Below are 72,089 nucleotides of genomic sequence, written 5' to 3'. Positions count from 1 at the left end.
TGGAGAATGATTTCAACGTTGTGCAAGGTTCTGCAACCTTTTGAACTTGCCACACGTGAAGTCAGTTCAGACACTGCCAGCCTGAGTCAGGTCATTCCCCTCATCAGGCTTTTGCAGAAGAAGCTGGAGACATTGAAGGAGGAGCTAACACTGAGCGATTCCGCTAGGCATGTGGGACTTGTGAATGGAGCCCTTAATTCGCTTAACAAGGATTCACGGGTGGTCAATCTGTTGAAATCAGAGCACTACATTTTGGCCACCGTGCTCGATCCTAGATTTAAAACCTACGTTGTATCTCTCTTTCTGGCAGACACAAGTCTGCAGGGGTTCAAAGAACTGCTGGTGAGAAAATTGTCAAGTCAAGTGGAACGCGACCTGTCAACATCTCCTCCTTCACATTCTCCCGCAACTGGGGGTGCGAGGAAAAGGCTCAGAATTCCGAGCCCAACCGCTGGCGGTGATGCAGGGCAGTCTGGAGCGACTGCTGATGCTGACATCTGGTCCGGACTGAAGGACCTGACAACGATTACGGACATGTCGTCTACTGTCACTGCATATGATTCTCTCACCATTGAAAGAATGGTGGAGGATTATATGAGTGACCGCATCCAAGTAGGCACGTCAGACAGTCCGTACGTATACTGGCAGCAAAAAGAGGCAATTTGGAGGCCCTTGCACAAACTGGCTTTATTCTACCTAAGTTGCCCTCCCACAAGTGTGTACTCCGAAAGAGTGTTTAGTGCCGCTGCTCACCTTGTCAGCAATCGGCGTACGAGGTTACTTCCAGAAAATGTGGAGAAGATGATGTTCATTAAAATGAATTATAATCAATTCCTCCATGGAGACATTCACCAGCAGCAATTGCCTCCACAAAGTACACAGGGAGCTGTGATGGTGGATTCCAGTGGGGACGAATTGATAATCTGTGAGGAGGGGGATGTACACGGTGATGAATCGGAGGATGATGATGAGGTGGACATCTTGCCTCTGTAGAGCCAGTTTGTGCAAGGAGAGATTAATTGCTTCTTTTTTGGTGGGGGTCCAAACCAACCCGTCATTTCAGTCACAGTCGTGTGGCAGACCCTGTCACTGAAATGATGGGTTGGTTAAAGTGTGCATGTCCTGTTTATACAACATAAGGGTCGGTGGGAGGGCCCAAGGACAATTCCATCTTGCACCTCTTTTTTCTTTCATTTTTCTTTGCGTCATGTGCTGTTTGGGGAGTGTTTTTTGGAAGGGCCATCCTGCGTGACACTGCAGTGCCACTCCTAGATGGGCCAGGTGTTTGTGTCGGCCACTAGGGTCGCTTATCTGAGTCACACAGCTACCTCATTGCGCCTCTTTTTTTTCTTCTTTGCGTCATGTGCTGTTTTGGGAGTATTTATGGAAGGGCCATCCTGCGTGACACTGCAGTGCCACTCCTAAATGGGCCAGGTGTTTGTGTCGGCCACTAGGGTCACTTATCTTAGTCACACATCTACCTCATTGCGCCTCATTTTTTTCTTCTTTGCGTCATGTGCTGTTTGGGGAGTATTTTTTGGAAGGGCCATCCGGCCTGACACTGCAGTGCCACTCCTAGATGGGCCAGGTGTTTGTGTCGGCCACTAGGGTCGCTTAGCTTACTCACACAGCTACCTCATTGCGCCTCTTTTTTTCTTTGCGTCATGTGCTGTTTGGGGAGTGTTTTTTGGAAGGGCCATCCTGCGTGACACTGCAGTGCCACTCCTAGATGGGCCAGGTGTTTGTGTCGGCCACTAGGGTCACTTATCTGAGTCACACAGCTACCTCATTGCGCCTCTTTTTTTTCTTCTTTGCGTCATGTGCTGTTTGGGGAGTATTTTTTGGAAGGGCCATCCGGCCTGACACTGCAGTGCCACTCCTAGATGGGCCAGGTGTTTGTGTCGGCCACTAGGGTCGCTTAGCTTACTCACACAGCTACCTCATTGCGCCTCTTTTTTTCTTTGCGTCATGTGCTGTTTGGGGAGTGTTTTTTGGAAGGGCCATCCTGCGTGACACTGCAGTGCCACTCCTAGATGGGCCAGGTGTTTGTGTCGGCCACTAGGGTCGCTGAGCTTAGTCACACAGCTACCTCATTGCGCCTCTTTTTTTCTTTGCATCATGTGCTGTTTGGGGAGTGTTTTTTGGAAGGGCCATCCTGCGTGACACTGCAGTGCCACTCCTAGATGGGCCAGGTGTTTGTGTCGGCCACTTGGGTCGCTGAGCTTAGTCATCCAGCGAGCTCGGTGCAAATTTTAGGACTAAAAATAATATTGTGAGGTGTGAGGTGTTCAGAATAGACTGAAAATGAGTGGAAATTATGGTTATTGAGGTTAATAATACTTTGGGATCAAAATGACCCCCAAATTCTAAGATTTAAGCTGTTTTTTAGGGTTTTTTGAAAAAAACACCCGAATCCAAAACACACCCGAATCCGACAAAAAAAATTCGGTGAGGTTTTGCCAAAACGCGTTTGAACCCAAAACACGGCCACGGAACCGAACCCAAAACCAAAACACAAAACCCGAAAAATTTCCGGTGCACATCTCTACCTCTAACACCAACATAGCTGTCAAGGCCTCAGTTATCCGCTTTGCAAAAGGATGACTGCTGTCATATTTCATCTTCCTCACAAAGGACTGTTGGACAGTCAATTGCTTACTGGAAGTAGTACAAGTGGTCTTCCGACTTCCCCTCTGGGATGACGATTGACTACCAGCAGCAACAACAGCGGCGGCAGCAACAGCAGGCGTTACACTCAAGGATCCTACAGAGGAATTCTGGTTAGGAGAGGACTCCTCAGTCTTGACAGTGACATGGCCTGCAGGATTACGGACGTTCCTGACTGAGGAGGAAGTTGACATTGAGGGAGTTGGTGGTGTGGCTTGCAGGAGCTTGGGTACAGGAGGAAGAAGGGATTTAGGTGTCAGTGGACTGCTTACGCTCTAACCCAAAGTTTCTGAACTTGACAATGACTTATGATAAATGCGCTGCAGGTGATGTATAAGGGAGGATGTTCCTATGTGGTTAACATCCTTACCCCTACTTTTTACAGATTGACAGAGGCAACAGATGGCTTGACACATGATGTCCGGATTTGTGGAGAAATAATTCCACACCGAAGAGGTGGCTTTTTTGGTAGTTTGCCCAGGCATCACAATGGGCTTCTTTGTCCCAAGGACAACAGGTGTCTCCCCGGTGCCTGACTTAAACAAACCACATTACCATCAGAATCCTCATCATCAACTTCCTCCTCAGCGCCAGCAACACCCATATCCTCATCCTGGTGTACTTCAACAGTGACATCTTCAATTTGAATATCCGGAACTGGACTGTGGGTGCTTCTTCCAGCACTTGCAGGGGGCGTACAAATGGTGGAAGGAGCCACCTCTTCCCGTCCAGTGTTGGGAAGGTCAGGCATCGCAACCGCCTACACACTTGGACTCTCCTTGGGGATTTGTGATACCATCTCAGAGCGAACAGTTCTTTTCTGTGCTCTTTCCAGCTTAACTCTTCATTTTTCTAGTGGGAGGATGAGGGCTTCCATCGTCATGTGAAGCTGAACCACTAGCCATGAACATAGGCCAGGGCCTCAGCCGTTCCTTGCCACTCCGTGTCATAAATGGCATATGGCAAGTTTACATTTCTCCTCAGACGATTTAAATTTCTTTTTTTGGTTCTTTTTACTGAACTTTGGCTTTTTGGATTTTACACGCCCTCTACTATCACATTGGGCATCGGCCTTGGCAGACGACGTTGATGGCATTTCATCGTCTATGTCACGGCTAGTGGCAGCAGCTTCAGCACTAGGAGGAAGTGTTTTTTCTTGATCTTTCCCTATTTTCTCCTCAAAATTTTTGTTCTCCATTATTTTTGGGGAGTTATATGAGACAATATGCGTCACAGGAATGACTGGAATTACTGATGACACAGGACACTACCACTGGTCTGATGCAGCACAACACGTTGTTGTTATAATTATTATACTGCAGCAGTGGACATATAGCAGCAGCGCATATCGTCACTGGAATTACTGATGACACAGGACACTACCACTGGTCTGAGGCAGCACAACACGTTGTTGTTATAATTATTATACTGCAGCAGTGGACATATAGCAGCAGCGTATATCGTCACTGGAATTACTGATGACACAGGACACTTCCACTGATCTGTTGCAGCACAACACGTTGTTGTTGTTGTTATAATTATTATACTGCAGCAGTGGACATATAGCAGCAGCGTATAACGTCACTGGAATTACTGATGACGCAGGACACTACCACTGGTCTGATGCAGCACAACACGTTGTTATAATTATTATACTGCAGCAGTGGACATATAGCAGCAGCGTATATCGTCACTGGAATTTCTGATGACACAGGACACTACCACTGGTCTGCACAACACAGCACCACTTTATACAGCTACACTGGATATATAGCAGCAGAGAACACCAACACTGTAAATGGCTGGACTGATGCAGCACAATACACTGACTACACTGGACTGGTCTGCACAACACAGCACCACTTATAAAGCTACACTGGATATATGGCAGCAGAGAACACCAACACTGTGAATGGCTGGACTGATGCAGCACAATACATTGACTACACTGTACTGGTCTGCACAACACAGCACCACTTATACAGCTACACTGGATATATGGCAGCAGAGAACACCAACACTGTGACTGCCTGGACTGATGCAGCACAATACACTGAGTGACTGGACAACACTTGCCACCCCACTTTCCCGCCCCAACACACAGACACTGAACACTGAGGACATGTCCTCTCTATAAACTCTCCAAGACTGGAGTGAAAATGGCCGCGACGCGCTGCTCCTTATATGGAATCCAAATCCTGCGAGAATCCGACAGCGGGATGATGACGTTTTGCCGCGTTCGGGTTTCCGAGTCAGGCGGGAAAACCCGAGCCAGGCTCGGATGCGGACTCGGAAGGCAAAGTCCGGTAGGGTTCGGTTCTCTGAGAACCGAACCCGCTCATCTCTAATTTAAATATCTGATCTTATCTCCCTTTACACTCCCACCTAACCTCTTCGCTCCACAAATACATGCTGCTACTCCTGCCAACTGATCACTTCCTGTCATTCCTGCCTCCAAGATTTTGTCGTGATGCTCCCTACATATGGAATTCTCTACCTCTCCCTATCAGACTCTCCTCCTCTATAAAACTTTAAACAGGCTCTCAAGACCCACTTCTTCATACAACACAGCCATCTCTCATCCTAACCCTCTGTTCCATGCACACTGTCTACCCCATCTGTGTTATCCCTGTCTGTCTGCCCCTCCCCTTCAGAATGTAAGCTCTCACGAGCAGGGCCCTTTCTAGTTACATGTGCTGAGGTGAGGCAGAGCCTTTCCTGTCATAATTTCAGCATACTCCAGAGTTTTCACTATATAACGTACATGAAAAATACAAAGAATAGATTAGAAATATCTTCTTCGTATTATTTTTTTCATTTTAATAGTTAAAACTCAGGAGTAAAAAGTCTATGACAGGTGAGGCACATACTTTTACCAAACATCTCTGATCAAAACTCACCAAATTTCCAGCTGTATACTGTATACAAAAAGGACACACAGAGAGCGCAAACAGACTAAATGGATTAAAATATTTAATAATAAAACCAGGACTCAAAAGATCCAATGATAGTTAGATAAATATGCACACATGTGAACCACAAATTACATGAAAATAAAAATAAAAAATAAAAAAACAGGACACTCCTTACTGATTCCACGATATTATCCTAAGAAGCTAGGCACAGATGGGATTATATGCTCAAGTGGATATTTATTTATCTTTTAGCAATGCATTGCAATAAGTCCCATACTCAGAAATTATTAAATATAGCTGCTTCTTTAGAACTATTGTTGCTCAAAGTTCCTTAAGGAATTCCAGATGACCATTAAGCACATAAGTATGAACTTGTTCTTATATCATTAGCTGTGCAGTTAGTTTCTAAATTTATTGGCAACAGGTAATCCGCTCAGTGGGGCAGAAAAAATGCTCAGCACTGCAGCAGCTCCGTCAGCCGCTCTTCAGAAGAAACAACCAGTGCCTTTTGGTTGAGAAACGCGTCAGGGTTCAGGCTTCGGGACTCCTGTAGCTGCCACGGATATCATCTGTTACCGCACTGCATCGCACCGCACTGAGATCTTGGATTCTAAGCCACCTGCAAGTGACCTCCTTTGCCAAACGGGGGCCATGGCCGACATCCACCCGCCACGAGTGAGCAGCGTAACCAGCCAGCGCACGGGGACGCCCAGCGCCGCAGTCTCATACTCACTTGGAAGCGGTAAGCATTTATCATTACCGCAATACCAACATATGGAGAGCGGCTGACGGAGCTGCTGCAGTGCTGAGAATTTTTTCTGCCCAGTGCGAGGCCCCAACTATAGAATCCTTCAAAAGTAGACTCAAAACTTTTCTGTTTACTCAGGCATTTCCAGAATGTCCCTTTTAGTATCTTCATGCTTCTGTATTTTATGAAAATGTACTTCATTATTTTCTGTACTATATTATGCTATGTATCTGTTAAGAGCCTTGAGTCCTATTGGAGAAAGAACGCTATATAAATAAAATTATTATTATTATTATTATTATTATTATTATTAATTTAAGGTTCATTTAAAACCAAAAAGGGACATGATAACTCATCTGCCTTAGGTTGATAATGCTAACTGAAGCCACTTTTTTTTTTGCACCAAAAAAATTGTTAAATATGAAGTAAAGCAATGTATAATGAACTCTCACAGTCAGGCAAGATTGATAAAACATTTTTTACAGGAATCTCCATATTTTGATTGACCAAGGGTCAAATTTTTAAAGTGATACGTGGATTAGGCACTGAGATGTGATTTTTTTTTTTCAGATACGCCTCAGCAAAAAACAGAGCATCAGTAGTGGCATTTCACAGCAATTTTTTTTAAATTTGACTCCCTATATCTCTAAAACTGTCAGGCCTAGAGAAGAAAAATTTGACATGGGTTAGTAGCTACGTGGTAGTATCAAATGTACAAAGTATCATAAAAATCTGAGTCGGTGGGTGTCATGCCTGGGTGAACTGACATAGAATGACCCAATTATAATGATAACAAGTGGGCCTTATTTAGAAGTTTCCATAAGATAAACTATAATGGAAATAACTAAAGTATCAAGGAGGGGACAGTACGTGTGTATAGCCTAGGCAGCCATAAAATGTCTCCAGGGAAAAAAAAACCAAATGACTTCCGGCAATAGGAACACATTGATAAGTACCAGTACCTGCAGTACCTATTTGGAGAGTCCTCAGCTGCAGAGTCTTCTGTTCATTTCTCTGATAACAGTAGTAATCCACAAAGCTTCTTCTAAGCAAATTCTTTCAAATTATTTTATTGTGAATCATACATTTGTAAATACAATATTCCACTGCTAAACGGCTGGATTTATTTTTTCAGATGAGCACTGTTTCCATGATAGTGGAAGTTAAAATCAATGGTATAAAATAAATGTTAATTTGAATGTTTTTAGTGTAGTGTTGTTTTTGCTGCAACTCGTTTTGGCATAGTCAGCTGGAACAAACCAGTAGGCAAACATAATAACATAAAAGTTACCAGTAGTTCTGCTCTACTCCAAACCCAGCTTTGATAATCTCATTGGGATTATTAATGGGTAGTCATTAATTTAGACGAGACTAATATTCTCTTCACTGGGCACTGGGCAGAGTGAGGGACTGAAAAGCACAGCTCGTTCACCCTGAGTTTGTTGGGAGAGGATGTCAAGCAGCTATTTTATTGTTGGTGGAGATACAATTACTATTGCTTATCTGGAGGCAATGTATGATGGAACTACTTGACACTAAAATTATACAATAGGCTGTATACTACCCAAAGCCAAAGGGAGGGAGAAAACCTCCAGAATTCCCAATATCTTTGCTTCCCTTTTAGACATATTTTGAAAACCCTGTTGTTAAAAGATTGTACTGTATTTGTATGTTTCTAAGAATTACATTCTTCTGTTCTAATGTTAAAGTTATATTTTCAGTTTGAGTACTTGAAAATAACGTAGCAAGTAAAGTATCAGAATGAGAATGTGTGGGTTTCAGGGTTACTGCACTTAAACATTTTCAGAATAGAAAGCCTCTCTTCTATCGCCTTGATTCTGACAGCAGACCCAGGCTTTCACTTGAAATGCGATGCACTCAAACAGAAAGCTAGCAGAATTCCATAGCCTTACTCTGCCCACAATTATTTACATTAGCTTTGGCAAAAGGTCAACAACAACAACAACAACAACAAATATGCAGACAATGAGAATTAAAGAACAGACCTTGAATTTCCAGAGTCATGTTCAGTGTACTTGAAGTTTGTTTACTAGAGAAAACGAATGCAACAATTTAATAAAGGTAAAGAGTGAATTAAGAAACCATATACAGGTTGAGTCTCCCTTATCCAAAATGCTTGGGACCAGAGGTATTTTGGATATGGGATTTTTCCGTATTTTGGAATAATTGCATACCATAATGAGATATCATGGTGATGGGACCTAAATCTAAGCACAGAATGCATTTATGTTACATATACACCTTATACACACAGCCTGAAGGTCATTTTAGCCAATATTTTTTATAACTTTGTGCATTAAACAAAGTGTGTCTACATTCACACAATTCATTTATGTTTCATATACACCTTATACACAGAGCCTGAAGGTCATTTAATACAATATTTTTAATAACTTTGTGTATTAAACAAAGTTTGTGTACATTGAGCCATCAAAAAACAAAGGTTTCACTATCTCACTCTCACTCAAAAAAGTCCGTATTTCGGAATATTCCGTATTTCGGAATATTTGGATATGGGATACTCAACCTGTAGTAGAATGTAAGCTCTCACGAGCACTGCCCTCTTCCCTTATATGCTTTTTCTTCCTTACTTACACCATCATCTACTCTCTACTGCCTATAATGGCACCTAAACCTTGGGTTGTGCCAAACTGCTGCTTATTTGTGTACTATGACTGCTGATACAGCAATATTTATACACCATATTCATGTCCTACAAAGTTCTGCACTGTAAGTCACTTTTTTCTTGTTTTGTTCATTCTGTTTTGGTTTATGTACTTTGTAGGGTGATGTGAAACCCTTGTAGGTCCATATAAAATAGAATTTTAATACCTACCAGTAAATCCTTTTCTCTTAGTCCGTAGAGGATGCTGGGGACGCTTCAAGAACCATGGGGTTTATACCAAAGCTCCAGAACGGGCGGGAGAGTGCGGATGACTCTGCAGCACCGATTGACCAAACATGAGGTCCTCCTCGGCTAGGGTATCAAACTTGTAGAACTTAGCAAAAGTGTTTGAACCAGACCAAGTAGCCGCTCGGCAAAGCTGTAACGCCGAGACCCCTCGGGCAGCCGCCCAAGATGAGCCCACCTTTCTCTTAGAATGAGCCTTCACCGATTTCGGTAACGGCAATCCCGCCGTAGAATGAGCATGCTGAATCGTATTACAGATCCAGCGTGCAATAGTCTGCTTGGAAGCAGAAGCCCCAATCTTGTTGGGAGCATACAGGACAAACAGAGCCTCCGTTTTCCTAATCTGAGCCGTTCTGTTGACATAGATGTTCAAAGCTCTGACCGCATTGAGAGACTTCGATTCCGCCAAGGCTTCAGTAGCCACTGGCACCACAATAGGTTGGTTCATGTGAAACGATGAAACCACCTTTGGTAGAAATTGCTGACGAGTTCTCAACTCCGCTCTATCTACATGGAAGATCAAATAGGAGCTCTTGTGAGACAAAGCCGCTAATTCAGACACCTGCCTAACGGACGCCAAGGCCAACAGCATGACCACTTTCCAAGTGAGGAATTTGAGCTCAACCTTATGCAAAGGTTCAAACAAATGAGATTGCAGGAACTGCAACACCACGTTAAGATCCCACCATGCCACTGGGGGCACAAAGGGAGGTTGAATGCGCAGCACTCCTTTCACGAAGGTCTGAACTTCTGGAAGGGAGGCCAATTCTTTCTGAAAGAAAATTGATAAGGCCGAAATTTGTATTTTAATGGAGCCTAACTTTAGGCCTGCATTCACACCTGCTTGCAAAAAATGGAGAAAACGCCCCAGCTGAAATTCTTCCATAGGTGCCTTCTTGGATTCACACCAAGACACATATTTTCTCCAAATACGGTGGTAATGTCTCGCTGTTACTTCTTTTGTAGCCTGAAGTAGTGTGTGAATGACTTCACTGGGAATACCCTTTCGGGCTAGGATTTGGCGTTCAACCGCCATGCCGTCAAACGCAGCCGCGGTAAGTCTTCATATACGCACGGTCCTTGCTGTAACAGGTCCTCTCATAGAGGAAGAGGCCAGGGATCTCCTATGAGTAATTCCTGTAGATCTGGATACCAGGCCCTCCTTGGCCAGTCTGGAACAATGAGAATCGCCTGAACCCTTGTTCTTCTTATGATCTTTATCACCTTTGGAATGAGTGGAAGTGGAGGGAACACATAGACCGACTGAAACACCCACGGTGTCACTAGGGCGTCCACCGCTATTGCTTGAGGGTCCCTCGACCTGGAACAATATTTCTGAAGTTGCTTGTTGAGGTGAGACGCGATCATGTCTATTTGAGGAATTCCCCAACGACTTGTCACTTCTGCAAAGACCTCTTGATGAAAACCCCACTCTCCTGGATGGAGATCGTGTCTGCTGAGGAAGTCTGCTTCCCAGTTGTCCACGCCTGCAATGAAGACTGCTGACAGAGCGCTTGCATGTCTTTCCGCCCAGCGAAGAACTTTTGTGGCCTCCGCCATTGGGCTCTGCTCTTTGTTCCACCCTGGCGGTTTATGTACGCCACTGATGTTATGTTGTCCGACTGAATCAAGATGGGCAGACCTCGAAGAAGATGTTCCGCATGCAGAAGGCTGTTGTAAATGGCCCTTAATTCCAGAATGTTTTTGTGCAGACAAGCTTCCTGGCTTGACCATTTTCCCTGGAAATTTTCCCCCTGTGTGACTGCTCCCCAGCCTCGGAGACTTGCATCCGTGGTTACCAGGATGCAATCCTGGATCCCAAACCTGCGTCCCTCTAGGAGGTGAGAACTGTGCAGCCACCACAGGAGAGAGATTCTGGTCCTGGAAGATAGGATTATTTTCCGGTGCATGTGCAGGTGAGACCCGGACCACTTGTCCAACAGGTCCCACTGAAACACCCTGGCATGGAACCTGCCAAACTGAATGGCCTCATAGGCATCTTCCCCAGCAACCGAGTGCATTGATGAATCGACACTCTTGCCGGTTTCAGAATCTGTTTGACCATGTTCTGGATTTCCAGAGCCTTTTCCACTGGAAGAAAAACTCTCTGTAATTCTGTGTCCAGAATCATACCCAAGAATGACAGCCGTGTTGTCGGAACCAACTGTGATTTTGGCAAGTTTAGGAGCCAACCATGTTGTTGCAGGATCACCAGGGAGAGCGTAACGTTCTTCAATAATTGCTCCTTGGATCTCGCCTTTATCAGGAGATCGTCCAAGTATGGGATGATTGTGATTCCTTGCTTGCGCAGGAGAACCATCATTTCCGCCATTACTTTGGTGAAAATCCTTGAAGCCGTGGACAGACCAAACAGCAACGTCTGAAATTGGTAATGACAATCCTGAACAACAAACCTCAGGTAAGCCTGATGCAGAGGATATATGGGGACGTGTAAGTAGGCATCCTTTATGTAGACCGACACCATAAAATCCTCCTCCTCCAGACTGGAGATCACTGGAGAGATTCCATCTTGAATTTGAATTTTTTTAGATAGAAATTGAGGGATTTTAGGTTCAGAATTGGTCTGACCGAGCCGTCCATCTTCGGAACCACGAACAGGCTTGAATAAAAGCCTTCTCCCTGCTGTGAAAGGGGTACCGTGACAATGACTTGATTTTGACACAGCTTTTGTATTGCAACGCATACTACCTCCCTTTCCGGAAGAGAAACTGGCAAGGCCGATTTGAAAAATCGGTGAGGGGGCACGTCTTAAAACTCCAATTTGTACCCTTGGGCTACTATTTCTAATACCCAAGGATCCAGGGCCGAGCGAACCCAGACCTGACTGAAGAGTTGGAGACGTGCCCCCACCGGTGTGGACTCCCGCAGAGGAGCCCCGGCATCATGAGATAGATTTGGCAGAAGCCGGGGAGGACTTCTGTTCTTGGGAACCTGCCACAGCCGGTGACCTTTTTCCCCTTCCTCTTCCTCTAGTAGCAAGGAAGGAAGACCCTTGTACTTTTTTGAATTTATTGGGCCGAAAGGACTGCAGCTGATAGTGGGGTATTTTCTTTTGTGGTGCAGGGACATAAGGTAGAAATGATGACTTACCCGCGGTAGCCGTAGATACCAGGTCAGCGAGGCCGTCACCAAACAATACACCACCTTTATATGGCAGAGACTCCATAGCCTTCTTAGAGTCAGCATCAGCATTCTATTGATGAAGCCACAATGCACTCCTAGCCGAGACTGCCATGGCATTGGCTCTTGATCCCAAAATATCCCTCGCAGCTTCCTTTAGGTAGGCTACAGCGTCCCTGATATAACCTAGTGTCAAAATAATGCTATCCCTATCCAGGGAATCCATATCAGATGACGAGTTATCTGCCCCCTTTTCAATAGCGCTACTCACCCATGCCGATGCAACAACAGGTCTGAGTAGTGTACCCGTAGTGACATAAATGGATTTCAATGTATTTACCTGCTTACGATCCACAGGATCCTTCAGGGCTGCTGTGTCAGGAGACGGAAGTGCCACCTTTTTGGACAGACGCGATAGAGCTTTGTCCACAGTGGGGGTTGACTCCCACCTTTCCCTGTCCCCAGAGGGGAACGGATATGCCACTGCAATTCTCTTGGGAATCTGTAACTTTTTGTCAGGATTTTCCCAAGCCTTTTCAAAAAGTTCAGTTCATGAGAGGGAGGGAACGTTACCTCAGGTTTCTTTCCTTTAAACATACAGACCCTTGTGTCAGGAACAGCAGGGTCTTCCGTGATATGTAAAATGTCTTTTATCGCCACAATCATGTACTGAATGCTCTTAGCCAGTTTAGTATTCAATCTGGCATCACTATAGTCGACACTGGAGTCAGAGTCCGTGTCGGTATCTGTATCCGCTATCTGGGTAAATGAACGCTTCTGTGACCCCGAGGGGGTCTGTACTTGTGATGATGCATCCTCCATGGATTTTCTCCATGCCTGGTTCTGAGACTCTGATTTATCTAATCTCTTATTCAATTGAGCCACATTTGCCTTCAAACCACTCAACACATTTTGCAAAGAAAGAAGACAAACTCTTCCAGTATAAGAGTTTGTCTTCTTTCTTTGCAATTTCTGTTTTAGTGGGGTGTGGTGACACTAGTGATGAGCGGGTTCGGTTCCTCGGAATCCGAACCCGCCCGAACTTCACCTTTTTTTTACACGGGTCCGAGCGACTCGGATCCTCCCGCCTTGCTCGGTTAACCCGAGCGCGCCCGAACGTCATCATCCCGCTGTCGGATTCTCGCGAGACTCGGATTCTATATAAGGAGCCGTGCGTCGCCGCCATTTTTCACACGTGCATTGAGATTGATAGGGAGAGGACGTGGCTGGCGTCCTCTCCGTTGTATTAGAAAAAAAAAACTGAGTGACTTAGTTTTAATTGTGGGGAGGATTGGGGACGGGAAGCAGCTGTTAGGGAGTACAGTGCAGGGTTTTGAGTTTAATCCGTTGTTTCTCTGCCTGAAAAAAAACGCTCCACCATATCTGTGCTCACTCAGTGTGCTGCACTGCTGCATGATATATCTGTGCTGAGTGCACTGCTCACACTGCCTAATTGTGGGGACTGGGGAGCAGATATAGCAGGAGTACAGTGCACAGTTTTGCTGACAGTGACCACCAGTCCAGTATATGTTTGTCTGCCTGAAAAACACTGTGGTGTTTTTTTTTTCTTTCTTCATGCTAGTTTGTTTAGCAGTCTGCTGACAGTGTCCACCAGGTCCGTTATACAGTATATTATATATATAATTAAGCACTAAGCAGCAGTACAGTAGGCCACGGGTGTACCTACCTCTGTGTCGTCAGTGCACTCGTCGTCCATAAGTATAAGTAATACTATACTATCCATCCATCTACATTGTATACCTGTGGTGTTTTTTTTTCTTTCTTCATAGTCATACTAGTTTGTTTAGCAGTCTGCTGACAGTGTCCACCAGGTCCGTTATACAGTATATCATATATATAAGCACTAAGCAGCAGTACGGAAGGCCACGGCTGTACCTACCTCTGTGTCGTCACTCGTCGTCCATAAGTATAAGTAATACTATACTATCCATCCATCTACATTGTATACCTGTGGTGTTTGTTTTTTCTTTCTTCATACTAGTTTAGCAGTCTGCTGACACTGTCCACCAGGTCCGTTATACAGTATAATATCATATATATAAGCACTAAGCAGCAGTACGGTAGGCCACGGCTGTACCTACCTCTGTGTCGTCACTCGTCGTCCATAAGTATAAGTAATACTATACTATCCATCCATCTACATTGTATACCTGTGGTGTTTTTTTTTCTTTCTTCATACTAGTTTGTTTAGCAGTCTGCTGACAGTGTCCACCAGGTCCGTTATACAGTATATCATATATATAAGCACTAAGCAGCAGTACGGTAGGCCACGGCTGTACCTACCTCTGTGTCGTCAGTGCACTCGTCGTCCATAAGTATAAGTAATACTATACTATCCATCCATCTACATTGTATACCTGTGGTGTTTTTTTTTCTTTCTTCATAGTCATACTAGTTTGTTTAGCAGTCTGCTGACAGTGTCCACCAGGTCCGTTATACAGTATATCATATATATAAGCACTAAGCAGCAGTACGGAAGGCCACGGCTGTACCTACCTCTGTGTCGTCACTCGTCGTCCATAAGTATAAGTAATACTATACTATCCATCCATCTACATTGTATACCTGTGGTGTTTGTTTTTTCTTTCTTCATACTAGTTTAGCAGTCTGCTGACACTGTCCACCAGGTCCGTTATACAGTATAATATCATATATATAAGCACTAAGCAGCAGTACGGTAGGCCACGGCTGTACCTACCTCTGTGTCGTCACTCGTCGTCCATAAGTATAAGTAATACTATACTATCCATCCATCTACATTGTATACCTGTGGTGTTTTTTTTTCTTTCTTCATACTAGTTTGTTTAGCAGTCTGCTGACAGTGTCCACCAGGTCCGTTATACAGTATATCATATATATAAGCACTAAGCAGCAGTACGGTAGGCCACGGCTGTACCTACCTCTGTGTCGTCAGTGCACTCGTCGTCCATAAGTATAAGTAATACTATACTATCCATCCATCTACATTGTATACCTGTGGTGTTTTTTTTTTCTTTCTTCATACTAGTTTGTTTAGCAGTCTGCTGACAGTGTCCACCAGGTCCGTTATACAGTATATCATATATATAAGCACTAAGCAGCAGTACGGTAGGCCACGGCTGTACCTACCTCTGTGTCGTCACTCATCGTCCATAAGTATAAGTAATACTATACTATCCATCCATCTACATTGTATACCTGTGGTAGCTTTTAGTTGTGCGCAAAATATGGAGAACAAAAATGTGGAGGTTAAAAAAATAGGGAAAGATCAAGATCCACTTCCACCTCGTGCTGAAGCTGCTGCCACTAGTCATGGCCGAGACGATGAAATGCCATCAACGTCGTCTGCCAAGGCCGATGCCCAATGTCATAGTACAGAGCATGTAAAATCCAAAACACAAAAGATAAGTAAAAAAATGACCCAAAAATCAAAATTAAAAGCGTCTGAGGAGAAGCGTAAACTTGCCAATATGCCATTTACAACACGGAGTGGCAAGGAACGGCTGAGGCCCTGGCCTATGTTCATGGCTAGTGGTTCAGCTTCACATGAGGATGGAAGCACTCATCCTCTCGCTAGAAAAAAGAAAAGACTTGCGGCAAAAGCACAGCAAAGAACTGTGCGTTCTTCGAAATCCCAAATCCCAAAGGAGAGTCCAATTGTGTCGGTTGCGATGCCTGACCTTCCCAACACTGGACGGGAAGAGCTTGCGCCTTCCACCATTTGCACGCCCCCCTGCAAGTGTTGAAAGGAGCACCCGCAGTCCAGTTCCTGATAGTGAAATTGAAGATGTCAGTGTTGAAGTACACCAGGATGAGGATATGGGTGTTGCTTGGGTTGGGGAGGAAATTGACAAGGAGGATTCTGATGGTGAGGTGGTTTGTTTAAGTCAGGCACCTGGGGAGACACCTGTTGTCCGTGCGAGGAATATGGCCATTGACATGCCTGGTGAAAATACCAAAAAAATCAGCTCTTCAGTGTGGAAGTATTTCAACAGAAATGCGGACAACAGGTGTCAAGCCATGTGTTGCCTTTGTCAAGCTGTAATAAGTAGGGGTAAGGACGTTAACCACCTCGGAACATCCTCCCTTATACGTCACCTGCAGCGCATTCATAATAAGTTAGTGACAAGTTCAAAAACTTTGGGCGACAGCGGAAGCAGTCCACTGACCAGTAAATCCCTTCCTCTTGTAACCAAGCTCGCGTAAACCACACCACCAACTCCCTCAGTGTCAATTTCCTCCTTACCCAGGAAAGCCAATAGTCCTGCAGGCCATGTCACTGGCAAGTCTGACGAGTCCTCTCCTGCCTGGGATTCCTCCGATGCATCCTTGAGTGTAATGCCTACTGCTGCTGGCGCTGCTGTTGTTGCTGCTGGGAGTCGATCGTCATCCCAGAGGGGAAGTCGGAAGACCACTTGTACTACTTCCAGTAAGCAATTGACTGTCCAACAGTCCTTTGCGAGGAAGATGAAATATCACAGCAGTCATCCTGCTGCAAAGCGGATAACTGAGGCCTTGACAACTATGTTGGTGTTAGACGTGCGTCCGGTATCCGCCGTTAGTTCACAGGGAACTAGACAATTTATTGAGGCAGTGTGCCCCCGTTACCAAATACCATCTAGGTTCCACTTCTCTAGGCAGGCGATACCGAGAATGTACACGGACGTCAGAAAAAGACTCACCAGTGTCCTAAAAAATGCAGTTGTACCCAATGTCCACTTAACCACGGACATGTGGACAAGTGGAGCAGGGCAGACTCAGGACTACATGACTGTTACAGCCCACTGGGTAGATGTATTGCCTCCCGCTGCAAGAACAGCAGCGGCGGCACCAGTAGCAGGATCTCGCAAACGCCAACTCGTTCCTAGGCAGGCTACGCTTTGTATCACCGCTTTCCAGAATACGCACACAGCTGAAAACCTCTTACGGCAACTGAGGAAGATCATCGCAGAATGGCTTACCCCAATTGGACTCTCCTGGGGATTTGTGACATCGGACAACGCCAGCAATATTGTGCGCGCATTACATCTGGGCAAATTCCAGCACGTCCCATGTTTTGCACATACCTTGAATTTGGTGGTGCAGAATTATTTAAAAAACGACAGGGGCATGCAAGAGATGCTGTCGGTGGCCAGAAGAATTGCGGGCCACTTTCGGCGTGCAGGCACCGCGTACAGAAGACTGGAGCACCACCAAAAAAACCTGAACCTGCCCTGCCATCATCTGAAGCAAGAGGTGGTAACGAGGTGGAATTCAACCCTCTATATGCTTCAGAGGATGGAGGAGCAGCAAAAGGCCATTCAAGCCTATACATCTGGCCACGATATAGGCAAAGGAGGTGGAATGCACCTGTCTCAAGCGCAGTGGAGAATGATTTCAACGTTGTGCAAGGTTCTGCTGCCCTTTGAACTTGCCACACGTGAAGTCAGTTCAGACACTGCCAGCCTGAGTCAGGTCATTCCCCTCATCAGGCTTTTGCAGAAGAAGCTGGAGGCATTGAAGGAGGAGCTAAAACAGAGCGATTCCGCTAGGTATGTGGGACTTGTGGATGGAGCCCTTCATTCGCTTAACCAGGATTCACGTGTGGTCAATCTGTTGAAATCAGAGCACTACATTTTGGCCACCGTGCTCGATCCTAGATTTAAAACCTACATTGGATCTCTCTTTCCGGCAGACACAAGTCTGCAGGGGTTCAAAGAACTGCTGGTGAGAAAATTGTCAAGTCAAGCGGAACGCAACCTGTCAACATCTCCTCCTTCACATTCTCCCGCAACTGGGGGTGCGAGGAAAAGGCTCAGAATTCCGAGCCCACCCGCTGGCGGTGATGCAGGGCAGTCTGGAGCGACTGCTGATGCTGACATCTGGTCCGGACTGAAGTACCTGCCAACGATTACTGACATGTCGTCTACTGTCACTGCATATGATTCTCTCACCATTGAAAGAATGGTGGAGGATTATATGAGTGACCGCATCCAAGTAGGCACGTCAGACAATCCGTACGTATACTGGCAGGGAAAAGAGGCAATTTGGAGGCCCTTGCACAAACTGGCTTTATTCTACCTAAGTTGCCCTCCCTCCAGTGTGTACTCCGAAAGAGTGTTTAGTGCCGCCGCTCACCTTGTCAGCAATCGGCGTACGAGGTTACTTCCAGAAAATGTGGAGAAGATGATGTTCATTAAAATGAATTATAATCAATTACTCCATGGAGACATTTACCAGCAGCAATTGCCTCCAGAAAGTACACGGGGATCTGGATGGTGGATTCCAGTGGAGACAAATTAATAATCTGTGAGGAGGGGGATGTACACAGTGAAAGGGGTGATGAATCGGACGATGATGATGAGGTGGACATCTTGCCTCTGTAGAGCCAGTTTGTGCAAGGAGAGATTGATTGCTTCTTTTTTTGGTGGGGGCTAAAACCAACCAGTCATTTCAGTCACAGTCGTGTGGCAGACCCTGTCGCTGAAATGATGGGTTGGTTAAAGTGTGCATGTCCTGTTTATACAACATAAGGGTGGGTGGGAGGGCCCAAGGACAATTCCATCTTGCACCTCTTTTTTCTTTCATTTTTCTTTGCGTCATGTGCTGTTTGGGGAGTATTTTTTAGAAGGGCCAACCTGCCTGACACTGCAGTGCCACTCCTAGTTGGGCCAGGTGTTTGTGTCGGCCACTTGGGTCGCTTATCTTACTCACACAGCTACCTCATTGCGCCTCTTTTTTTTCTTCTTTGCGTCATGTGCTGTTTGGGGAGTAGTTTTTGGAAGGGCCATCCTGCCTGACACTGCAGTGCCACTCCTAGATGGGCCAGGTGTTTGTGTCGGCCACTTGGGTCGCTTATCTTACTCACACAGCTACCTCATTGCGCCTCTTTTTTTTCTTCTTTGCGTCATGTGCTGTTTGGGGAGTAGTTTTTGGAAGGACCATCCTGCCTGACACTGCAGTGCCACTCCTAGATGGGCCAGGTGTTTGTGTCGGCCACTGCGCCCTGCACCCTGTAGTGCCGCTGTGTGTGTGGGAGCATGGCGTGCAACGCGGCCGCTACGCGGTACCTCAAAGCTGTCACTGAAGTCTTCTGATCTTCTTCTACTCACTCGTCTTCTGACTTCTGGCTCTGCAAGGGGGCTGACGGCGCGGCTCCTGGAACGAGCATCTAGGCGTACCTAGTGATCAGACCCTCTGGAACTAATGGTGTCCAGTAGTCTAAGAAGCAGAGCCTTGAAACTCACAGAAGTAGGTCTGCTTCTCTCACCTCAGTCCCACGATGCAGGGAGCCTGTTGCCAGCAGGTCTCCCTGAAAATAAAAAACCTAACATAAAGTCTTTTTCTGAGAAACTCTGGAGAGCTCCTCAGTGTGCATCCAGTCTCACTGGGCACAGAATCTAACTGGAGTCTGGAGGAGGGGCATAGAGGGAGGAGCCAGTTCCCACCCATTCAAAGTCTTAAAGTGCCCATGTCTCCTGCGGATCCCGTCTATACCCCATGGTACTTGAAGCGTCCCCAGCATCCTCTAGGACGTATAAGAAATAATAATAATAATTATTATTATTATTAATGATAATAATAATAATAATAATAATAATAATAATAATAATGATAATAGGGACATTATACCCTATTATACTTGTGCATAGCATGTTTATGACAAATCATTCAAAAGAGGTAAGAGCCCTAAAGACCAACCTGGAAACAGAAAGAAAAGAATGTATTTGGATTGGAATAAAACAAATGTTCTTGATATTTATTGATAGACATTTTTGTTGAAGGTTTAAGGGACAGTCATTACACTTGTCTTATAAAAACTTAATGTTTCTTGATGTCCACTATAATGCAGTTTATTAAATACAATTGTGGACCTTCCTGGTATTATGAAAATACATATACTTGATAAGTTGCAAAACCAATCTTGATAAGGCCTTCATCTATAGCAAACCCTTGTTCTTTTAAAACACTGTGGGCCTAATTCAGAGTTGATCGCAGAAGCAAATTTGTTAGCAGTTGGGCAAAACCAGGGCCCTCAATCCGAGTTGTTCGCTCACTGCTAATTTTAGCAGAATTGCTAATAGGCTAAAATCCGGCAGTTCTGCGCATGCGTATGCACAGCAGGGCGCACGCGCTAAGCAATTTTACACAAAACTATGCTATTTTACTCACGGGCGAACGAAGCTTTTCAATCGCTCTGCTGATCGTGGTGTGACTGACAGGAAGTGGGTGTTTCTGGGCGGAAACTGCCCGTTTTCAGGGAGTGTGCTAAAAAATGCAGGCGTGCCAGGTAAAAACGCAGGAGTGGCTGGAGAAACGGAGGAGTGGCTGGCAGAACGCAGGGCGTGTTTGTGACGTCAAACCAGGAACTAAACAGACTGAGGTGATCGCAATCTAGGAGTAGGTCTGGAGCTACTCAGAAACTGCAAGGAAATTGCTTTCATTAGCAATTCTGCTAATAATAGCAGAATTGCTAATCTTTCGTTAGCAATTGCTAATCTTACGTTAGCAATTCTGCTATGCTAAGATACACTCCCAGAGGGCGGCGGCTTTGTTTGCATTTCTGCTAAAAGTAGCTAGCGAGCGAACAACTCGGAATGAGGGCCCATGTGCACTGCAAGGGGGCAGATATAACATGTGCAGAGGGAGTTAGATTTGGGTGGGGTGTGTTCAAACTGAAGTTTAAATTGCAGCGTAAAAATAAAGCAGCCAGTATTTACCCTGCACAGAAACAAAATAACCCACCCAAATGTAACTCTCTCTGCACATTTTATATCTGCCACACCTGCAGTGCACATGGTTTTGCCCACCTGCTAACAAATCTGCTGCTGCGATCAACTCTGAATTACCCCCTGTGCTCACTGGTACCTGTTGCTGACAACAGCTTAAACTTTCATACAGTGTAATTTATCAAGTGCTGTTTCGGATAGAGTTAGGAAACTACTGTATGTACTATAACATGACTGACCCGATGGTAGTGGTATAGAACCAGGGTATTAGACAGAGGCGGAACTACCGCCAGTGCAAGCAGTGCGTTGCACTGGGGCCCGCCTCTGTCCAGGGGCCCAAGCATGTAATGAGTCAAATTGACTCATTACATGCCGCTGTGCGCTGCGGGCAACCGCTGCCCGCAGCGCACAGCCGCCCACAGAGGAGAGGAGCAGCGGTACGGACGGGGGAATGAGGAGGAGGGAGGTGAAGGAGGGAGCCGCAGCAGCGCTTTGTTACTGGTGGAGGCGCTGCTGCTGCTGCCCCTCTGCTTCACTATAGGCTGTCTTCCGAGAACAGCCTATAGTGAAGCAGAGGGGCAGCAGCGCCTCCACCAATGACACAGCGCTGCTGCGGCTCCCTCCTCCACCTCCCTCCTCCTCATTCTCTACTGCCCGGGAATCGTCAGAAGCTGCACCGAGGAGCCTGAGCCAGCGGAGAGGGTAAGTATAATTCTTCTTTCTTTCTTTCTTTCTTTCTTTCTTTCTTTCTTTCTTTCTTTCTTTCTTTCTTTCTTTCTTTCTTTCTTTCCTACAAAAAAGGGGGACTGTGTGCCGCAATGTTTAAAAACGGGGAATCTGCCTGCCGCAATGTGTAAAGATGGGGAATCTGCCTGCCCCAATGTGTAAAAATGGTGAATCTGCCTGCCGCTATGTGTAAAAATGGGGAATCTGCTTTCCGCAATGTGTAAAAATGGGGAGTCTGCCTGCCGCAATGTGTAAAAACGGGGAATCTGCCTGCCGCTATGTGTAAAAATGGGGAATCTGCCTGCCGTAATGTGTAAAAATGGGGAATCTGCCTGCCGCAATGTGTAAAAAGGGGGAATCTGCCTGCCGCTATGTGTAACAAGGACACGCTGTCTGGCGCAATGTGTAAAAAGGGGGAATCTGCCTGCCGTAATGTGTAACAAGGGCACGCTGTCTGCCGTTATGTTTAACAAGGGCACGCTCTCTGCCGTTATGTGAAAAAAGTGTACGCTGTCTGCCGCTATGTGTAACAAGGACACGCTGTCTGCCGTTATGTGAAAAAAGTGTACGCTGTCTGCCGCTATGTGTAACAAGGACACGCTGTCTGCCGCAATGTGTAAAAAAGGGGGAATCTGCCTGCCGTAATGTGTAACAAGGGCACGCTGTCTGCCGTTATGTGAAAAAAGTGTACGCTGTCTGCCGCTGTGTTTAACAAGGGCACGCTGTCTGCCGTTATGTGAAAAAAGTGTACGCTGTCTGCCGCTATGTGTAACAAGGGCACGCTGTCTGCCGTTATGTGTAAAAAGGGGACGCTGTCTGCCGTTATGTGTAAAAAGTGCACGCTGTCTGCCGTTACGTGTAAAAAGGGCACGCTGTCTGCCGTTATGTGTAAAAAAGGGGACGCTGTCTGCCTTACTGTGTAAAAAGGGGACGCTGTCTGCTGTAATGTGTAAAAAGAGGAATCTGTCCGCCGTAAGGTGTCAAAGGGTCTCTACCTGGTGTAGTGGTGCTACTGTGCGGCGTAATTTGAATAATGGAGACTACTGTGCACCGTTTTATGAATTGGTATTATTTTGTGGTCACACCCCTTCCCCACGAAGCCACGCCACTATGTATTTTTGCGCGCGCCAACGGCGTGCACTGCCCCTGTTTTGCATGCAGGGGTGGGGCTCCAATGCCGTTTCTTGCACACAGTGCTAAAATGTCTAGTTACGGCACTGTTGCTAGGTATCCACTTCCCTGAGCAGGTCCCCCCTCACCAGATCCTCTCCAGGGGTGAGGGGGTGGACTTGGATGGGATGGGGGGGCCAAGCCATTTTGTCGCACATGGGCCCACCGCTCGCTGGTTCCGCCACTGGTATTAGATAATGTGCAGGACCAGCTGGCTGCAGTCACATCCCATGTGATCTTGCTGGGTAAGTGGATACATTCTCTAGCATGAAAATAGGACTTTTCCTTAGGTACATACTGTACCCTTTCCCATGAACTAGGTTATGAAGTTGGTGCTATAGCCATTTGGAATCAAAATGTTCTACACCCTACACCATCCTGTATGACCTTCAACAATCACCAGAGGCTGTTTGAAAGACTGTCTTCTAATTTTTTTTTAAAAGAATAGGCTGATTTCTAATTTCTATAATGAAGAATGAGACGTTCTATGAATTCTGAAAAATCTAGGAGGATCTAATAGGAAAGCAATCGGATTCAGTTTCCTTAGAATTTAAAATGGCACAATAATTCTAGGGCAAAAATTATTCTTGCATTGTCTGAAGCTTAAAAGTACTAGTAATTGTCTCTCCATATCACCATTAGTAAAAAAAAAAGTCTCTGAAAATGATCCATAAAATGTCTAAAACGAGAAGCATTAGGTTGGTATTGAAATTCTGGCAGAAGTCAGGCAGCAGAATCCCATCGCTCAGAAAATATAAAGAAATAAACTACCAACCAAATAGTTCCTGACATTTTTCAAACCCATCCTGTAACATGGCAGTTAGGAGCTGATTGGCTGGTACTTTTATCACTCTCCAAGGTTTAGTACATCTTTCCCTAAGAGAGATTCTAGAAGGCAATTAGAGGAAATGTATACTACATTGAATATGCCTAGATGTACTCCCTTTTATCACCTAAGCAGAGGTACTGTATATTCCCATCTTATTGAAAGACCGCGTAGGGAACATACTGTGACCACAGCGGCATAAACACACCGTCCAGGGCCTCCGCAGCGCCGCTCTAGGCATCACCTTGGCCTGTGAGGGGTTAATGTTTTTTGGCTGGGAGGAACGTAGAGAATGGGCCGGTAGCCCATTGGCTGCATCATAGAGGGGGCTGGCCTGTCATGCATATATGCAGCTGGCAGGATACTTCCTGCCTCTCTTCAGCTCTTTTCGTGAGAACTGCAAGTATTCTTCCAATTACTCCTTATTTATTCGGCTCACATCTCATTTAAAACTTTCTGTCTCCCTTTTCTCTGTGTCTTTAACCTTTGTCTACTCCTCTACTCCTTTCTTACCTCCCTTTTTTCTTATCCTCAATGCTCGTTTTTACATCGATTGCTACTCTCCCTAGTGATCCTCCTCATGGCCGCTAACATCCGCCCCAGCCGCGCCGCTGGCCTCCCCGCCTGGCTCATGGACGCGTCTGATGTCCAGCCGGCACGGGGAAGGAATGCTGCGGCTGCTGTACGAGAGCCCCAGGGCGCGCGCGGCCGGGCTCGGCCGCCCGCCCGGGCTCCCCCGCGCTTGCGCTCTCCGTCCCCGCTGCTAGCCGCGGCGGGGAACGGAGCGCTGGGCGGCCGGGGACGTACGCGGCGCACGGGCAGGGATGGTGTGCTGCCGTCCCTGAGCCCGCCGCTCGCTACCCAGGGCTGCTATGATCACGTGGGGACGGGACAGAGCTCCCGGCCCGCGGATCAGCAGCCACAGACTCTGCTGCAGGGGAACTCTGCGGAGGGTGGTGGGCGGGAAGGGGGTCGTGCGGCTGCCAGACCTGCACAGGCCAGGCAGCGCGCGCGTGCCACAGTTGATACTGCCGCTCGGGGGGCCCAGATGAGGCCTGGCCCCGCTGTTCGGCCCTCCCCTTCATCCAGTCAGGTCCAGCCTGCGCCCTCCCCCGACAGGGCAGGGCGTCGCCCCCGCCCTTCTACTGCGCGCCCTCCTCTACCTATCTCTGATAGGGCGGGGCCCATACGGCGGGGGCGGTCTGCGTCCGTCCGCGCCGTTGCGGCCCACCGGGCCTCTCCTGCCGGGAATGGCCCTGGAGCGCCCCTCCCTTCCAGGATACCGCGTCTGGCGAATGCCGCTGCAGCCGCCGTCCATGGCCATGCGCCTCCGACCGGGGTTCCTCACCCCGCCAGGGGGCGGCGTGCGCCGTCGGGGGGTGTCCGTTCCGCCCCTCCCCGCGGCCGGTCATCTCCTGCCGATGTTGCTGCGGACGGGTCACATTCCTACAGGGCGCCTCCTCCTTCCAGTAGCGATTACTCTTCGGTCTCTCATCCTGTGGCCAATGCTCGGGATCGAAGAAGGTTGCAGCGGGGGCAATTGGCGCGGGATTTCTCGCAGCGGGACGGCGATACCGTGACGCCCGACAGTGAGGGATCATCCGGGTCCTTGCTCCCAACGGGGGGTTTACGATCCTCCCGTGGGGAGCACGACTCGCGTGGCGTCTCTGATTTTCCTACGCACGCCACGTCGGCTGCACCTTTGGTGGACACCACCGTTCTGTCCGCCATTTGTGCAGCTGTCGTGTCGGCGGTGGCGCCCTTGTTATCCTCCGTACCCGGGGGACTTGGGCGGCCCGCTGCTTCTTTGGCAGATAGCATTGCGCATGCTCTTGCCCCGATTCTGTCCTCTGGCGCGACGGTTCCCCCGCCTGCCCCGCTCGCGGCTGCGGCAAGCCGGGTGGAGGAGCGGGGGAACCATGTTTCTTTTGTCCCCCCAGACGCGGACGTCGGGAGAGAAATGGAGTCTGTCGGTACATCCGCGAGTCATCCACTGGCCGTTGGGACGGACGGTGTTCCCTCTCGTACAGGTGAGTCTTCATCGGACCCCGTAGCGGCTTGGGATCGGTTTCTCACTCCAGCTTCTCTAGTGCCGGCAGCAGTGTGCGTAGGGTTTCTAGCAAGCGCAGCAGGCGCAGCCGCAGGCGTCGGTACACATCGTCGGAGGGCCTGTCCTCCTTTGACGGCGGCTTGCACAGGGTTAAGCGCCGCAGACGGCGTGAGTGTCGGTATTCAACCTCGTCCGCCTCCCAACTCTCGGTGGAATCGGACACCGTGCACTGCGCTAATACGGCGGTTCAACGTGGTCTTAGGCCCCGGGTCCGGGACCGAATCCGTAAGGGCCAATATGTGAATATCTTCGCTCTTACTAGCGACGATAAAAAAGCCTTACTTTCAGCTAAGAAAAAGGGGCAGGGCAGCGGGGACGCTTTGCGCTCCTATCCGAATTGGGTACGCTGCATGTTGATATTTGCTGCATGTTACCTAGAGACCCGCCCGGACGAACATATGAACATAGTGCGATATCAATTCCTCATACATGTTCTGTACCACAAGTATAAAGGGTCGGCCTGGCGTCGTTATGATGAGGATTTCCGGCGAAAACAACACAGGCGGCAGATCTATAACTTCGTCAAGAAGGATGTGGAACTGTGCTCGGAACTGACCCAGGGTTCGGCCGGCGCTGAGGAAGGCGGCACAGCGGGGAGATGGGCTAAGCGCCCCGCCTCTCGTTCTGCCGGCTTTCGCGGTGGTTCAGGGCGCGCGGAGCATGGAAAATGCTTCGCTTTTAACAATGCACAATGCGACTTAGGCGGCCGCTGTCGTTTTCGTCACTCCTGTATCTGATGTGGGGGGGGCCACGGGATTAAGGACTGTCCCAGTCCTGGGGTCGGAGGGGCTTCCGGTCCGCAAACCCGGCAGAGTCGCGCTCCCGCGGCCTCTGGCGTTGGCCACAGCCCCCACCCCAATTAGTCTTCGGGCACTCCTTCCCTGGCTGCGATGGTACCCGCGGACGGCGGACGCCCAATTCCTACAAGCGGGATTCGCGTCGGGCTTCCCTTTGCCTATACATGGGCGGGTGGGCCCCGGGACAGGTACGAACCTGCGCTCGGCCAGGGAATTTCCGGAAGTGCTCCGCCAGAAGGTGGAGGCTGAGGTGGCGCTGGGTAGGATGGTTGGCCCTTTCCGGGAACCCCCCTTGCCAGACCTAGTATTGTCCCCCGTTGGCATAGTGCCCAAAAAGACCATGGGAAAATTTCGACTTATCCAGCATCTGTCCTGTCCTCCGGGGTCATCGGTTAATGATGCCATCCCTCCGGATCTGTGTCGGGTTGTTTACCTATCCTTAGCCATCGATACCATCCGGTCCTTTGGTCCGGGGGCGGTGATGTGTAAATTGGACATCCAGTCAGCGTTCCGCCTCCTCCCACTGCACCCGTCCGCCTTTCGGTTTATTGGTTTTAAGCTGGACGATGGTTTTTACATCGATCGATGCCTCCCTATGGGCTGTTCCATCTCTTGCGCCTACTTCGAGCGATTCAGTTCTTTCCTCCACTGGTGTCTCCAGCAGGAGACGGGCGAACGGGGCATTTCGCACTACTTAGACGATTTCCTTTTTATCGGCCCCTCAGACTCGGACCGCTGCGTCCTTTTGCTGCAGGGGGCTCTTGCCCTCTTCAGGCACTGCGGTGTTTCGGTGGCACCTGAGAAGACGGAGGGTCCCTCCGCCTCCTTGGTTTACCTCGGGATTCAGATTGATACGGTCGGTGGTCTGTGTAGGCTCCCTGCGGACAAGGTGTTGCGTTTGCACTATGGTATCCTATATGCGCTGGCGGCGGGCAAGCTCACTCTCAAACAGGCTCAATCCTTATTGGGCCTGTTTATCTTTTGCTTGCAAGGTGATACCCATGGGCAGAGTCTTCTGTAGAAAATTAGAACGGGCTACGCCCACATCATTTTCTTCGGCTGTCTCTCGAAATCCGAAGGGATTTGCGCATTTGGGACGAATTTCTTGTTCGTTTTAACGGCATCTGTATTTGGCAGGAGGCGGCTGTGTCTAGCCCAGCCCTGGAGATTTTCACGGACGCCTCTGGCGCTTACGGGTTCGGAGCTTATTTTGCAGGCCGTTGGTGCGCGTGTCCCTTGCCTCGGGCCTGGCTGAGCGGGGGCCTCACGACGAACATGCTGTTGCTTGAAATATTTCCCATTCTAGTCGCTCTGGAATTGTGGTGCGCAGCCCTGCGTAACAAACAGGTTATCTTCTGGTGCGACAATTTGGGTGTGGTTTTTGCCATAAACCGGCAAAAATCCACGTCCTTGCCGGTCCTGCGGGTCCTTGCACAGATAGTCTTGCTGTGTTTGGTGAACAACATTACGTTGCGAGCCAAACATGTCCCTGGCGTGTGTAACGAAATTGCGGATGCCCTGTCGCGGGACGATTGGCAGCGGCTTCGGCGCTTGGCTCCTGCAGCGCTACTCCATGGGGAATTATGTCCTGCTTATGTGTGGCAGGTCATCCACCCAGATTGGAGGAGTTAGCACACAGATCGTTGGCCCCTGCTACGTTTACGGCCTATCGTGCCGCCTGGGAATGATGGAGTCGCTTCCTCCTGGAGCGAGGCCAGCGTGGTAAGACCTCTCACGATTTACTCTTAGAATATATCTGGATGCTGTACTCCGACGGGATTTCGCGGGCGTCTGTTAACAGGATTTTGGCGGGTATATCATACTTTCTGCAACTTCGGGGGGAAGTGGATTTTACGAAGTCCTTTTTCCTCCGGCGGGTGTTGAAAGGTTGGGCTCGGGCGTCCCCGCCCCTCCCAGATACTCGTCTGCCGATCACTGGTGCTTTGCTGCGGCGGATTTTGGGATCCCTCCGGAGTATTTGCTCCTCAGGATACGAAGTTCGCCTCTTCATGGCGGCCTTTACGATGGCCTTCCACGGTGCGTTCAGGTTGGGCGAGCTGGTGGCCGTCTCTCGGACTTCTGCCTCGCCCATGCTGGCGGCCCACGTCATCGTACGCCCCGACGGTTTGTGGTGCAGGATTCAGCGCTCCAAGACTGACATAGTCGGCAGGGGGCAGTGGGTTCGAATGGGCCGGGCTCGGGCACGGGGCATTTGTCCAGTTGCCGCGGCCCAGGCTTATTCGTCCCTTCGGCCTCCAACGCCCACCGGGTGGCTCGTCCATAGCGATGGTTCCCCGTTGACCAGATATCAATTCCGGTCGGTTTTGGGGCGTTGTGTTTTGTACCTGGGTCTATCTCCGGCCGATTATGGGACTCACTCTTTCCGCATCGGCGCTGCTTCAGCAGCTGCTGCGGCGGGTTGGTCCGAAGTCGAAGTCCGGACACTGGGTAGGTGGAGGTCTGGTGCAGTCAGGCGCTATATCAGGCCTTTTCCTCCCAGTGCGCCCATTTGAGGACTAGCCGCTCGTCGCAGCTGCATTTTGCGGTTGCGGGGGCCTTGAGGAATTTTTGTTTTATCGTTGGTTTTACTACGGCTTTTGCCGGCTAACGAAGTTTTGTTTTTGCCTCAAGTCAAATTGGGTGGCCCAACCCCCCCCCCCTTTTCCACCCCCCGTTAGGGACGCAGATAGGTTGCCCATTTAGAAATGCTATATGTTATGTAATTTATTAACCTTCATCACACCCTTCTGTTACAGGACGGCGGTTAGATCCGCACTTTATATGGTTTGTCGGCCATTCGTACATCTATTGGCTGTCCGTGTCGGCTCTGGCCTGCGACACAACCCGGTTTCCTCTGGTCGGACATTGTCCCCCGGCGGTCTTGGCGTGGAGCCTTTCACCCCGGGGCGATTGACCTAGTTCGGAGACGGGTCAACTCGGTTGTCGGTAGTGCTGTCCTCCAGCATGGTGGCCTGGTCGTGCCGCACAGTGGTATCTCTTTCCGGGATCCGACTCTATACCGGTCTGACAGGGTGCATTTGTCGCCAGCTGGCATGGTGATCTTCTTGGATGACATTATTCACGTCCTTCGGTCCCCTTCGGTAGTTGTTTAGGTCTTTCGTTGCGTTAGTTAGTGTTTAGTCAGTCGATCATTAGTGTTTAGTTAGTTTTTGTCGGCTTTTAGCCCCTCCTTGAGTTAGTGTTAGTTCGGTGGCGGTGGCAGGTTGGTAACCTGGCAGTTGGCCGGTTTCTGAACGGTTACTTAATGTTTAACCATTACTTCAAGGTTAGAAGTTTGGGTGTGCTTTTAGAAACAATTTTCTTAGTCGTTTGAATTAGTTTCCGGGCATCACTTTACCAAGTGGAGCCCATTAATTGGTATAAACATATGTGGATGGTGGGGCCGGTGGCCCAAATTTTTACCTCGTAGGGGCGGAGCGTACCTCCGTCCCTGCAACTGTGGGTGGGCAGGGGTAGTGGCAGAAGGTCGACCCTTGTCCTTGGATTTTTGAATTTTTAATGTCCGGGATGGAGGCAGGAGGCCGATCCCGGAACATTGGGGGCAGAAGGCTCCCTTACACATATGTTTTTATTGCTTGCTTTTTTCTGTATTACAATGTTTTTTCACCCATGTTACGTTTATTATGTTAACCGTTCTTCTCCCCTCCACCTTAGTTAGAGAGGGAAGTCTAAATTTTAGTTTTAGCATTTAATAGGCCTTACTCTCAGTCAGAAAATAAAAGCTGACCCCTTTTACGCCAATTACAGTTGTGGTGTCTTTATTTTATAGAATAAGTGTGCTTGAGTGGCGAGTGGATGCATCTGACGTGTGGGGTTTAACACCACAACTGTACAAAATGTCCCTTACCATTACTGTTTAAACAGATACCCTAAGTATTTTATCTGGTTTTATAATCTGAAATAAATCTTCTGAAGTAAGCCAAGGGACAGATGCTTGCATAAGTACAGAAACTTTAGTAGTTGACTGAGAAATAAAGTTATGAGTGGTTTGTGACACAAATTATTTTTCATGTCTGTTCTGCTAAACTTTGTTGCACCAAAGCATTTTTTACTTGTTCAGGGTGATCCAATCTGAACTGACTATGAATCATACTTGCCGACTTTCTGGCTGCTCTCTCCGGGAGAGAGCAGCCAGGTCGGCTCAGCAGCGGGGCGGGCAGTGATGGGGAGTGCAGAGGGGGGCGGGCCAGAGGCGTGATAGGGCGTGACAGAGGCGGAACGGGGCGTGGCTGCGGAAATCGCGTCATGTAAGCCATGCCCCCCGCTGTGTAACGCCGCTATTACCGGCATTATACAGCAGGGGGTGTGGCTATGATGACGCGATTCAACAAGAATCGCGTCATCGCCTGCCCGGACCGCCCACTTTACTCGCTAAGTGGGCGGCCGGATAGTGGGCAACCCCTGCAATCGGGAGACTTGCCTGTTCTTCTGGGGGGCCGGGAGGGTCACCTGATTTTCGGGAGCCTCCCAGCCATTCCGGGAGAGTAGGCAAGTCTGCTATGAATGGCTCGATTATTCTAGTCACACTGATGACCAAGGACTCCTTTACAATCTTGATTTACTGTAACAGAAATATTCTGCCGCAGACAGTGACGTGGGGTGAGGTGAATGGCTTTGGCTGGCTGGCAACTTTAAGCCTGGGGGGCAAACACAAAAAAGTAGCCCTGGCTTTTCTACTAGCACACATATCCTGCCAATGGGGGTAATTCTGAGTTGATCGCAGCAGGATCTTTGGGGGGTAATTCCAAGTTGATCGCAGCAGGATTTTTTTTTTAGCAATTGGGCAAAACCATGTGCACTGCAGGGGAGGCAGATATAACATGTGCAAAGAGAGATAGATTTGGGTGTGGTGAGTTCAATCTGCAATCTAAATTGCAGTGTAAAAATAAAGCAGCCAGTATTTACCCTGCACAGAAACAAAATAACCCACCCAAATCTAACTCTCTCTGCAAATGTTATATCTGCCCCCCCTGCACTGCACATGGTTTTGCCCAACTGCTAAAATATTTCCTGCTGCGATCAACTTGAAATTACCCCCAGTATGCGAAAACGATTAAGCAGCAACAATGCGCTTATTTTATAATACATCTGAATGATTTTCCGTCGCCATAAAATAGTATGATGATGGCAAAATCGTTAGATGTTCGGAGATCCCGTAAAGAAAAGTGATTTTTCTCTATGTTATCTGCTTTCATACATGCCGAGGCTCCTTGTAAGTGTCAAAAAGCATGGGTTATAGCACATTTGATGCTTAACAAAATTTAGTGATGTGCACCGGAAATTTTTCGGGTTTTGTGTTTTGGTTTTGGATTCGGTTCCGAGGCCGTGTTTTGGATTCGGACGCGTTTTGGCAAAACCTCCCTGAAAATTTTTTGTCGGATTCGGGTGTGTTTTGGATTTGGGTGTTTTTTTACAAAAAACCCTCAAAAACAGCTTAAATCATATTTGGGGGTCATTTTGATCCCATAGTATTATTAACCTCAATAACCATAATTTCCACTTATTTTCAGTCTATTCTGAACACCTCACACCTCACAATATTATTTTTAGTCCTAAAATTTGCACCGAGGTCGTTGGATGACTAAGCTAAGCGACCCAAGTGGCCGACACAAACACCTGGCCCATCTAGGAGTGGCACTGCAGTGTCAGGCAGGATGGCACTTCAAAAAAATAGTCCCCAAACAGCACATGATGCAAAGAAAAATGAAAGAAAAAAGAGGTGCAAGATGGAATTGTCCTTGGGCCCTCCCACCCACCCTTATGTTGTATAAACAGGACATGCACACTTTAACGAACCCATCATTTCAGCGACAGGGTCTGCCACACGACTGTAACTGAAATGACTGGTTGGTTTGGGCCCCCACCAAAAAAGAAGCAATCAATCTCTCCTTGCACAAACTGGCTCTAGAGAGGCAAGATGTCCACCTCCTCCTCATCGTCCGATTCCTCACCCCTTTCACTGTGTACATCCCCCTCCTCACAGATTATAAATTCGTCCCCATTGGAATCCACCATCCCTGTGTACTTTCTGGAGGCAATTGCTGGTGAATGTCTCCACGGAGGAATTGATTATAATTCATTTCGATGAACATCATCTTCTCCACATTTTCTGGAAGTAACCTCGTACGCCGATTGCTGACAAGGTGAGCGGCTGCACTAAACACTCTTTCGGAGTACACACTGGAGGAGGGGCAACTTAGGTAAAACAAAAAAGCCAGTTTGTGCAAGGGCCTCCAAATTGCCTTTTTCCTGCCATTATACGTACGGACTGTCTGACGTGCCTACTTGGATGCGGTCACTCATATAATCCTCCACCATTCTTTCAATGGTGACAGAATCATATGCAGTGACAGTAGACGACATGTCAGTAATCGTTGGCAGGTCCTTCAGTCCGGACCAGATGTCAGCACTCGCTCCAGACAGCCCTGCATCACCGCCAGCGGGTGGGCTCGGAATTCTTAGCCTTTTACTCGCAGCCCCAGTTGCGGGAGAATGTGAAGGAGGAGCTGTTGACGGGTCACGTTCCGCTTGACTTGACAATTTTCTCACCAGCAGATCTTTGAACCTCTGCAGTCTTGTGTCTGCCGGAAAGAGAGATACAACGTAGGTTTTAAATCTAGGATCAAGCACGGTGGCCAAAATGTAGTGCTCTGATTTCAACAGATTGACCACCAATGAATCCTGGTTAAGCGAATTAAGGGCTCCATCCACAAGTCCCACATGCCTAGCGGAATCGCTCTGTTTTAGCTCCTCCTTCAATGTCTCCAGCTTCTTCTGCAAAAGCCTGATGAGGGGAATGACCTGACTCAGGCTGGCAGTGTCTGAACTGACTTCACGTGTGGCAAGTTCAAAGAGTTGCAGAACCTTGCACAACGTTGAAATTATTCTCCACTGCGCTTGAGTCAGGTGCATTCCCCCTCCTTTGCCTATATCGTGGGCAGATGTATAGGCTTGAATGGCCTTTTGCTGCTCCTCCATCCTCTGAAGCATATAGTGGGTTGAATTCCACCTCGTTACCACCTCTTGCTTCAGATGATGGCAGGGCAGGTTCAGGACTGTTTGCTGGTGCTCCAGTCTTCGGCACGCGGTGGCTGAATGCCGAAAGTAGCCGCAATTCTTCGGGCCACCGACAGCATCTCTTGCACGCCCCTGTCGTTTTTTAAATAATTCTGCACCACCAAATTCAATGTATGTGCAAAACATGGGACGTGCTGGAATTTGCCCAGATGTAATGCACGCACAACATTGGTGGCGTTGTCTGATGTCACAAATCCCCAGGAGAGTCCAATTGGGGTAAGCCATTCTGCGATGATGTTCCTCAGTTTCCGTAAGAGGTTATCAGCTGTGTGTCTCTTCTGGAAAGTGGTGATACAAAGCGTAGCCTGCCTAGGAACGAGTTGGCGTTTGCGAGATGCTGCTACTGGTGCCGCCGCTGCTGTTCTTGCTGCGGGAGGCAATACATCTACCCAGTGGGCTGTCACAGTCATATAGTCCTGAGTCTGCCCTGCTCCACTTGTCCACATGTCCGTGGTTAAGTGGACATTGGGTACAACTGCATTTTTTAGGACACTGGTGACTCTTTTTCTGACGTCTGTGTACATTTTCGGTATCGCCTGCCTAGAGAAATGGAACCTAGATGGTATTTGGTACCGGGGACACAGTAACTCAAGCAATTCTCTAGTTTCCTGTGAATTAACGGTGGATACCGGAAACACGTTTAACACCGCCCAGGCTGCCAAGGCCTGAGTTATCCGCTTTGCAGCAGGATGACTGCTGTGATATTTCATCTTCCTCGCAAAGGACTGTTGGACAGTCAATTGCTTACTGGAAGTAGTACAAGTGGTCTTCCGACTTCCACTCTGGGATGACGATCGACTCCCAGCAGCAACAACAGCAGCGCCAGCAGCAGTAGGCGTTACACTCAAGGATGCATCGGAGGAATCCCAGGCAGGAGAGGACTCGTCAGACTTGACAGTGACATGGCCTGCAGGACTATTGGCTTTCCTGTCTAAGGAGGAAATTGGCACTGAGGGAGTTGGTGGTGTGGTTTGCAGGAGCTTGGTTACAAGAGGAAGGGATTTAGTGGTCAGTGGACTGCTTCCGCTGTCATCCAAAGTTTTTGAACTTGTCACTGATTTCTGATGAATACGGTCCAGGTGACGTATAAGGGAGGATGTTCCTAGGTGGTTAACGTCCTTACCCCTACTTATTACAGCTTGACAAAGGCAACACACGGCTTGACACCAGTTGTCCGCATTTCTGTTGAAATAATTCCACACGAAGAGCTGATTTTTTTTGTATTTTGACCAGGCATGTCAATGGCCATATTCGTCCCACGGACAACAGGTGTCTCCCCGGGTGCCTGACTTAAACAAACCACCTCACCATCAGAATCCTCCTTGTCAATTTCCTCCCCAGCGCCAGCAACACCCATATCCTCATCCTGGTGTACTTCAACAGTGACATCTTCAATTTGACTATCAGGAACTGGACTGCGGGTGCTCCTTCCAGCACTTGCAGGGGGCGTGCAAATGGTGGAAGGCGCAACCTCTTCCCGTCCAGTGTTGGGAAGGTCAGGCATCGCAACCAACACAATTGGACTCTCCTTGGGGATTTGTGATTTAGAAGAATGCACAGTTCTTTGCTGTGCTTTTGCCATCTTAACTCTTTTAAGTTTTCTAGCAGGAGGATGAGTGCTTCCATCCTCATGTGAAGCTGAACCACTAGCCTTGAACATAGGCCAGGGCCTCAGCCGTTCCTTGCCACTCCGTGTCGTAAATGGCACATTGGAAAGTTTACGCTTCTCCTCAGACGATTTTGATTTAGATTTTTGGGTCATTTTACTGAGCTTTATTTTTTTGGATTTTACATGCTCTCTACTGTGACATTGGGCATCGGCCTTGGCAGACGACGTTGATGGCATTTCATCGTCTCGGCCATGACTAGTGGCAGCAGCTTCAGCACGAGGTGGAAGTGGATCTTGATCTTTCCCTATTTTACCCTCCACATTTTTGTTCTCCATTTTTTAATGTGTGGAATTATATGCCAGTAATATATCAATAGCAATGTCCTACTACTATATATATACTGCGCACAACTGAAATGTACCACAGGTATGGATGGATAGTATATTTGATGACACAGAGGTAGGTAGAGCAGTGGCCTACTGTACCGTACTGCTATATAGTATATACTGGTGATCAGCAAACTGTGCAAAACTGAAATGCACCACAGGTATGGATGGATAGTATACTTGACGACACAGAGGTAGGTAGAGCAGTGGCCTACTGAACTGTACTGCTATATATTATATACTGGTGGTCAGCAAACTGTGCAAAACTGAAATGCACCACAGGTATGGATGGATAGTATACGTGACGACACAGACGTAGGTATAGCAGTGGCCTACTGTACCGTACTGCTATATATTATATACTGGTGGACAGCAAACTGTGCAAAACTGAAATGCACCACAGGTATGGATGGATAGTATGCTTGACGACACAGAGGTAGGTAGAGCAGTGGCCTACTGTACCGTACTGCTATATAGTATATACTGGTGGTCAGCAAACTGTGCAGAACTGAAATGCACCACAGGTATGGATGGATAGTATACTTGACGACACAGAGGTAGGTAGAGAAGTGGCCTACTGTACCGTACTGCTATATATTATATACTGGTGGACAGCAAACTGTGCAAAACTGAAATGAACCACAGGTATGGATGGATAGTATACTTGACGACACAGAGGTAGGTAGAGCAGTGGCCTACTGTACCGTACTGCTATATAGTATATACTGGTGGTCAGTAAACTGTGCAAAACTGAAATGCACCACAGGTATGGATGGATAGTATACTTGACGACACAGAGGTAGGTAGAGCAGTGGCCTACTGTACCGTACTGCTATATATTATATACTGGTGGACAGCAAACTGTGCAAAACTGAAATGCACCACAGGTATGTATGGATAGTATACTTGACGACACAGAGGTAGGTAGAGCAGTGACCTTCTGTACCGTACTGCTATATAGTATATACTTGTGGTCAGCAAACTGTGCAAAACTGAAATGCACCACAGGTATGGATGGATAGTATACTTGACGACACAGAGGTAGGTAGAGCAGTAGACTACTGTACCGTACTATACAAGAAAGAAATTGAGGTGGTGGTGTGCGCAATAAGATCCAAAGATCAGCCCAGTAGTGATATAGTGAAGTTTCACCTACTTCAGAACATTTTCACAGCAATGTCAAGTATTATATTCCACTTAGGCGCTCTTCAGATTTAACATGTTAAATGCAGGATAATTAGTCCTTCCAAGATCAAGACCTATAAAATGTGTGACTTTGAGCTCACCCAATGATATAGGGCACCAAAGATACACACATAAAAGGAAAGAAATATGCAATAGTGTAGAAGTCCTTTTATAATATATTCGTGTGTTCTATTTTAATACATCACACTCACTCTTTCTTGAGTAAAACATCTGGTGTAAAGAAACCGTGATATGCCTATTCTTTCTGGAATCTTTGTGATGTATTAAAATAGAACACACAAATATATTATAAAAGGACTACTACACTATTGCATATTTCTTTCCTTTTATGTGTGTATCTTTGGTGCCCTATATCATTGGGTGAGCTCAAAGACACACATTTTATAGGTCTTGATCTTGGAAGGACTAATTATCCTGCATTTAACATGTTAAATCTGAAGAGCGCCTAAGTGGAATATAATACTTGACATTACTGTACCGTACTGCTATATACAGTGGCAGATCCAGGGGGGGGGGCACTCGGGCCCGTGCCCCCCCTGTCGTTTGTGGCCTCCGTCCCCCGTCCCTCCGTCCGTCCCCCGTCCCTCCGTCGTCGTCCCCCCGGCGCCGCACAGGGAGATGACGGGCGCCCGCTGAGATTGTGTTACCAGCGGGCGCCCATCTCCCTGCACAGCGGCAGCAGGAGGCCGGAGCTCAGTACTGAGCTCCGGCTTCCGGCGCTGTCACTGTGCGGCGTGCGCTATGGGAGAGACGTCAGTCATGACGTCTCTCTCATAGTGCTGAGGAGAGGACGCCAAGAGAGGAGGAGGACTGCAGAGATCTGGAAGCGGGGACGGGGCTTGGTAAGTATATTGTGTTTTGTCTTCCTCAGTGCAGCGGGGGCATCTACTGGGGGCAAACTACGGGCGGGGGGGGGGACATTACTACTGGGGGCATCAACAAAGGGCATTACTACTGGGGCATTATTACTGGGGGAGCATCTACTGGGGGCATTACTACTGGGGGCATCAACAAGGGACATTACTACTGGGTGGGGGGGGGATTATTACTGGGGGAGCATCTACTGGGGGCATTACTACTGGGGGCATCAACAAGGGGCATTACTACTGGGGGGGCATTACTACTGGGGGCATTATTACTGGGGAGCATCTACTGGGGGCATTACTACTGGGGGGCATCAACAAGGGACATTACTACTGGGTGTGGGGGGGCATTACTACTGGGGGCATTATTACTGGGGGAGCATCTACTGGGGGCATTACTACTGGGGGGCATCAACAAGGGGCATTACTACTGGGGGCATCAACAAGGGACATTACTACTGGGTGGGGGGCATTACTACTGGGGCATTATTACTGGGGGAGCATCTACTGGGGGCATTACTACTGGGGGCATCAACAAGGGGCATTACTACTGGGGGCATCAACAAGGGACATTACTACTGCGTGGGGGGGCATTACTACTGGGGGCATTATTACTGGGGGAGCATCTACTGGGGGCATTACTACTAGGGGGTCATCTATTGGGGGCAACCTCCTAGGCGGCATTACTACTGGGGGCAAACTACTGGAGGACATTATTACTGGGGGGCATCTACTGGGGGCAAACTACTAGGGGACATTATTACTGGGGGGCATCTACTGGGGGCAAACTACTGGGGGACATTATTACTGGGGGCCAACTACAAAGGGGCTAACTACTGGGGGCATACTACAGGAGGGCATTACTACTGGCGGCGTAACTACAGGGGCATTACTACTGGCGGCTTAACTACAGGGGCATTACTACTTGGGGGCTAAACTACAGGGGGGCCAAACTACTGGGGGCATAATTACAGGGGCCAAACTACTGGGGGATAACTACTGGGGGATAAACTACAAGGGGGGCATAACTACAGGAGCTAAACTACAATGGGGCAAACTACAGGGGGGCATTACTACTGGTGGCTAAACTACAAGCAGGCAAACTACTGGGGGCATTACCACTGGGAGGCTAAACTAAAGGGGGGGGGGGGTAAACTACTGGGGTCATAACTGCAGGGGCATTACCACTGGGGGCATAGCTACTAGGGCGCCAAATGACTGGGGGCATTACTACAGGCAACATTACTACTGGGGGCAATACGGGCATTGCATAAGGGGCACCACTGCTATGGGGTCTATATAAGGGGCACTACCAGTACAGTGGACATTGCATAATGAGCGCTACAACTGTGGGCATTGTATAAGATGCGCCACCTCACATGCACCGAAGCCACACGCAAATGTACTTGCCCCTTCCATGGTGCCCCCCTTATCATTTTCTTCTGGATCCGCCGCTGGCTATATATATAGTTATACTGGTGGTCAGCAAAATTATGCACTGTCCTCCTACTATATACTACAATGAAGCACAGATATGGAGCGTTTTTCAGGCAGAGAACGTATAATACTGGTGGTCACTGGTCAGCAAAACTCTGCACTGTCCTCCTACTATATAATACTGCTGGTCCCCACAATAAAGCAATTAACACACTGAGCACAGATATTTGCAGCACACTGAGCACAGTCAGATATGGAGCGTTTTTCAGGCAAAGAACGTAGATATTTGCACTTGCAGCACACTGAGCACAGATATTTGCAGCACACTGAGCACAGATATTTGCAGCACAATTTGCAGCCCACTGAACATAGAAACTGAGAGGACGCCAGCCACGTCCTCTCACGATCATCTCCAATGCACGAGTGAAAAATGGCGGCGATGCGCGGCTCCTTATATAGAATACGAATCTCGCGAGAATCCGACTGCGGGATGATGACGTTTGGGCGCGCTCGGGATAACCGAGCAAGGCTTGAGGATCCGAGTTGATCGGACCCGTGAAAAAAAAGGTGAAGTTCGGGCGGGTTCGGATCCCGAGGATCCGAACCCGCTCATCACTACTTAACATCTCTTCTTAAATCATATGTATACCATCAGCTCCACCCTGGAGCTATGATGATAGTCTTATCCATATGATGCCGATACATAAAGCTTAGGATTTTTTCATGTACTACTAATGTGTGTGTGTGTGTGTATATATATATATGTATATAGATTAGAGATGAGCAGGTTCGGTTTCTCGGAAACCGAACTTCACCCTTTTTACACGGGTCCGAGGCAGGTTCGAACCTTCCCGCCTTGCTCGGCTAACCCGAGCGCGCCCGAACGTCATCATCCCGCTGTCGGATTCTCGCGAGATTCGTATTCTATATAAGCAGCCGCGCGTCGCCGCCATTTTCACTCGTGCATTGGAGATGATAGGGAGAGGACGTGGCTGGCGTCCTCTCCGTTTATTGTTGAAGTTGATTGGTTTATTGCTTAATTGTGGGGAGGACTGGGGAGCAGCTGTTAGGAGGAGTACAGTGCAGAGTTTTGCTGATAAGTGACCACCAGTTTTTATCCGTTCTCTGTCTGAAAAAAACGCTCCATACCTACCATATCTGTGCTCAGTGTGCTGCATAATATATCTGTGCTGAGTGCTCACACTGCTTAATTGTGGGGACTGGGCAGCAGCTATAGCAGGAGTACAGTGCAGAGTTTTGCTGACAGTGACCACCAGTATACGTTGTCTGCCTAAAAAAACACTCCATATCTGTGCTCAGTGTGCTGCTTTATTGTGGGGACTGGGGACCACAAGTATAATTAATATTATATAGGAGGAGTACAGTGCAGAGTGCACTGCTGTACCTACCTCTGTGTCGTCATCCATTAAGTATACTATCCATCTACATTCTATACCTGTGGTGCATTTTAGTTTTGCAGTTTGCTGACACAGTGACCACCAGTATACTATATATAGCAGTACGGTAGGCCACTGCTGTACCTACCTCTGTGTCGTCATCCATTGAGTATACTATCCATCTACATTCTATACCTGTGGTGCATTTTAGTTTTGCAGTTTGCTGACAGTGTCTACCAGTATACTATATATAGCAGTGCGGTAGGCCACTGCTGTACCTACCTCTGTGTCGTCATCCATTAAGTATACTATCCATCTACATTCTATACCTGTGGTGCATTTTAGTTTTGCAGTTTGCTGACACAGTGACCACCAGTATACTATATATAGCAGTGCGGTAGGCCACTGCTGTACCTACCTCTGTGTCGTCATCCATTAAGTATACTATCCATCTACATTCTATACCTGTGGTGCATTTTAGTTTTGCAGTTTGCTGACACAGTGACCACCAGTATACTATATATAGCAGTACGGTAGGCCACTGCTGTACCTACCTCTGTGTCGTCATCCATTAAGTGTACTATCCATCTACATTCTATACCTGTGGTGCATTTTAGTTTTGCAGTTTGCTGACACAGTGACCACCAGTATACTATATATAGCAGTACGGTAGGCCACTGCTGTACCTACCTCTGTGTCGTCATCCATTAAGTATACTATCCATCTACATTCTATACCTGTGGTGCATTTTAGTTTTGCAGTTTGCTGACACAGTGTCCACCAGTATACTATATATAGCAGTACGGTAGGCCACTGCTGTACCTACCTCTGTGTCGTCATCCATTAAGTATACTATCCATCTACATTCTATACCTGTGGTGCATTTTAGTTTTGCAGTTTGCTGACAGTGTCCACCAGTATACTATATATAGCAGTACGGTAGGCCACTGCTGTACCTACCTCTGTGTCGTCATCCATTAAGTATACTATCCATCTACATTCTATACCTGTGGTGCATTTTAGTTTTGCAGTTTGCTGACACAGTGACCACCAGTATACTATATATAGCAGTACGGTAGGCCACTGCTGTATCTACCTCTGTGTCGTCATCCATTAAGTATACTATCCATCTACATTCTATACCTGTGGTGCATTTTAGCTTTGCAGTTTGCTGACACAGTGACCCCCAGTATACTATATATAGCAGTACGGTAGGCCACTGCTGTACCTACCTCTGTGTCGTCAAGTATACTATCCATCCATACCTGTGGTGCATTTCAGTTGTGCGCAGTAAATATAGTAGTAGGCCATTGCTATTGATACTGGCATATAATTCCACACATTAAAAAATGGAGAACAAAAATGTGGAGGTTAAAATAGGGAAAGATCAAGATCCACTTCCACCTCGTGCTGAAGCTGCTGCCACTAGTCATGGCCGAGACGATGAAATGCCATCAACGTCGTCTGCCAAGGCCGATGCCCAATGTCATAGTAGAGAGCATGTAAAATCCAAAACACAAAAGTTCAGTAAAATGACCCAAAAATCAAAATTAAAAGCGTCTGAGGAGAAGCGTAAACTTGCCAATATGCCATTTACGACACAGAGTGGCAAGGAACGGCTGAGGCCCTGGCCTATATTCATGGCTAGTGGTTCAGCTTCACATGAGGATGGAAGCACTCATCCTCTCGCTAGAAAAAAGAAAAGACTTAAGCTGGCAAAAGCACAGCAAAGAACTATGCGTTCTTCTAAATCACTAATCCCCAAGGAGAGTCCAAGTGTGTCGGTTGCGATGCCTGACCTTCCCAACACTGGACGGGAAGAGCTTGCGCCTTCCACCATTTGCACGCCCCCTGCAAGTGCTGGAAGGAGCACCCGCAGTCCAGTTCCTGATAGTCAAATTGAAGATGTCACTGTTGAAGTACACCAGGATGAGGATATGGGTGTTGCTGGCGCTGGGGAGGAAATTGACAAGGAGGATTCTGATGGTGAGGTGGTTTGTTTAAGTCAGGCACCCGGGGAGACACCTGTTGTCCGTGGGAGGAATATGGCCATTGACATGCCTGGTCAAAATACAAAAAAAAATCAGCTCTTCGGTGTGGAATTATTTCAACACAAATGCGGACAACAGGTGTCAAGCCATGTGTTGCCTTTGTCAAGCTGTAATAAGTAGGGGTAAGGACGTTAACCACCTCGGAACATCCTCCCTTATACGTCACCTGCAGCGCATTCATCATAAGTCAGTGACAAGTTCAAAAACTTTGGGTGACAGCGGAAGCAGTCCACTGACCACTAAATCCCTTCCTCTTGTAACCAAGCTCCTGCAAAACACACCACCAACTCCCTCAGTGTCAATTAACTCCTTACCCAGGAAAGCCAATAGTACTGCAGGCCATGTCACTGTCAAGTCTGACGAGTCCTCTCCTGCCTGGGATTCCTCCGATGCATCCTTGAGTGTAACGCCTACTGCTGCTGGCGCTGCTGTTGTAGCTGCTGGGAGTCGATCGTCATCCCAGAGGGGAAGTCGGAAGACCACTTGTACTACTTCCAGTAAGCAATTGACTGTCCAACAGTCCTTTGCGAGGAAGATGAAATATCACAGCAGTCATCCTGCTGCAAAGCAGATAACTCAGGCCTTGGCAGCCTGGGCGGTGAGAAACGTGGTTCCGGTATCCATCGTTAATTCAGAGGCATCTATAGACTTGATTGAGGTACTGTGTCCCCGGTACCAAATACCATCTAGGTTCCATTTCTCTAGGCAGGCGATACCGAAAATGTACACAGACCTCAAAAAAAGAGTCACCAGTGTCCTAAAAAATGCAGTTGTACCCAATGTCCACTTAATTACGGACATGTGGACAAGTGGAGCAGGGCAGACTCAGGACTATATGACTGTGACAGCCCACTGGGTAGATGTATTGCCTCCCGCAGCAAGAACAGCAGCGGCGGCACCAGTAGCAGCATCTCGCAAACGCCAAGTCGTTCCTAGGCAGGCTACGCTTTGTATCACTGCTTTCCATAAGAGGCACACAGCTGACAACCTCTTACGGGAACTGAGGAAGATCATCACAGAATGGCTTACCCCAATTGGACTCTCCTGGGGATTTGTGACATCGGACAACGCCAGCAATATTGTGCGTGCATTACATCTGGGCAAATTTCAGCACGTCCCATGTTTTGCACATACATTGAATTTGGTGGTGCAGAATTATTTAAAAAACGACAGGGGCGTGCAAGAGATACTGTCGGTGGCCCGAAGAATTGCGGGCCACTTTCGGCATTCAGGCACCGCGTACAGAAGACTGGAGCACCAGCAAACAGTCCTGAACCTGCCCTGCCATCATCTGAAGCAAGAGGTGGTAACGAGGTGGAATTCAACCCTCTATATGCTTCAGAGGATGGTGGAGCAGCAAAAGGCCATTCAAGCCTATACATCTGCCCACGATATAGGCAAAGGAGGGGGAATGCACCTGACGCAAGCGCAGTGGAGAATGATTTCAACGTTGTGCAAGGTTTTGCAACCCTTTGAACTTGCCACACGTGAAGTCAGTTCAGACACTGCCAGCCTGAGTCAGGTCATTCCCCTCGTCAGGCTTTTGCAGAAGAAGCTGGAGACATTGAAGGAGGAGCTAAAACAGAGCGATTCCGCTAGGCATGTGGGACTTGTGGATGGAGCCCTTAATTCGCTTAACCAGGATTCACGGGTGGTCAATCTGTTGAAATCAAAGCACTACATTTTGGCCACCGTGCTCGATCCTAGATTTAAAACCTACGTTGTATCTCTCTTTCCGGCAGACACAAGTCTGCAGAGGTTCAAAGACCTGCTGGTGAGAAAATTGTCAAGTCAAGCGGAACGTGACCCGTCAACATCTCCTCCTTCACATTCTCCCGCAACTGGGGGTGCGAGGAAAAGGCTAAGAATTCCTAGCCCACCCGCTGGCGGTGATGCAGGGCTGTCTGGAGCGAGTGCTGACATCTGGTCCGGACTGAAGGACCTGCCAATGATTACTGACATGTCGTCTACTGTCACTGCATATGATTCTCTCACCATGGAAAGAATGGTGGAGGATTATATGAGTGACCGCATCCAAGTAGGCACGTCAGACAGTCCGTACGTATACTGGCAGGAAAAAGAGGCAATTTGGAGGCCCTTGCACAAACTGGCTTTATTCTACCTAAGTTGCCCTCCCTCCAGTGTGTACTCCGAAAGAGTGTTTAGTGCAGCCGCTCACCTTGTCAGCAATCGGCGTACGAGGTTACTTCCAGAAAATGTGGAGAAGATGATGTTCATCAAAATGAATTATAATCAATTCCTCCGTGGAGACATTCACCAGCAGCAATTGCCTCCAGAAAGTACACGGGGACCTGAGATGGTGGATTCCAGTGGGGACGAATTAATAATCTGTGAGGAGGGGGATGTACACAGTGAAAGGGGTGAGGAATCGGAGGATGATGATGAGGTAGACATCTTGCCTCTGTAGAGCCAGTTTGTGCAAGGAGAGATTGACTGCTTCTTTTTTGGTGGGGGCACAAACCAACCAGTCATTTCAGTCACAGTCGTGTGGCAGACCCTGTCGCTGAAATGATGGGTTCGTTAAAGTGTGCATGTCCTGTTTATACAACATAAGGGTGGGTGGGAGGGCCCAAGGACAATTCCATCTTGCACCTCTTTTTTCTTTCATTTTTCTTTGCATCATGTGCTGTTTGGGGACAATTTTTTGGAAGTGCCATCCTGTCTTGATTGACACTGCAGTGCCACCTCTAGATGGGCCAGGTGTTTGTGTCGGCCACTTGTGTCACTTAGCTTAGTCAAACAGCCACCTTGGTGCGCCTCTTTTTTTCTTTGCATCATGTGCTGTTTGGGGACAATTTTTTGGAAGTGCCATCCTGCCTGACACTGCAGTGCCACTCCTAGATGGGCCAGGTGTTTGTGTCGGCCACTTGTGTCGCTTAGCTTAGTCACACAGCGACCTTGGTGCGCCTCTTTTTTTCTTTGCATCATGTGCTGTTTGGGGACAATTTTTTGGAAGTGCCATCCTGTCTTAATTGACACTGCAGTGCCACTCCTAGATGGGCCAGGTGTTTGTGTCGGCCACTTGTGTCGCTTAGCTTAGTAAAACAGCCACCTTGGTGCGCCTCTTTTTTTCTTTGCATCATGTGCTGTTTGGGGACAATTTTTTGGAAGTGCCATCCTGTCTTGATTGACACTGCAGTGCCACTCCTAGATGGGCCAGGTGTTTGTGTCGGCCACTTGTGTCGCTTAGCTTAGTCAAACAGCCACCTTGGTGCGCCTCTTTTTTTCTTTGCATCATGTGCTGTTTGGGGACAATTTTTTGGAAGTGCCATCCTGCCTGACACTGCAGTGCCACTTCTAGATGGGCCAGGTGTTTGTGTCGCCCACTTGTGTCGCTTAGCTTAGTCACACAGCGACCTTGGTGTGCCTCTTTTTTTCTTTGCATCATGTGCTGTTTGGGGACTATTTTTTGGAAGTGCCATCCTGCCTGACACTGCAGTGCCACTCCTAGATGGGCCAGGTGTTTGTGTCGGCCACTTGTGTCGCTTAGCTTAGCCATCCAGCGACTTCGATGCAAATTTTAGGACTAAAAATAATATTGTGAGGTGTGAGGTGTTCAGAATAGACTGGAAATGAGTGGAAATTATGGTTATTGAGGTTAATAATACTATGGGATCAAAATGACCCCCAAATTCTATGATTTAAGCTGTTTTTTTAGGGTTTTTTGAAAAAACACCCGAATCCAAAACACACCCGAATCCGACAAAAATTTTTCGTGAGGTTTTGCCAAAACGCGTCCGAATCCAAAACACGGCCGCGGAACCGAATCCAAAACCAAAACACAAAACCCGAAAAATGTCCGGTGCACAAACTTATCATACATCATCTAGATTTCTGCTGAGCCAGAGGAGCAAGGGCCTAATTCAGCATGGATCGCTATTCAGAGAAATCGCAAATTGAGCGATTATTGAATGACTGCACATGCGTAGCATTTTCATTGCACCCATGCGGGGGGAGGGGGTAATAGCGACAGAAATTGTGCACAGATCGTAATCGCAATGTATCCGCTGTTTAAGAGGAAGCCGACATTTCTGGGCGGAAAACTAACATTTTCTGAGTGTGTCAGAAAAAACGCAGGCGTGCCCAGGTGTTTATGGGGAGGGTCTCAGACATCATCGGTGACCACTTCCAGCCCGTTTCACTTGCAGATCAGTGGCAGCCTCAGACCTACTTACATTTGCTCAGACGGTAAAAAATCAATGTGGGAATTGCGTATGTATCTGCGAGTGAATAGTGATCTGCGATGCATTCACAAGCTTGCATGGAGCATCTTTTCTTCCTGTCAGGGCGGTGCCTTTCTACTCGCAGAAAACGGCAATTTCTCAGAATACCAATCCATGCCGAATTAAACTTGTAGTCAGTGCCGTTTCTAGTGGAAGGGCAAGCTGTGCTCTCTTATCCCTTCCATAGTACTCTGCTCAGGGGGTGGAGCTTGTGTAATGATGTAGTTGCGTTGTGACATCACATTGCAACTGCGTCATTCCGTGAAACTCCACTCCTTGAGCAGAGTACTATGGGTGGGAGGAGGTGAAACAGTATAACAGCACTGGCAGGCGCTTACACACCCTTGGCAATGAGCATGACACCCAGCGCATAAAACTCCTTGCAACGAGCATGACACCCAGTGCATGAAACCCCTGGCAATGAGCATGACACCCAGCACATGAAACCCCTAGCAACGAGCATGACACCCAGCGCATGAAACCCCTCATGGGGTGTAGTTTAGTGGAATGACGAGATTTCGCTGTTACATCACAATGCAACCATGTCATTCCATGAAACTCCGTCCCCCGAGCTGAGTACTATGGGTGGGAGGAGTGGGAACAGGATAGTAGGGCTGTCAGGCTGGCACCCACCAGCGCATACACACCCTTGGCAATAAGCATGACACTAAGTGCATGAAACCCCTGGTAATGAGCGTGACACACAGTGTATGAAAGTATGAAACCCCTGGTAATGAGCATGACACCCAGTGCATGAAACCCCTGGCAACAAGCGTGACACTCAGCACATGAAACCCCTGGCAACGAGAGTGACACCCAGCGCTTGAAACCCCAGGCAATAAGCATGACAACCAGAACATGAAACCCCTGCCAATGAGCAGGTAAGTTAAAAGTAATTAAAAGCTTTACTGTAGGGCATAATGTATCACGGGCATTGTGGTGCATGGCATAATATGGTGCAGGGGGCATAATATGGTGCAAAGCAGAGCTTAATTTGGTGTAATGTTTTTTTCTTCCTGTGGTTACACCCCAGTTGTTGACCATGCAAAGAAGTCTTTTCCTGTGAGGCCACGCCCATTTCAGCAAGACCATGCCCATTTTACCGAGGCCATGCCCCCTCGCTGGGAGAAGGCGTGTGCAAATAGGTTTTTTTTTTTGTCTATGGGTGGAGGAGCGCATTTGTTTACTGCTCACACTGGGAGCCAAATTGTCTAGAAACAGCCCTGGGCAGAATGGACTGGGTAGCGGGCAGCTGTTGAATATAGTGATAAACTCCCTCTGGGGCTGTGCGCTACACAAATTGGCAGCCCGACCCGTCTCCCCTCTGATGTGGCTGCAACAGGAGGAGGAACAGATGAGAACTCCAACAGGTAAATTGTTAGGATTTAGAACCCCGAGGGTTCATGTGGGCATTATACAAATGTACAGCAGTATTTATCGCTGGACATTTGGTGTGTTTTGATCAGAGATGTGTGGATAAGGTAGGCATGGGAGGTAGTGCCTCACCTGTCATACACTAGTATACTCCAGAGTTTTGACTATAAAAATGCAGCAGCAAGAGAAGACACAGGGATGCAGGTAGGAGACTCAATGGACACTGTAGCTTAGTGTAGTGAGGGGAGAGTTACAGTGAGTAAGTGGTGAGACAGGATTTACACCCATCTCCATGTGTGCCTCCCCAGCCATTCACCTTAGCGCACGTCACTGGTGACTAGCAATACTTATACTTCTGTGTGCGATTAAGTCACAAATTTGGATAAAAAAGTCCTGCCATGCCTCCTGCCATATAAAATTATGAGAATCTGCAACTTTATACACATTTTATACCAATTCCTTTGGGACAAAAGAACTAATCTTGTGTCCCTTGTATGCTGTGAGCGAATCTGTATGTGGCTACAATGCAAATAAAATGCAAAAGTAAGTACAAAGTACACATTGCTACCTGTGGCAGAGCGTATAAGTCACGCCAAGCCTTTAGCACCATATGGCGGAAAGGGCTACAGGTAGGTGAATGAGGACACAAATGCAGCTTCACCCCTGGCTATTCTACAGCAGTTCTGTACATATTCGGGATGCAGTTACAATACCGGCATTCGGGATGCCGGCAGTCAGAATACCAATGTCGCAATCCTGACACAGGTCAGGAGACTGACACTGGGATCCCGACATCAAGCACAATGCCAGCGCCAGAATCCTGACTGCCGGCATCCCGATCATAAGTATGCCGGGGAGGGTTAGTTGGGGGGAGGTTAGGGTTAGGCTACAGGGAGGGTTAGTTGGGGGGAGGTTAGGGTTAGGCTACAGGGAGGGTTAGTTGGGGGGGGACGTTAGAGTTAGGCTACAGGAAGGGTTAGTTGGGGGGGAAGTTAGGGTTAGGCTACAAGGAGGGTTAGTTGGGGGGAGGTTAGAGTTAGGCTACAGGGAGGGATGGTTAGGGATAGGCACTAAAAATGGAGGGTTAGGGTTACACACTGAGGGCAGTGGTTTAGGGTTAAGCTGCGGGTAGGGAGGGTTAGCGTTAGGGGGGTAGGGTTATAGTACTTACCTAACAGGTGTCAGGATTCTGTGCATCAGGGTGCCGCTGTCGGTATTCTGACTGCCGGCATGCCATGCACAGGGATTTCAGTACTGTGATGTTAGTGTATTAGAATGCTTAATATTTGTAGACACTCCCTTACTAATCTGTGTAAGCCTGAATCTTCAGTGATGATCCCTGGGACCAGGGGGATGCTGGGAAGTGGGTGGTCCAGTGTGCAGTGTGTCTGGAGTTGGTGATGAAATAAACAGCACAGCAGTGAACTCACATGTCTCTGTGTCCTGATGACTGGATTTACAAACATATGAACAAAACATGGTGTCAGAAGAAGTTTAACTTGGAATGCTAGTGCTCTAAGGGTGTGAAAGAATCCTGCAGAACTCTGTAAGGCTGTGATACTCGGTGTCTGCAAAGCCTGCCGTGTGCTCCTCTCTTCAAACAGTGAGTAACCATGGATAAACTAGCTCCTCCAACCGGCATGCAGATGTCTGGTAACTTGTCTGAAAACTGGAAAAGATTTAAGCAAAGGTTTAATATATATCTTGCTGCATGTGGAGCTGACACAGAGGCTGACAAAACGAAGGCATCCATTTTCCTCCATGTGATAGGAGAGGATGTGCTGGACATTTATAATAGTTTTCAGTTTGCTGAGGGGCAGAATATGGTGCTATCTTCTATAATGCAAAAGTTTGAAGATTACTTTGTGCCAAGGAAAAATGTGACATATGAAAGATATGTTTTTCACATGTGATCAGAAGTCTGTAGATGGATTTGATCAGTATGTTACAGAGCTGCAATCACTCAGTAAAACCTGTGAGTTTGGTGATTTAAAGGATTCACTGATTAGAGATCGTATTGTCTGTGGAATACCTGAAAATGGACTCAGAGAGAGAGAGAGAGAGAGAGACTGCTGAGAGAGCAGGACCTAACACTAGACAAGGCAGTGACTATGTGTAGATCTGCAGAAATAACTAGATTTCAAGCCAAAAAGTTACACAAGGAAGTTGATGCTGCTGTCCATGTAGTACAGAACACAGATCCAAGCAAACCCCCATTCTCAAAAATGAAGCAGTCTAAGCCACAGTCTAATAAGGAAATGTGTAGAAGATGTGGAAATGCTCACAATCCTAAAATGTGCCCTGCTTATGGTAAAACCTGCATGAAATGTGGTAGACTTAATCACTTTGCCAAATGCTGTAAAATCAAAAGTTAAACAACCAATGTGCATGCTGTTAAACAGAGGAATTCTTTGTGGATTGCATTGAACTTTGCAGTGCAGATAAGAAAGAATGGATTGTCCCTTTAACTGTAAACGAGATTGTCATTCCCTTTAAGCTTGATACTGGCGCGCAGGTGAATTTAATATTGTTTCAAGACTATAAGACTTTTAGAGTAAAACCTAAAATTCATCCAGCCAAAGTGAAAGTTACAGGGTACACTGGGGAGGAAATTCCTGTGAAAGGTACATGCTTAGTGACACTGAAATATAAGGGACAACAGTTTAAAACATCTCTACTGATTGTGGATAAAAATGTGCAACCGATTCTAGGATTAAGTTCCTGTGAGAAACTAAGCTTGCTAAAGAAAGTTTTTATGGTGACATCACAAGTAGAAGATGACTGCAAATCGATGTTTACAGAATACAGAGACTTGTTTGAAGGTCTAGGTTGTTTGCCTGGAGAGCATAAAATAAATATAGACACGCAAGTTTCTTCAGTGATACACCCCTGTAGAAAGGTGCCGTTTGCGCTAAGAGAAAAACTGAAACAAGAGTTAAATCACATGGAAGTCTTGGACGTGATACAGAAAGTTGATGAGCCTACTGAATGGGTAAGCTCCTTAGTAATTGTTGAAAAGAAAAATGGATAACTCAGAATATGTCTAGACCCCAGAGATTTAAACAAAGCTATTAAACGAGAACATTTCAAACTACCAACCAGAGATGAAATCATGTCGCAATTTGCGGGAGCAAAATGGTTCAGTAAATTGGACGCATCTTCAGGATTCTGGCAAATGAAGCTAGATGAGGCCAGCTCAAAGCTTTGTACATTTAATACACCAGAAGGTCGATACAGATTTCTTCGACTACCATATGGAATATTGTCTGCTCCAGAAGTATATCACAAAAAGATACACATAATTTTTGAACATATTCCAGGTGTTGAAACAATGATGGATGACATTATTGTCTGGGGATCTACAAAGGAAGAACATGATTCTAGATTGAGACAAGTAATGGAACTTGTCAAGAAAGTGAATCTAAAGCTAAACAAGGACAAATGTGAATTTGGCGTGAATACACTTACCTTTATGGGCGACGTGGTCTCGGATCAAGGTGTAAAACCAGACCCAAGGAAAATACCAGCCATAGTGAACATGGAACATCCTAACAATAAAGACATCAGAAGATTCCTAGGAATGATTACTTACTTAGGAAAGTTTATTTCTAAACTCTTTTTGAACGAACAGCCTTTCTTAGATGGTTGTTGGACAAAGATAACGAGTGGATGTGGTCACTTGAACAAGAAGAAATTTGGCAAAACTTGAAACAGATCATTACAGAGCAACCAATGCTAAAATTCTTTGATCCTGCGAAAAGAATAAGAATTTCAGCAGATGCTTCGCAATTTGGCCTAGGCTCAGTGCTGTTACAAGAACATGAGGATACATGGCAACCAGTAATCTATGCATCAAGAGCACTGACAAGTGCTAAAACAAGGTATGCTCAGATAGAAAAAACACTTCTAGTGATCACATATGCATGTGAGCGATTTCATCAGTTTGTGTATGGTCAAACATTTACAGTGGAAACTGACCACAAGCCATTAATAGCTATCATGACTAAATCATTACATGACTGTCCCATGAGAATTCAACGAATGCTTATCAGACTACAGAAATATGATGTATACTTGCTGTACTGTCCCGGCAAATACATGTACATTGCTGATACACTTTCTCGTGCTGTGGACAAAAGTGAAGGTTCCAAAAGTCTGATGGATGAAGAGATAGAAGCCTATGTTAATTTGATCGTAGCTTCTCTACCAGTGTCTCTTGCAAGACAAGAACAGATTAGGAAAGAAACTGAGACAGATGACACAATGAAAGTGTTGAAAGATATCATTCTGAAAGGTTGGCCAGTAGAAAAGCATGCTTGCCCGCTGTCTATCCATGATTATTGGATGTACCGCAGTGACCTTACAGTTGTCGATGGTATTATTTACAAAGGCAATAGGTTTGTGATACCTGCACGACTAAGAAAAACTATGCTGTGCAAGATACATGAAGGCCACTTAGGAGAAGAAAAATGTAAGCGGAGAGCGCGTGAAGTTATGTATTGGCCAAGAATGAACCAAGACATAGCACAGACTACAGATACATGTGAATTATGTCTTACGTATAGACCGAAACAACAAGTTGAGCCACTGAGTCCTCACGCAATGCCAGAGAGACCATACCAGAAAGTTGGCGCAGATTTGTTTGATTGTAATGGGAAAACGTAAATTGTCGTGACTGATTATTACTCTAACTACCCTGAGGTGAAGACACTACATACAACTACTAGTAAAGCCATAATCAATTGCATGAAGTCAATCTTTGCAAGGCATGGTGTTCCTATGGAAGTGTTCACTGACAAAGGTCCTCAGTTTTCCAGTGCTGAATTTAGACAATTTGCTGATGAGTGGGAATTTGTCCATACTACGTCAAGTCCCCACTATCCACGCTCAAATGGGTTGGTGGAAAGTTCAGTAAAAACTGTAAAGGGTCTCATGAAAAAAGCTCAAGAAGGTAAAGAAGATTTCTACAAAAGTCTTTTAATCTACCGCAGTACACCTTTACAGAATGGACTTTCTCCTGCACAAATGCTGATGGGAAGGAGGATTAGAGCAAATCTCCCGAAACATGATGAACTGCTTAATACACATAACTCAGCGTTGGTCAGACTGAGTAAGGAACGTCAACAGGCAAAACAGAAACTGTTCCATGACAGGCGAGCAAAAAGCTTATCTGATCTAAAATCGGGTGACCAAGTCTGTCTCAGAGATCACGAGAAAGGTATTTTGGTGCAGAAAGGTATTGTGCAAGCATAAGTAGCACCAAGATCTTATACTATACGTACACAGCATGGAATGGAAGTAAGAAGAAATCGGGTGGATTTAAGATCTCAACCTAACCATAATGAAGACAACATGACTGAAGAATACACTTCATCTTACATGGTAGATGAAACACAGACTGTGTATGAAAGACCCAAAAGGGAAATACGCAGACCTGAGAGACTCATTGAAACGTGTTAGATGATGTTCTTAATATGATGTTAATTGTTGCATTGAAGCGTACAGGGCTTATCTTTAAAGAAAAGAGGATGTGATGTTAGTGTATTAGAATGCTTAATATGTGTAGACACTCCCTTACTAATCTGTGTAAGCCTGAATCTTCAGTGATGATCCCTGGGACCAGGGGGATGCTGGGAAGTGGGTGGTCCAGTGTGCAGTGTGTCTGGAGTTGGTGATGGAATAAACAGCACAGCAGTGAACTCACATGTCTCTGTGTCCTGATGACTGGATTTACAAACATATGAACAAAACAAGTGCCATCCCACATTCTCATATTCATGTGAGGATATAACAATTGAAGGAGTAAGAAGCCACCCAAACAGAAAAGTATTTATTAAGTCCTGTTAAGGTATCAGCTTATGTGATTTTTATAAACTGGCTCTTGACATTTATCTTTTATATAATCCTACAAAATGTCTGCTAGCATTTGCGCAGTGAGAGCTGGAGGGAGACCCCTCCCAAAGCTCCTCCCCTCACAGCTCTCACTGGCTGGCTGATGCCCAGACATAGGCATGTGTACTGCACAATGAATGTGATAAATGTGTTTCACCAAGGAGAGAGCATGCACAAAATCAGTATTCAAAACAACATGAATTTAATAAAAAAAAAGTCAAAAACATATATTAAAAAAACATTAAAATATATACAAATTTGCACAATCAGCAATTTCTTCAGGGGGATTTCAAAGAGTGACAGCTCTTTACTAGGTCCTGTATTAAAATGTCCAGCTACCAATCACAATTGGCTTTCATAAATTGTTAGAAATACAGTAGGACACCTGTGTGGCAGCAGCCATCAAACATTTTCAGTAAAAATACCAGGGATCATCAGTTTATTTATTGTAATTAATGAATTATAATTAAAACAAGTTAATATATTATTATATATTAATTAATTAATAATAATAATAATAATACCAAATATACATACAGTATATTGTTTTTTTTTTTTTCTATTTTCAAAATTAGGTCGACATCACTTGGCTCACAATTTTTTTTAAATATATATATGTATGTCTATCTATCTATCTATCTATCTATCTATCTATCTATCTATCCGTAAAATAGGGGAGCACTCACCAGCCTTCTTAAAAGCAAATCCTTTATTCGGAACATGGAATGGTATATCACATCATATGTATAGTATGTACTTGATCTAACTGAAAAATGGCTAAGAGGGTTAAGACAGCATAACTATGTGTACAAGCACTCATAATTTTCACTCATAAAAAACACACATAACAATTCAAGTTCAGAAATTGGTGTCACACACACACACACACACACACACACACACACACACACACACACACGTGCGCGCGTGTGTGTGAAAGCCCTCACTCACTGACTGACTGATTCACTGAATCACTAATTTTCTTACTTTCCGATATGTTAGGAAGCTGAAATGTAACAAAGGGTGAAGGTAATTAGACGATTAGAGGGTAATTAGACTTTTAATAAACCTCCCCTATGGGGATGAAAAGGAGGTTGACAAAATGACGTCATTACTTATGTGTAGCTTGCATTGCATGAATGATAATGCCCAAACAGACAAACGATTTCACCTCCAGTGTGTATAATTTAATAAACTACAAAAATGGTCCTTTCACTTTTCACCGTATCTATCACTTAGTCACTGACCGATTCACTGACAGACTTATCACTAATTCTCTTACTTCCCGATATGTTAGGAAACTGAAATTTAACATAGGTATTCTACAGGTTGGAAATAGGAAAACTACATAATTAGAATTTTAATAAACCTCCCATAAGGGGATGTAAAGGGGGTTGACATAATGATGTCATTAATGATGCGTGGCATGCATTTTTGTGAACAATAATACCAAAACAGACAATTGGCAGTGATACAATGTAGCGCCTATGCGCTCCATTGTAACCAATGGTGGGAACTTTGTGGTCAGCGGTGAGGTTACTTTCGGTCAACCGCTGACCACAAAGTTCCCACCATTGGTTACAATGGAGCGCATAGGCGCTACATTGTATCACTGCCGTGTGCTACCTGACAGACACTACAGGAGCACACAGCCAATCAGGAGAGTGCCACGACGTGGCGCTCCCTGATTGGCTGAAGGGACCCTCTTTGACACGAGTCAGGGGGGGTCCTGGCAGTCAGGGAAAGGGGTCCCATGTGTAAACATGGGATCCCATTCAGTGCGTGGTTGGGTTTCCGTTTTATTATTTTGCCAAGTACGTGGATTATACAAAGGTCTCATTCTACACTGGATTCTGTGAGTATAATATTTTTCACATGTACCCCAAGGATTCTACAGGGACAAGAGGGCCGAGCCTCGTGTGAACATATGTAAGTATGTATGTTTGGAGGTGTGCATGTATGTAATAAAATTATACTTTCACGGTGTGTGTGTCCTGTTTTTTTGGTTTTTTTTTTTAGTAGTAGTACTACTACAGGTACCAGCGGGCCCGGTTTTCCACCGCATGCTGGTACTTGTGGTTCTCCAAGTACCAGCTTGCGGGGGAGGCTTGCTGGGACTTGTAGTACTGCTACTAAAAACAATATTCACATTTTGTAAACAAAGCTATCAGCCCCCCATCCGCCGCCCTTGGATGGGAGGGACAGCCTCGGGCTTCACCCCTGGCCCTTGGGTGGCTGGAGGGGGGGGACCCCTTGATTTAAGAGGTTCCCACTCCTCCAGGGTACCCCTGCCAGGGGTGACTAGTTGGGTATGTAATGCCAGGGCCGCAGGGACCACTACTATAAAAGTGTCCCCCGGCTGTGGCATTATGTACCTGGCTAGTGGAGCCCGGTGCTGGTTTTAAAAATACGGGGGACCCCTACGCTTTTTGTCCCCCGTATCTTTGGAACCAGGACCTGGCGCAGAGCCCGGTGCTGGTTGATGAAATATGGGGGAACCCCTGTCATTTTTTCCCCATATTTTGTCAACCAGGACTGGCTCAAGCAGCCCGAGGCTGGTTGTGCTTAGGAGGGGGGACCCCACGCAATTTTTTTTCCTGTTTTTACTCTAAACACACCCTTTCCCATAGATAACCATGCACAGATCTCACTGATCCGTGTATGGTTATCCAAACTCGACTGGAAAAAGCAGGTCTATTTATTTGCTGCTTTTTTTAACGATTCGGAAAAAAATAGACCCGCACTTGAGCCCTCAGGGACTAACACCCAAATACGAATGAATAGTGAATTCCCGTATTCTATGAAATAACAGCCGCGTTTGACCGATGGTCTATTCATTCGTATTTCTGAACGTTGTCATTCAAACCATTACGAATAGTCCAAACACTGCCGAGATTTGTGCTTAGTGAATTCCTGGATTGGGACTTAGAAAAAAAAACACAAATCGGACAAACTCGGATTCTTAGTAAATACTGGCCATTGTCTTTACTGTAAATCACTATTGTCCCGTTTTGATTTTTCGTTTATGTAATCTGTAATTGGGCGCTACGGATCCCTTGTGGTGCAATATAAATAAAGGATAATAATACGGTGCTACCTTTTAGAGCTGCCTAAATTCTGACACCCTAAGGGCGGTATTCAATTAGGTGCGATGAAACATTGGATGATGTTTCACCAATGTTTTTTTACAGGGTATCCAATTAGATAGCCGCGGCTTATTGGGGCTAACAGGATAACCCAAGGCAATATCATTAGCAGCGGTAATGTACTGTGGGTAATTGGATATCCCCCTTAGGATCTCCCAGTAGTTCCTGAATATGTGAAGCAATAACAATGTTAGGTGTCAGGCTCCTGGGCGCTCAGTGTTTATTAAAATGAAACTAATAATTTGTATAGCAAGTGTAAATCAAACTTTACATATATTATATTTAAGAATTTATACAAAGGACAATATAGAAGTGGAAAGCGATATGATCAATGTAATATACAATAAGACTTAGGGCCTAATTGTGTATGGATCGTAGATGTGCGAAAAAATGCACATATACGATCCATTACCCTGACATGTGGGGGGACGCCCAGCACAGGTCAAGTCCGCCCCACATGCAGGATCCAGCCCCCGCCCCCCTGCAAACATGCGAAAGCATCTCACAGTGGCGATGCTTTTGCATGTATAGGGTAGCCCTCTGCCTACGCACCTTAGCTGCGAAGGCAGACAGCTATCCACTATGTTTCGGGTCACATCGACTGCGTGTGATGTCACGCAGCCACCACGGACCATCCCACAAATGGTCTGTACTAGAGATGAGCGGGTTCGGTTCCTCTGAATCCGAACCCGCCCGAACTTCAGGTTTTTTACACGGGTCCGAGCAGGCTCGGATCTTCCCGCCTTGCTCGGCTAACCCGAGCGCGCCCGAACGTCATCATCACGCTGTCGGATTCTCGCGAGGCTCGGATTCTATCGCGAGACTCGGATTCTATATAAGGAGCCGCGCGTCGCCGCCATTTTCACACGTGCATTGAGAGTCATAGGTAGAGGACGTGGCTGGCGTCCTCTCCGTTTAGAGAAGAGAGAGACACAGTATTTTGGGGAGCATTATTAGGAGGAGTACTACTATACTGTATACTACTATACTTACTACTTGCTGAAGTGATATTTATAGATTAGATAGTGTGACTGTAAGTGTATTATCTGACTTGTGGGGGAGACACTGACAGTGGGGAGCAGTTAGAGTCTGAGAGCAGGACTCAGGAGTACATATAACGTACAGTGCACACTTTTGCTGCCAGAGTCAGTGCCACACTGCCATTGTTGTGACCACACTGACCACCAGTATAATAATATATTTTGTGATTGTCTGCTTAGGCCTCGGAGTACTAGTTGCAAGTTGCAATGTGACCTGAAGTGACCACCAGTTTAATAATCAATCACCACCAGTTTAATATATATATATATATATATATATATATATATATAATTGTATATAATATATATATATATATATATATATATATATAATATTGTATACCACCTACCCGTGGTTTTTTTTTTTTCATTCTTCTTTATACATACTACTATAGTAGCTTACTGTAGCAGTCTGCGGTGCTGTGCTGACCTGACAGTGTCCAGCAGGTCCGTCATCAGTCATTATATAATAAATGTATATAGTACCTGTCCGGCTGCAGTACTAGTGATATTATATTGATTTCATCTCATTATCAATAATTTATCATCCAGTCTAGACTCTATATTAGCAGCAGACACAGTACGTTAGTCCACGGCTGTAGCTACCTCTGTGTCGGCACTCGGCAGTCCATCCATAATTGTATACCACCTACGCGTGGTTTTTTTTTTTTCTTTCTTCTTTGTACATACTACTATAGAGTATAGTAGCTTACTGTAGCAGTCTGCGGTGCTGCTGAGCTGACAGTGTCCAGCAGGTCCGTCATCAGTCATCATTACCTAATAAATATATTATCTACCTGTCCGGCTGCAGTACTAGTGATATTATATATACATACATATATATATTGATTTCATCTCATTATCAATCATCCAGTCTATATTAGCAGCAGACACAGTACGTTAGTCCACGGCTGTAGCTACCTCTGTGTCGGCACTCGGCAGTCCATCCATAATTGTATACCACCTACCCGTGGTTTTTTTTTTTCTTTCTTCTTTGTACATACTACTATAGAGTATAGTAGCTTACTGTAGCAGTCTGCGGTGCTGCTGAGCTGACAGTGTCCAGCAGGTCCGTCATCAGTCATCATTACCTAATAAATATATTATCTACCTGTCCGGCTGCAGTACTAGTGATATTATATATACATACATATATATATTGATTTCATCTCATTATCAATCATCCAGTCTATATTAGCAGCAGACACAGTACGTTAGTCCACGGCTGTAGCTACCTCTGTGTCGGCACTCGGCAGTCCATCCATAATTGTATACCACCTACCCGTGGTTTTTTTTTTCTTTCTTCTTCGTACATACTACTATAGAGTATAGTAGCTTACTGTAGCAGTCTGCGGTGCTGCTGAGCTGACAGTGTCCAGCAGGTCCGTCATCAGTCATCATTACCTAATAAATATATTATCTACCTGTCCGGCTGCAGTACTAGTGATATTATATATACATACATATATATATATTGATTTCATCTCATTATCAATCATCCAGTCTATATTAGCAGCAGACACAGTACGTTAGTCCACGGCTGTAGCTACCTCTGTGTCGGCACTCGGCAGTCCATCCATAATTGTATACCACCTACCCGTGTTTTTTTTTTTCTTTCTTCTTTGTACATACTACTATAGAGTATAGTAGCTTACTGTAGCAGTCTGCGGTGCTGCTGAGCTGACAGTGTCCAGCAGGTCCGTCATCAGTCATCATTACCTAATAAATATATTATCTACCTGTCCGGCTGCAGTACTAGTGATATTATATATACATACATATATATATTGATTTCATCTCATTATCAATCATCCAGTCTATATTAGCAGCAGACACAGTACGTTAGTCCACGGCTGTAGCTACCTCTGTGTCGGCACTCAGCAGTCCATCCATAATTGTATACCACCTACCCGTGGTTTTTTTTTTTCTTTCTTCTTTGTACATACTACTATAGTATAGTAGCTTACTGTAGAAGTCTGCGGTGCTGCTGAGCTGACAGTGTCCAGCAGGTCCGTCATCAGTCATCATTACCTAATAAATATATTATCTACCTGTCCGGCTGCAGTACTAGTGATATTATATATACATACATATATATATTGATTTCATCTCATTATCAATCATCCAGTCTATATTAGCAGCAGACACAGTACGTTAGTCCACGGCTGTAGCTACCTCTGTGTCGGCACTCGGCAGTCCATCCATAATTGTATACCACCTACCCGTGGTTTTTTTTTTTCTTTCTTCTTTGTACATACTACTATAGTATAGTAGCTTACTGTAGCAGTCTGCGGTGCTGCTGAGCTGACAGTGTCCAGCAGGTCCGTCATCAGTCATCATTAGCTAATAAATATATTATCTACCTGTCCGGCTGCAGTACTAGTGATATTATATATACATACATATATATATATATTGATTTCATCTCATTATCATCCAGTCTATATTAGCAGCAGACACAGTACGGTAGTCCACGGCTGTAGCTACCTCTGTGTCGGCACTCGGCAGTCCATCCATAAGTATACTAGTATCCATCCATCTCCATTGTTTACCTGAGGTGCCTTTTAGTTGTGCCTATTAAAATATGGAGAACAAAAATGTTGAGGTTCCAAAATTAGGGAAAGATCAAGATCCACTTCCACCTCGTGCTGAAGCTGCTGCCACTAGTCATGGCCGAGACGATGAAATGCCAGCAACGTCGTCTGCCAAGGCCGATGCCCAATGTCATAGTACAGAGCATGTCAAATCCAAAACACCAAATATCAGTAAAAAAAGGACTCCAAAACCTAAAATAAAATTGTCGGAGGAGAAGCGTAAACTTGCCAATATGCCATTTACCACACGGAGTGGCAAGGAACGGCTGAGGCCCTGGCCTATGTTCATGGCTAGTGGTTCAGCTTCACATGAGGATGGAAGCACTCAGCCTCTCGCTAGAAAACTGAAAAGACTCAAGCTGGCAAAAGCACCGCAAAGAACTGTGCGTTCTTCGAAATCCCAAATCCACAAGGAGAGTCCAATTGTGTCGGTTGCGATGCCTGACCTTCCCAACACTGGACGTGAAGAGCATGCGCCTTCCACCATTTGCACGCCCCCTGCAAGTGCTGGAAGGAGCACCCGCAGTCCAGTTCCTGATAGTCAGATTGAAGATGTCAGTGTTGAAGTACACCAGGATGAGGAGGATATGGGTGTTGCTGGCGCTGGGGAGGAAATTGACCAGGAGGATTCTGATGGTGAGGTGGTTTGTTTAAGTCAGGCACCCGGGGAGACACCTGTTGTCCGTGGGAGGAATATGGCCGTTGACATGCCTGGTGAAAATACCAAAAAAATCAGCTCTTCAGTGTGGAGGTATTTCAACAGAAAAGCGGACAACAGGTGTCAAGCCGTGTGTTGCCTTTGTCAAGCTGTAATAAGTAGGGGTAAGGACGTTAACCACCTCGGAACATCCTCCCTTATACGTCACCTGCAGCGCATTCATAATAAGTCAGTGACAAGTTCAAAAACTTTGGGTGACAGCGGAAGCAGTCCACTGACCAGTAAATCCCTTCCTCTTGTAACCAAGCTCACGCAAACCACCCCACCAACTCCCTCAGTGTCAATTTCCTCCTTCCCCAGGAATGCCAATAGTCCTGCAGGCCATGTCACTGGCAATTCTGACGATTCCTCTCCTGCCTGGGATTCCTCCGATGCATCCTTGCGTGTAACGCCTACTGCTGCTGGCGCTGCTGTTGTTGCTGCTGGGAGTCGATGGTCATCCCAGAGGGGAAGTCGGAAGATCACTTGTACTACTTCCAGTAAGCAATTGACTGTCCAACAGTCCTTTGCGAGGAAGATGAAATATCACAGCAGTCATCCTGCTGCAAAGCGGATAACTGAGGCCTTGACAACTATGTTGGTGTTAGACGTGCGTCCGGTATCCGCCGTTAGTTCACAGGGAACTACACAATTTCTTGAGGTAGTGTGCCCCCGTTACCAAATACCATCTAGGTTCCACTTCTCTAGGCAGGCGATACCAAAAATGTACACAGACCTCAGAAAAAGACTCACCAGTGTCCTAAAAAATGCAGCTGTACCCAATGTCCACTTAACCACGGACATGTGGACAAGTGGAGCAGGGCAGGGTCAGGACTATATGACTGTGACAGCCCACTGGGTAGATGTATGGACTCCCGCCGCAAGAACAGCAGCGGCGGCACCAGTAGCAGCATCTCGCAAATGCCAACTCTTTCCTAGGCAGGCTACGCTTTGTATCACCGCTTTCCAGAATACGCACACAGCTGAAAACCTCTTACGGCAACTGAGGAAGATCATCGCGGAATGGCTTACCCCAATTGGACTCTCCTGTGGATTTGTGGCATCGGACAACGCCAGCAATATTGTGTGTGCATTAAATATGGGCAAATTCCAGCACGTCCCATGTTTTGCACATACCTTGAATTTGGTGGTGCAGAATTTTTTAAAAAACGACAGGGGCGTGCAAGAGATGCTGTCGGTGGCCAGAAGAATTGCGGGACACTTTCGGCGTACAGGCACCACGTACAGAAGACTGGAGCACCACCAAAAACTACTGAACCTGCCATCATCTGAAGCAAGAAGTGGTAACGAGGTGGAATTCAACCCTCTATATGCTTCAGAGGTTGGAGGAGCAGCAAAAGGCCATTCAAGCCTATACAATTGAGCACGATATAGGAGGTGGAATGCACCTGTCTCAAGCGCAGTGGAGAATGATTTCAACGTTGTGCAAGGTTCTGATGCCCTTTGAACTTGCCACACGTGAAGTCAGTTCAGACACTGCCAGCCTGAGTCAGGTCATTCCCCTCATCAGGCTTTTGCAGAAGAAGCTGGAGACATTGAAGGAGGAGCTAACACGGAGCGATTCCGCTAGGCATGTGGGACTTGTGGATGGAGCCCTTAATTCGCTTAACAAGGATTCACGGGTGGTCAATCTGTTGAAATCAGAGCACTACATTTTGGCCACCGTGCTCGATCCTAGATTTAAAGCCTACCTTGGATCTCTCTTTCCGGCAGACACAAGTCTGCTGGGGTTGAAAGACCTGCTGGTGAGAAAATTGTCAAGTCAAGCGGAACGCGACCTGTCAACATCTCCTCCTTCACATTCTCCCGCAACTGGGGGTGCGAGGAAAAGGCTCAGAATTCCGAGCCCACCCGCTGGCGGTGATGCAGGGCAGTCTGGAGCGACTGCTGATGCTGACATCTGGTCCGGACTGAAGGACCTGACAACGATTACGGACATGTCGTCTACTGTCACTGCATATGATTCTCTCACCATTGAAAGAATGGTGGAGGATTATATGAGTGACCGCATCCAAGTAGGCACGTCACACAGTCCGTACTTATACTGGCAGGAAAAAGAGGCAATTTGGAGGCCCTTGCACAAACTGGCTTTATTCTACCTAAGTTGCCCTCCCACAAGTGTGTACTCCGAAAGAGTGTTTAGTGCCGCCGCTCACCTTGTCAGCAATCGGCGTACGGGGTTACATCCAGAAAATGTGGAGAAGATGATGTTCATTAAAATGAATTATAATCAATTCCTCCGTGGAGACATTGACCAGCAGCAATTGCCTCCACAAAATACACAGGGAGCTGAGATGGTGGATTCCAGTGGGGACGAATTGATAATCTGTGAGGAGGGGGATGTACACGGTGATATATCGGAGGATGATGATGAGGTGGACATCTTGCCTCTGTAGAGCCAGTTTGTGCAAGGAGAGATTAATTGCTTCTTTTTTGGTGGGGGTCCAAACCAACCCGTCATTTCAGTCACAGTCGTGTGGCAGACCCTGTCACTGAAATGATGGGTTGGTTAAAGTGTGCATGTCCTGTTTATACAACATAAGGGTGGGTGGGAGGGCCCAAGGACAATTCCATCTTGCACCTCTTTTTTCTTTAATTTTTCTTTGCGTCATGTGCTGTTTGGGGAGGGTTTTTTGGAAGGGACATCCTGCGTGACACTGCAGTGCCACTCCTAGATGGGCCCGGTGTTTGTGTCGGCCACTAGGGTCGCTTATCTTACTCACACAGCTACCTCATTGCGCCTCTTTTTTTCTTTGCGTCATGTGCTGTTTGGGGAGGGTTTTTTGGAAGGGACATCCTGCGTGACACTGCAGTGACACTCCTAGATGGGCCCGGTGTTTGTGTCGGCCACTAGGGTCGCTTATCTTACTCACACAGCTACCTCATTGCGCCTCTTTTTTTCTTTGCGTCATGTGCTGTTTGGGGAGGGTTTTTTGGAAGGGACATCCTGCGTGACACTGCAGTGACACTCCTAGATGGGCCCGGTGTTTGTGTCGGCCACTAGGGTCGCTTATCTTACTCACACAGCTACCTCATTGCGCCTCTTTTTTTCTTTGCGTCATGTGCTGTTTGGGGAGGGTTTTTTGGAAGGGACATCCTGCGTGACACTGCAGTGACACTCCTAGATGGGCCCGGTGTTTGTGTCGGCCACTAGGGTCGCTTAGCTTAGTCATCCAGCGACCTAGGTGCAAATTTTAGGACTAAAAATAATATTGTGAGGTGTGAGGTATTCAGAATAGACTGAAAATGAGTGTAAATTATGGTTTTTGAGGTTAATAATACTTTGGGATCAAAATGACCCCCAAATTCTATGATTTAAGCTGTTTTTTAGTGTTTTTTGAAAAAAACACCCGAATCCAAAACACACCCGAATCCGACAAAAAAAATTCGGTGAGGTTTTGCCAAAACGCGGTCGAACCCAAAACACGGCCGCGGAACCGAACCCAAAACCAAAACACAAAACCCGAAAAATTTCCGGCGCTCATCTCTAGTCTGTACACGCCTGCATTGTCCAGACCACACACCCCAAAGCTAAGTCGACTCTGCCGTGATGCCCTCTCCCACCCGCGAATGTTTCTGCCTGTCAATCAGTCAGAGGCGTTCGCACAAGTGAGATGTTTTCACATCTCACTCTGTGCGCAGGGCAGCTGCTGTGCATGCACACACTTCACAGGGCTTCAGCACGCCAACCATGCTGTATTAGGCCCGTAGGGCCATTAGGGCCCAATTCAGCATGGATGGTAGAGGTGAGGAAAAATGCACATCTACAATCCAATACTCCGACATGTGGGGGGATGCTCAACACAGGGCAAGTCCGCCCAGTATGCCAGGTCCAGCCCCCCACAAACATGTGGAAGCATCACACAGTGGAGATGCTTTCGCATGTTTAGGGTAGCTCTCTGCCTATGCAGCCTAGCTGCGAAGGCAGACAGCTACTCTCCATGTTTCAGATCGCAGCATCTGCGTGTGATATCAGGCAGCCACCGCGGCCCACCTCGCAAATGGTCCGGACACTCCAGCGTCCCCAAACTCCAAGTCGACACCCCCCAAATGCCGACACGACACCCCCTCCCACCCTGTAAATGCTGTTGCATCTCACAGTGTGCGCACGCACAATGGCCCTCATTCCGAGTTGTTCGCTCGCTAGCTGCTTTTAGCAGCATTGCACACGCTAAGCCGCCACCTACTGGGAGTGAATCTTAGCTTTGCAGAATTGCGAACGAAAGATTCGCATAATTGTGAATAGAAATTTCTTTGCAGTTTCTGAGTAGCTCGGGACTTACTCTGCCACTGCGATCAGTTCAGTCAGTTTCGTTCCTGGTTTGACGTCACAAACACACCCAGCGTTCGCCCAGACACTCCCCCGTTTCTCCAGCCACTCCCGCGTTTTTCCCAGAAATGGCAAAGTTTTTTCGCACACGCCCAGAAAATGGCCAGTTTCCGCCCAAAAACACCCACTTCCTGTCAATCACACTCCAATCACCAGAACGATGAAAAATCCTCGTTATGCCGTGAGTAAAATACCTAACTTTTGTGTAAAATAACTAAGCGCATGCGCTCTGCGAACCTTGCGCATGCGCAGTAAGCGACTAATCGCAATATAGCGAAACTCGGCAACGAGCGAACAACTCGGAATGAGGGCCAATGTGGCTGCTGCTTGTGTGCACACTTCAAAAGGTCCCAGCATGCAAACACTGCTGCAGCAGCATTCCATGCTGAATCGGGCCTACAGTCCAATATAAAAGACTATAAAAAGTATGTATATACTCTGGAATATTGCAATCCCTTGATTGATAGCAATAAGCAGCAAAAAGTCAAAAAAGTTACTAAAATAATGTGTTTTCAAACCGTTTTCACATTATTTTAGTTTTACTTAAATGTATTAAGGGCAGGGCCGTAACTACGTGTGTGCCAAGTGGGCTTGGCACACAGCGCAGTTGCCATGAGGGCGCACGGCCAGCGGCATGTAATGAGTCAAATTGACTCATTACATGCCTCTGAAGTCTGCGCCGCCGCCGCGCTGTGGAGGAGAGCTACATCGCCGGGCAGGTGAGAAGGACGAGGAGGGAGGGGGACAGGAGCCGCAGCAGCGCTATTTCATTGGTAGTAAGCGCCGCTGCAGCATCCCCCTCTCCTTCCGTATTGGCTGCCCGGCGCTGCTGTAGATGCTGGGATGCGGTTCCTCCATCCCAGCATCCACAGCAGCGCCGGGCAGCCAATACGGAAGGAGAGGGGGATGCTGCAGCGACGCTTACTACCAATGAAATAGCGCTGCTGCGGCTCCAGTCCCCCTCCCTCCTCCTCCTTCTCACCTGCCTGCACCGAGGGAGCTGCACGAGGAGCCTGTCAGTGGGGTGATTGTAAGTATGTATCTCTCTTTCTCTCTCTCTCTCTCTCTCTCTCTCTCTCAGGGGGACACCGTCTGCCATAATGTGTAAAAAGGGGGCCTGGCTGCCGCAATGTGTAAAATGGGGGACTGGCTGCCACAATGTGTAAAAAGGGGGACTGGCTGCTGGCTGCCGCAATGTGTAAAAAGGGGGACTGGCTGCCGCAATGTGTAAAAATGGGGACTGGCTGCCGCAATGTGTAAAAAGGGGGACTGGCTGCCGCAATGTGTAAAAAGGGGGACTGGCTGCCGTAATGTGTAAAAAGGGGGACTGGCTGCCGCAATGTGTAAAAAGGGGGACTGGCTGCCGTAATGTGTAAAAAGGGGGACTGGCTGCCGTAATGTGTAAAAACGGGGACGCTGTCTGCTGTAATGTGTAAAAAGGGGACGCTGTCTGCCGTAATGTTTTGTAATGTGTAAAAAAGGGGACGCTGTCTGCCGCAATGTGTAAAAAGGGGGACTGGCTGCCGCAATGTGTTAAAAGGGAGACTGTCTGCTGTAATGTGTAAAAAGGGGGACGCTGTCTGCTGTAAAGTATAAAAGGGGCTCTACCTGGTGTAGTGGCGCTACTGTGCAGCGTAATTTGAATAATGTAGACTACTGTGCACCATAGTATGAATTGCTATTATTTTGTGGCCACACCCCTTCCCCATGAAGTTACGCCCCTATATATTTTTCGCGCGCCTATGGCGCGCACTGCCCCTATCTTACATGGGGGGGCGCCAATGTCGTTTCTTGCACACAGCGCTAAAATGCCTAGTTACGGCACTGATTAAGGGACTTTGGAGCAGTTTGGTGAAAAACTGCTCCAAGCCCTTTAATTCACTTTTTTTTAGTAACCAGATTGCATTTCCCATACTTATAAAGTTTCTCGCAGGCTCATTCCTGCATGCAATTTGTTACATATCTATGCGATGTAATCAATAATCGCATTGTGTATTGGGCTGATTTTATCACCTCACATCCGCATCCTGAGATGCAGATGGTGACAAATCGGCCCCATAATATGGACAATCATATAGGCTGAAAGACAAGTCATACACAGCAGTAGAGAGATGTTGAGCCGCAGGCGGTAAAAAGCCGGGTGTGTTCCGGAAAGCTTGATGCTCGATACGTGTCAACGTACCAGAGCGCATGGAGGAACTTTTTTACCGCTAAGGAACTTCTGCACGGTTACAAGACTTGGAGCCCTGCAGGGTGTGTATCCGGAACACACCCTGCTTTATACCACCTGCGGCTCCATATGTCACTGCCAGGTATTGGTTGGGATTGAAATGCCAGCAGTCATAACACGGACCGCAGCATCCCAATGTTCAGAATGTTGAAAGGGGAAGGTAAGTATACTTACCTTCCCCCCAATGGCCCCCTTAACCTAAACCTCCCTTTCTGCATGATAGACCTAATTCTCCTCCCCCGCAGCCTAACCCTAAATCTCCCCGGTGGTGGCTAAACCTGACCCCCCCACAGCATAAACCTATCCCCCTGCCCCGCCCTGCAGAGTAACCTTAACCCTCGGCCACAGCCTAAACCTAACCTCCCCCCACACGGCTTACCTTTTAGAGTGATCGTCAAACGCTCGTTCTTGATCCTGGCGGTCGGGATTCCGGCATTGGGCATGTGACCCTATTTGGGATGCTGGTGTTTGCATTCCGAGTAGTGTTCGGAGTCTGGCGTTGGTATTTAGACAGCTTGGATTCTGACCACCGGGATCCTGACCAGATCACAAAGGGTTTCTTTTTCAGCATATGATTGTTCACATTATATGACTTTTTGTTGCTGATTGCTACCAATCAAGGGATTGCCTTATCATTGAGTAGGGATCGGTAGGATATATAGCCGCCCAGGATGCCGAATGTCAGAATCCCGACTTCAGCATCCCGAGCGGTAGAATGCTGGTAGGGGTGCAAGTACATCGAAGCGCCTTGCTGGCTCGATGTGCTAACTATGCTGTAGGCTCGGTGGCGAGCTATGCTTGCCACAGGTACTATTCTCCCTCTATGGGTGTCGTGGACGCCTATAGAAGGGAATTCCCCTACCTCGCAGGTATTCCGGCGGCAGTATGGTGCACCTGTCAGGACCCAGTGTTGGTATTCTGACAGCCAGGATCCCTATGAGCGGTATGCTAACTGCATACCATTGAGTATATACATACTTTTTAAAGTCTTTAATATTGCCATAAGTCTAATTGCATTTTACTTTGATCATATTACTTTACACTTGTATATTGTTTTTTGTTACATTTTGTTGTATTTTGACCTTATATATTTTGATTTACACTTTCTATACAAATTACTTGTTTTATATAATAAACAGAGCGCCCACAAGCCTGAAATCTAACATTGTTATAGATAACCAATGTACTGTTTAACCAGCCCAGCTGCATTGGACCGGTGGTCTAAGGCAGCATAGTAGAAAACATAAGGTTGTGGGCTCAAAATACCACCTATACAAATTCATAGGAGGATCACAATAGTAATTAAAATAAGAAATACCCCTGTGACACCCCTAGTGTTAGTGCTGGACCTCAGTGTGATTGTGAATCTGCTGTTGTAGGACTTTCTCACCATTTTAGATGACCCTGATGCTTCTCTTCACACACCTCAGCAGAGGCAGGTAGTCCCCAAAATTCGATACAGTAATGACATAATAAAGGTTTACCTTAAAGGTAATCATTGTTAAAAGTTAATACAAAGTATATTTCCTTTCTTATAACCAAGTTACATGTATTCACATAACACTTTTTTTACAATTCAAGGTTTCACCAATAACCAGCTAATTACCATTCTCTATAAGGACTATACTTCCATACACTATAAAGTTATCTTCATCGGTGGATTGCTAAGGTTCCTGAACTCTGATACCCAAGTTCCCAGTACCTCCTGAAAGGTGGACTCTCTAGTTTTTTAATCCAAAGCTAAGAAATCTATTTCCAGGAACTTGAGATATCTGCAGTCAAGCAAGCTGCCCTCCCACCAGAAAATTACTATCTACTCCCCTACGACCCCCTACCACCCTGAAAGTCATGTACCAGGGCCCCTTCATTCAGCTCAATGCAACGTTCTACAGTTCTGTGTTCTCCCTCCCTCCCCATCTCCCAGCATCTGTGCAGTAAAGGAGTAATTAGCAGAAATTACTGCTCCAGGTCCTACATGCTGAGCCGAAGATAGAGCACCCCCTACAGCCCGCGGGACATCAAAGCTGCCACTGATAGCACCCATCTACCCTTCCACTGGAGAATGGGTAGGGGCCCCAGTGCATTTCTGTGCCCAGGGGCCTAGACTGCTATTAAGACGGCCCTGGCCAAAACTCTGGAGTATGACAGGAGAGGCTCTACCTCTTCTGATTCACCTGACTGCACATCACTGGCTGCAGAGCCATACAGTGTAAAACAGTTAGAAATTTGTACTGGGCCATTATTGCTGATTATGGTTTTGGTTCTAATTCGTCGTACAGTTTTAGTTTTGCCTAAATGCCCTGACTGATTTTTATTTTCTGTTTTTTTTAAATGACAAAAAAAGCTAAAATCACATAATTTGGGTCTCTTTGTGTTCTAACAGGATTATTATTATTATTATTATTATTATTATTATTATTATCAACCTCAATAACATTAATTTCCACTCATTTCCAGTCAATTTTGACTACCTCATAGCTCACAATATTGTTTTCATTCAGTTTAGGCGAGCCGGCTGGTTTCTAAATGACAGAGCAGCGGCACAAATACACAACAGTTTATAGCACATCCATGAAACATTGCCACACCGCAGTGGCTGAAATTAAAAGTGGTGCAAGATGGAATTTTCCTTGAGCCCTCCCACACACCCTTCTGTTGATATTAAAAAGGACATGCACACACAGTTTAACAAATCAAACACTTCAGTGACAGGGACTGCCACTTTTGTGGCTGAAGTGCTTGGTTTGTTTGGGCACCCACAAAACAATTTTTTGTAAGACTAAATCTGCTCACTAATGAGCAGGTTGATGATGAGGGTGCTAATTACATTATAATCTTGTAAAATTTCATGAACTCACTGGGTGCAATATTTAGCGCAACATGATAACCTTTTTACGAGCTTTGCGTAAAATCGCGGTATCATTAGCGCTGTATATAGCATACGCAAGCGTGATTTGTGTATAATAAAGGTTTAGGGAGTTTTCGCTGGTCTCTCTCAGGAAATCTCCAGCGGCCTATATTTACTGGAAAGGGTAAGTTATTCCCAGAAACTTCCAGTAAATAGAGGTTACATAGGGGCCCTAAGTTGGGTACATTGCCTTCGCTATCGACAGTGTATGGTAGTACTGGCCAACGTGGGTGGTGAGCGGGTGAAGAGCGCTCGGAGAACTTTCACCGTTGCCTAATATTGAGTATATTGGTTTTTTGTGGGATTAGCCGAAAGGGCAATACCTGCAAAATATGGGGGCCAGTTGCTCAAGTAAGGGACGTTCAACCAGGGTTCAGGTTGACATGCTGCGGCCCAGGGGGTCAGCGAGGTTCATAATGTGTGAGAAGCATGGACCACACACAGAAGTTTTATGCAATGAATGGGAACGTATGACTGCGGGAGATAGGGAACCATTCCCTAAGGTAGGCAGTTTTGAACCAGAGTATTGCAGAATTGAAGGATTAGGATATGTCTGATAAAATCCCAAAGGGTCAGACACACAGATTGTTTAAATTTATGGCAGCAAGAGGGCGATATGCAAAGAGAATTAGCTCACGCAGCAGGTTCCAAACCTAGCAGGAAAATGATGGCAACCGCATCAACACCACCGTATATTGTGGGGGACAAAGTGGCTTTGTGGGGGAGAAAGTGGCTACAGACAATGGAATATTGGTATCCGATAAGAGTATAGTTGATAAATGTACTAACGCTAACCCTTGCCAGTTGTATCCCATTTAAAATTTT

Source organism: Pseudophryne corroboree, chromosome 2, assembly GCF_028390025.1.
Source record: "Pseudophryne corroboree isolate aPseCor3 chromosome 2, aPseCor3.hap2, whole genome shotgun sequence".
Taxonomy (NCBI): Eukaryota; Metazoa; Chordata; class Amphibia; order Anura; family Myobatrachidae; genus Pseudophryne; species Pseudophryne corroboree.
This window is presented reverse-complemented; position numbering follows the sequence as displayed.